Source organism: Indicator indicator, chromosome 1 (assembly GCF_027791375.1).
Source record: "Indicator indicator isolate 239-I01 chromosome 1, UM_Iind_1.1, whole genome shotgun sequence".
Lineage (NCBI taxonomy): Eukaryota > Metazoa > Chordata > Aves > Piciformes > Indicatoridae > Indicator > Indicator indicator.
In genome coordinates, this window is record NC_072010.1 from 2,183,630 (window position 1) to 2,254,924 (window position 71,295).

At 43.7% G+C, this 71,295-nt stretch overlaps 1 protein-coding gene across 1 annotated transcript; it reads left to right on the plus strand.

The window, feature by feature from the left end:
* Positions 1 to 821: 821 nt before the first annotated feature.
* Positions 822 to 52,332, plus strand: EMSY (EMSY transcriptional repressor, BRCA2 interacting). Its single transcript, XM_054381680.1, has 20 exons — positions 822 to 891; positions 4,492 to 4,591; positions 5,988 to 6,062; positions 11,799 to 11,974; positions 13,150 to 13,302; positions 18,349 to 18,608; positions 24,518 to 24,797; positions 28,404 to 28,587; positions 28,645 to 28,715; positions 31,129 to 31,278; positions 34,478 to 34,651; positions 36,992 to 37,128; positions 38,922 to 39,095; positions 40,165 to 40,363; positions 41,755 to 41,919; positions 42,394 to 42,549; positions 46,041 to 46,195; positions 47,832 to 48,395; positions 49,511 to 50,008; positions 52,098 to 52,332. Exons 1-20 carry the CDS (start codon positions 822 to 824, stop codon positions 52,290 to 52,292), a joined length of 3,936 nt encoding a protein of 1,311 aa, XP_054237655.1. The 3' UTR covers positions 52,293 to 52,332.
* Positions 52,333 to 71,295: the final 18,963 nt, after the last annotated feature.

Sequence of the window (71,295 nt, forward strand, 5' to 3'; positions counted from 1 at the left end):
CGGGTGGCCAGTTCGTCCGGGTGCCCTTGTAGGAGATCCTCCCTCCCTCCAGCCCCGCGCTGGAAGGTGCGACGGCGCCGGGGCTTTTGTTCCCGGTGCCCACCCCCACCCCCTCCTCCTCCGCGCTGTGCCGTTCTCTGCCCGGGGAGCGCGGCGCGGCCGCGGGTTGGCCCAAGCTGGCTCGTTCCGCTCATCTCCGTCTCTTCTTTTTTGCTTTATTTTATTCGTTGCACCGTGGAAATGCATCTTTCTTCCCCGCCACCCCCGGAATCTCTCCGAGATGCGATCGGTCGAAGGGTTGTTCCCCTGTTTGGGGATTTTTTTAGGGGGCTTGGTATCGGTTGGAATGCAAAATTTTGACGGTGTTTTTGCTGTTCTGTCGTATTACGGGCTAGTACTAAATACATTTCCCGGGGGGAAGGGAGAGCGTGCGGTTAGCTGGAAGAGTTCTTATAATAGGTGCTCTGTGCATAAAGAGAGGGAGGAGACTTGAACATCAATTCGGAGCGTTTCAGCATGGAAAAAAGGCTGGAGAAAGAGATAGGAAACTCGGTAAAAAGGCTCCGGTGATGGATCTGAGCAAGAGATGATAGGAAATCCGTGCCCTTGTGAAACTGCTGAATTCCTGCATGGCAAAGCATGCCGTTACAAAGGTTGGAGCGGGGATAGGAGCGAATGTGTCTGTGGAGTTGTGAGCAAGCTGAGGAGAGTTTGCATTAATCGGCTTGGGAAATCAATAAGTGATGGACTTGGCACTTACTGTATTTATATTCCTTTTTCAGCGAGGCTGAGCTCTGTGGGAGCACAGACAGGAGGCAGAGATGCCTGTGGTGTGGCCAACTCTTCTGGATCTCAGCAGAGATGAATGCAAGAGGATCCTTCGCAAACTGGGTACAGTAAGATACAATTTGTGGGTCTGTATGTTTGCCCTTTTAAAGATTTGCCTGCCTGCTGCTTCCATGAAATACTTGACTATATCTACAGGCAACTTACAAGTAATTTCCTGCATATTGCATGTGTCATTGGTTTGACAGCCCTGGCTTAAAATGATGTTTGGCAGATGTTCTCTGACTGAGCAAAATGAAATGGTTTGGTTGAATCTCTCAGGGATGTCCTAGTCCATTTCTGCCTCGGTGTTGCAGTGTTGCATTGCTGTTCGTTTTACAACTATTGACATGCAGCAGGAGGGTCTTCATTTGGCTTTTAATTCTGTGTTAGACACCTTTTTGTACCAAAAAAAAAAAAAGAACCCCGATTTAACTGGCACTGTGGGTCTGAGTTGAAGCATACTATCCATAAAGACTTGAAAGAGGAGGAACACAAAATGTGATGGTTTGTGATTTTGCAGTTACACAGATTAGTGGGGAGGTGTTAAAACAATGTTGTCACTTCCCTGTCATAACAGCAAGAGCTTTTGCTTTATTTCAAATGTAGCTCCATATCTGAGACCCCTGCTTGATATATACATACTGGGAGGCTATTTCTGTGCTCTGTCTTAAATGTCTTTGTAGAGGGAGTGGGTGACAAAAATATTTGCTCTTTTCCTTATGCATCCATTTCTGGCTATCACAGGAGGGAGAATCCTTTGTTAGATCATTGGTCTGACCCTGTGCACTCATTACTGAGTTCTTAGAGGTGAATTTCTTTTTATTTAGTTAAGGATTTTGTTTTCAAGTTAAATGATGCATAATACTAGAAGGGAAGAAAAAAAACCCTGAGATTTCTTTTCAGGCTTTCTTCTGAGGAACATAATCTGGGAGATGATGTCAGGGAGAAAGTTGAGACTCCCTCTAACTTCCTGTGACCATTGTCACTGCTTTTTTTTGTTCTCATTGTGCATGAATATTAAAAGATGGTGTGCTGTATTTCTTAGCTGTTCTGAGGTTCTTCTGTGTTATGAAGCCACCCAAGTTTATTTTCTCAGAGTTGAGAATTTTGTTTTCCCTCTCTTTGCTGTTTTTATTTAATTTCCTGGGAATCTGGGATTTGTTTAAACAAACTGACGCAGACATCACACACATCGTTGCAGCTAAGCTGTACATCTGTTAAGGTGACAACCCTAGGTCTTAAGTGAGGCTCAAGAAGTACAAAAACTAGGAGAAAATACAGGATGCCAAAAAATTTGGACCGGATCTGTGCTACAAAATTTTGTTAGTGTAGTTCTGCTGGCTTAGAGCATGGAAAAAAACCCACAACACTTCCACCCCAGCTGACGGCTCTGTGCTGGCAGAAGCTTGCTGGTGCAGCTGAGCCAAACAGAACTGCAGCTACACCTCCTTCAATGACATAACCTAGGCTGACAGGAAGGAAAAAAAAATAATAAAAAAATAATTTTGTTTAATTTTTTTTTTTTTTTTTTGCTGGCATGAGCAGTGTCCCCACAAGGGGGCCCTGCCAACAGAACAGGATCACAGCCTTCAGCAGCCGGGTCTCTTGTAGTTCTCACTTTAAATAGACACATCACAAGCCCTAAGGGTGAAAGGAGCCTGGGCAGCATCTAATGGTCATGTCCAGCAATATTCATCTTCATTACAGAGTCCCACTTTTCCAGCTCTCAGCCCAGTGTCTCCTTTGTTGACTGTTCAGCAACTCCATCATGAGTGAAATGCAGTGGTGTAGGTGAGGCTGAAATGCATTCTGAGGCGTGCAGTAGCCTTGTTCTGCAGTGTTGGTGGTTTATAAGTGCATAAGGGGATGGTGGTAGCACGTTGGCACTTGGAAATAATGATGTTCATTTATGAAACCCCTTTTGGCTATTTGTTTTTTTGTGTTGGAGAGAGGGCACACCAGTTAGTGATTGATACCTCTATGTGTAAGGGTGAGGAAGGTGGTTACAGCTGCTCTGTAATATTTGCTAGCTTCCCAAAGGTCAGAATGTGCCTTTTTAAAGCTGTAGTGTGCAGGATTCCTATTTAAAAAAATGCAGAAAGGAGTTAAAAAAAAGAGAATCTATTCTTGCTAAATAATTACACCGTTGTATCTGAGAATTACTTGGTGTTGTTAACAGGGGAAAATAATTAGTATCTTAAATATTTTAACATGGTTGTCTAAATAAATGTTGATATTAGCAATAACCATTACATTAATGAGCAAATGTTTTCTAACTGAAGCTCTGAATGCTTCTGGAGTCACTCAGCATCCCCAGAGCAGGCTGCATAGTTAACCAAAGCAACTCTGCTTTGTGTTTTGTCTCCTTGATCAAGACAGGAGAGCAGGGCTTCTTTTCAGCACAATTCCTTGATTTGATTTGTAAATTAGCTCTTTGGAATCCTAAACTGAAAGCTTTTCAGAGTAGCATCAGTCTTGTCTTTTGCAGCAAACTTCAGAGGTGTGAGGTTTGGGTTGGTTGCAGGCATGGGAGTGCTGAATAAAAGGCACCAATGAAAGTAGCCAAATAATTGGCTCTTTACCATGAGGGAGGTGAGACACTGGAACAGGTAGCCCAGGGAGGTGGTAGAAGCCTGGAAGTTTTTAAGGCTAATCTGGATGTGGCTCTGAGCAACCTGATGTAGTGTGAGGTGTCCCTGTCCGTGGCAGGGGGGTTGGAACTGGATGATCCTTGAGGTCCCTTCCAACCCTGACAATTCTGTGATTCTGTTTCTAGTTTAAAGCAGGAGCTTCAGTAAGGTTTCCTTAAACTCTGCTAAGCTTGCAATAGCAAGTCATCCTTTGGCAAATTAGCAGACACTGTTATTTGCATTGTGTGGTTTTTTTTCACCCTGCTTAGTAGGACAAAACCCAGCAGTTTTGGTAGCTTTTAACTGTTTCTTAAAATCCTGCTGGCATGATGAATCACCTGGAATTCCAGATTTACATTAAATCAGAGTTGTGTTTTTGTGACTTAATGCTGATTGCACTTAAGAATAGCCTGGTTGTTTCTTTTGTGTTGAGCAGGTTTAATTCAGTCTGTTGCCTTCTTTTCAGCTTCAAGCAGTTGCACATATCCAGTAAATGGGCATAAAAGATTATGGTGGTCGTATTTAACAAACTTGAGCTGATGTTCTCCATGCTAATTAAAGAAAACCATTAAGAAAAAACAAAATCAGGTGCTGTTTTGGTGGTGTATTTCTCTTTCAAGCCAAACTTTTCCAGGGAACTTTGCATAATGATGCATAATGATTTTCTTCTCCTGCTTCTAGAGAGTTCTGAGCTGCTCTCCAAATTCAAGGACTATTTCTTCAAGTTTTGTGGCTGAATTGTCAGCTCAGAGAGAGAGAGCTTGAAATATTTGGTTGGGTTTATAAGCCAGATAATCCTCTGTGATGATACAATTGTTTCACAGAAAAGCTGTGCACTGCAGAGTAATTGACTGAGAGAGTTCTAAATCATCAGTCTCTTTCCAAAAGCACTAAATAATTGAAAGACATGTTCCTCTTAATGATTTTGAAAATTAATAGAATGCTGTCAGTAAGACTGAAAATTACATTTTATTTCTTTGTGCTGCTTTGCTGTGAGCATTAAATGGAAATACTGTTTGCTCTAATTCTTCAGAACTGGAGGCATATGCAGGTGTCATCAGTGCCTTACGTGCACAGGGAGACCTTACGAAAGAGAAGAAGGATCTTCTTGGAGAACTCTCTAAAGTGCTTAGGTAACCTCGACCTTTGTGAAATAAGAACTGATGCCCTGTTTTCTTTCAAGGTATTGTGTGAATCCCACACACAGAATCCCAGCGTGATAGGGACTGGAAGGGACCTCTGGAGGTTGTCTAGTCCAGCCTCCCTGCTAAAGCAGGATCACCCACAGCAAGTTGCACATGACTGCATCCAGGCATGGTTGGAATCTCTTCAGAGAAGGAGACTCCACAGCCTCTCTGGGCAGCCTGCTCCAGTGTTCTGGCACCCTTAAACTAAAGTTTTTCCTCATGTTTAGGTAGAACTTCTGTGTTCCAGTTTGTGTCCATGAGTGGAGCCTCAGCAAGTTTGCTGATGATATGAAACTGGGGGGGGTGGTGGACACCCTGTCAGGCTGTGCTGCCATCCGACGAGATCTGGACAGGCTGGAGACCTGGGTGCAGGCAAACCTCATGAGGTTCAATAAGGACAAGTGCAGAGTCCCTCTGGGGAGGAATAACAGCAGGCACACTCGTGCCTGCACAGGGGTTGTCCTGCTGGAAAGCAGCTCTGTGGAGAAAGACCTTGGAGTTCTAGTGGACAGCAGGTTCTCCTTGGGACAGCAATGTGCCCTTGTGGCCAAGACAGCCAACAACATCCTGGAGTGCATCAAGAAAAGTGTGGCCAGCAGGTTTAGAGAGGTTCTTCTCCTGTTCTCTGCCCTGGTGAGATCACACATGGAATATTGTGTCCAGTTTTGGGCTTCCCAGTTCAGGAAGGACAGGAATCTGCTGGAGAGAGTTCAATAGAGAGTTATGAGAATGAGTGGGGGACCTGAACACCTCTCCTGTGAAGAAAGTCTGAGAGACCTGGGACTGTTTAGTCTGGAGAGGAGAAGGCTGAAAGGAGATCTTACAAATGTCAATAAATACCCAAGGGGTGGATGTCAAGATGAAGGTGCCAGGCTCTTTTGGGTAATGCCTTGTGATAGGACAAGGAACAGTGGGTACAAGCTGGAACACAGCAGGTTCCATCTCAACATGAGCAGACACTTTTTCACTGTGAGGGTGATGGAGCACTGGAACAGGCTGCCCAGAGAGGTTGTGGAGTCTTCTTATCTGGAGACTTTCAAAATCCTTCTGGATGCATTCCTGTGTGACCTTCCCTAGGTGATCCTGCTTTGGCAGGGGGGTTGGACTTGAAGATCTCTGGAGGTCCCTTCCAACCTGTACAATTCTGTGATTCTGTCATTTGGGACCAATAACGCATCTCCTCTTTTTCCTCACTGCAATTGCCAAAGTGGCAACCTTTTCAATGCAAATGCCTCTTTTCTCTCTTTGAGTAGGTTATTCATAAGTTCAGTTTTAGCTAGAAATTTGAGATAAATGTTCCTGTCTCCCTCTGACTAAAATACATGGCTGGTTTTTCTAACAGTATTTCCACGGAGCGACACCGCGCCGAAGTTCGGAGAGCAGTGAATGATGAACGGCTAACGACCATCGCACACAAGTAAGTTAGGGGTCATTTTCTACATGATTTTCACAGGTACCCTTTGGAAAATCCATTATCCCTTCCCTGAAGGATAGAACTTGGAAGATGGATGGTGGTTTGAAAGAACAATAGTTACAGCAATTCCTTCATCCGTACACTGCTTTATCAGATTGACATCAGGAGACTCGAAGCAGATCTTTAGTACTGTTGCAGTTGGGATCTGAAGGCTGCTTCTTCACTGTACAACTGCAATAGAAGATTTTTTTTTTTTTTTTTTCATCTTGGATTGCCCAAAGAAATTGTGGAGGCTCCAACCCTGGAAGTGTTCAAGGTTAGGTTGGACCAGGCCTTAAGCAACATGGTCTAGTCTAGGTGTCCTTGCCCATGGCAGGAGGGCTGAAACTAGGTGATCTTTTAAGGTCCCTTCAACCCAAAGCATTCTATGATTCAATTCAAGAGAGACAGGGATCTGCTGGAGAGAGTCCAGTGGATAGCTACAAGAGTGACTGGGGGACTTGAACATCTCTCCTATGAAGAAAGGCTGGGAGATCTGGGGCTACTTAGTTTTGAAGGGAGAAGGCTGAGAGATCTTATTAGTTCCTATAAATATCTGAGGAGTGGGTGTCAAGATGAAGGTGCCAGGCTCTGTTCAGTGGTGCCCAGTGATAGGACAAGGAACAATGAGTACAAGCTAAAACACCTCAACATAAGAAGAAAATTCTTTGGTGTGAGGGTGCTGGAGCCCTGGGGCAGGCTGCCCAGAGAAGTTGTGGAATCTCCTTCTCTGGACACTTTTAAAACTCACCTTGATGTGTTCCTGTGTGGTCTCCCCTAGGTGATCCTGCTTTGGCAGGGGGATTGGACTTGATCTTTGGATGTCCCTTCCAAACCCTAACATTCTGTGATTTTATGATTCAAGAGCTTTCTGTAAGATAGACCAGAAGAAACAAGGAGCAGAGAAAATGGAGAAATCTGTAAGCAGGGCAAACACATTTCATGGAATCATTAACGTTGGAAAAGACCTTCTGAGATTTAGTCCAACCTTCTACCCAACACGTCCATGATTGCTTGACCATGTCCTGAAGTGCCACATCTATTTGTTTTTTGAACACCTTCACATTTGTTTTACCATTATTTGTTTTGCCTTTAGTTTTATTTAAATCCCCTTGGAAAGGTTATATTAAGAGGGATTTAACTATGTAGGAAGACAAAAGGAGAGAAAGAGGTGGCAGAGATTGGTGGGAAGCAGTGTTATCAGCACAGAGGAGGGAAAAATGGGCAGAGTGAAAAAGCCAGGAACTGATGATATCAGTGTTCACCCTTCTCTGCTGGATGCAGCTGCTCTGCTGGCATCAGCTGGGTTGGTTCCTCCTTGCATTTGCCTTTGCAAGGTCCACAGGATTTGGAGAGGTGGAGAAGAGCAAGAGGGCAGGTGCTCATGTACATTTGGTTGTTGCTCAACAGTGCTGCTATTAAGAACAGTTCTTCAGAGCTGGATTCTAAGTGCCTGTATTTGTTGTTCTGTGTTATAACCATTAATTTTTGACTGTTGTAGTAGGTTAGATCTTGGGGGAGGAAATAAAAGAAGCAAGTCATGCAAATAGCTGACCACTTGGAGTGAGCAATTGTCTGATCCAAGACTTGCCAAAATCAGCATACTGATCTAGTGCTGCAGAAGGGCACCTAATAGTTCAGTGTTGTAATGTTCAAGTTTAAACGGTTAGAAATGTGCTGTTTACCAAACAAAAACTACCATTCCCTACACTCTTTCAAAGACAGGGTGGGGAAAATGTAATAAACAATAAGCATTTCGTTGTCAAATCAGGCCAAAAGCAAGGTCCAGCACCTGTGTCAGGGCAATCCTCAGTATCAGTGCAGGCTGGGGCATGATCTGATTGAGAGCAGCCCTGAGAAGGCAGCCTTGGGGGTACTGGTGGACAGAAAGATGGGCATGAGCCAGCAATGTTCACTCCCAGCACCAAAGTCCTGGGCTGCATCCCCAGCAATGTGGGCAGCAGGTGGAGGAAGGTTTCTGCTTCTCTGCTCCACTCTGCTGAGACCCCAACTACAGTGCTGGGGCCAGCTCTGGAGACAGGAGAGGTATGGACCTGTTGGAGCAAGGCCAGAGGAGGCCACAAAAATGGTCAGAGACCTTGGAACCCCTGTGGTGTGAGGCCAGGCTGAGAGAGTTGGGATGGTTCATCCTGGAGATAAGAAGTCTTCAGGGAGACCTTTTTGTGGCCTTCCAGTGCTTCAAGGGATGTGTCAGAAAGATGAGGAGGGACTTTTTATAAAGAGCCTGTAGTGACAGGACAATGGATGATGGTTTTAAACTAATAGAGGGAAGATTTAGTCTAGATAGAAGGAAGAACATTTTATACTGAGGATGGTGAAACACTGGCCCAGGCTGCCCAGAGAAGTGGTAGATGCCCCATCCCTGGAAACATTCCAGGTTGGGTTGGAGAGAGCTGGTAGCAGCCTAATCGAGTTGCAGATGTCTCTGCTGACTGCAGGGGGGTTGGACTAGAGGACCTTTAAAGATCCTTTCCAATTTAAAGCATTCTCTGATTTTTTTTCTTGAATTGACTTTCCTTTTTAAGTGGTAGTTCTGTATTTAGCATTTTTCAGAGGAAGCATAAAGCTTGTCTTGAAGCATTGAGCTTGAAATGGACGGGATAATATCATCCAGACAAGGTACAATTGGGAAGTGCTGCATCTCTTTATTTTTCTTGTGATAATTCTTCATAAGTGAGGAATGCTAGAATTTGATGTGAATAATTCTCTTATAGAACATTTATAGGCTTATTTTTGATTAAAAAAAGGTAGGTTTTTACCTTGGCTGATGTAGCTCTGCTTATCCAATATGAACAATGTGCTTTTGTGGCCAAGAAGGCCAATGTCATTCTGGGGTATAGTAGAAGGGCTGTGGTTAGTAGCTCGAGAAAGATTCTCCTCCCCCTCTACTCTGCCCTGGTGAGGCAGAGTTCTGGGCCCCTCAGTTCAAGAAGCAACTCAGGGGAACTGCTTAAGAGAGTCCAGCACAGAACCACAAAAATAATGGAGTGGAACATTTTCCTTACGAGGAGAGGCTGAGGGGGCTGGGGCTCTTTAGCTTGGAGAGGAGGAGACTGAGGGGTGACCTCAGTAATGTTTATAAAGATGTGCAAGGTGAGTGCCAAGAGGATGGAGCCAGGCTGAGCTTGGTGATGCCCAGTGCCAGGAAAAGGGGCAATGGGTGGAAGCTGAGGCATAGGAAGTTTCATGGAAACAGGAGGAAAAGTTTTTTTCACAGTCAGGGGGACAGAACACTGGAACAGGCTGCCCAGGGACATTGTGGAGTCTCCATCTCTGGAGATATTCAAAACCTGCCTGGATATTCCTGTGGTCTAGGTGCTCCTGCTCTGGCAGGGGGTTTGGACTGGATAATCTTTCAAGATCCCTTCCAGCCCCTAACGTTCTGTGATTCTGTGAATATGTATGAGGAGTGCTGAAGCGTATCAGGATTTAACAACAGAGCAGGTTTGCATTTTCCCAGCTAATTTGTAGTGGATTTTGCTGCAAGTTGCTTGCAATAATTTACTTGAGGAGTTGTTTTTCAGCATATATTAATACCTAAAATGAGTTGATTTGCTTAAGAACGTAGCAGCATGGAAAAATCATTTGCAGTCTTGGTTTTGCTGATTTGACAAATGGCTCTTGTGAAACAATCAAACACTTTTAGAAAAGACCATCAGTTCTGGGAAACCTTCTATATAAGTACTAGGGGTAGGGGAAAAATTAAAGCAGCAGGCTGGTTTCTGTTGAGGAAGATGCTCAGGGTTTATTTCTTTCATGTTCTGTTACTTCGAGACTAGTAAGTCTGAAAAACTCTTAATAGTCAGGTAAAACAAGATTTGTGTGAGGTGGTGAGGGGTTTTCCTTGTAACATAATCAATTTCAGTAGTCTTTTATGAAATCCATTGGATGAGTAGGTATTTCTGAAATCCAGAAGTCGAGAAGGTCCAACAGAGATCTGCAAAGACGCTGAGGGGCCTGGAGAATCTCTGTGAGGAGGAAAGGCTGAGAGACCTGGGGCTGTTGAGCCTGGAGAAGAGCAGCCTGGGAGGGGATCTTCTCAGTGCTCAGCAAGGTTGGGTGTCAAGAAGATGGGTCCAGTCTCTTTTCAGTGCTGCCCAGTGACAGGATGAGGGGCAATGGGCATAAACTGGAACACAGGAAGTTCTACCTGAACATGAGGAAAAACTTCTCTGAGAGTGATGGAGCCTTGGACCAGGCTGTCCAGAGAGGTTGTGGAGTCTCCTTCTCTGGAGAGATTCCAGACTCACCTGGATGTGATACAGGACAACCTGCTGTGGGTGACCCTGTTTTAGCAGGGAGTTGGACTAGATGATCTCCAGAGATTGCTTCCAACCTTCACCATTCTGTGAGTCTATGATTCTACCTGAACAGTAGCTACTCTAGTACTGGGGGATTTGAGTGTGACAGCCACACACATCTGTCCCTTGAAGGGCTCTGTAAAGCAAAACAGTACAAGAAGCAGGAAGTCTTGAATTTTCTGTAGGAGGATTTCTACATGGGAAAAATACTAAAGGCTTTCATGAACTGAAGACAGTTAGAGGTTACTGCTCTCATAGGTCTTTAGAATCATAGAATGGCTTGAATTTGAAGGAACCAATTGCAACCCCCTGCCATGAGCAGGGACACCTCCCTCTAAACCAGGTTGCTCAAAGCCTCATCCAGCCTAGTCTTAAACACTTCCAGGCACGAGGTGTCCACAACTTCTCTGGGCAACCTGTTCCAGTGTCTCACCACTCTCATAGTAAAGAACTTCCACCTATCATCCAATCTGAATCTACCCTTATGTAGCTTAAAACCATTCTCTCTGCCTTCTAAAGTCTCTCTCTAGCTTTCCTCTAGGCCCCCTACAGGTACTGGAAGGCCACTATAAAAGTGTCCCCAGAACCTTCTCTGGACTGAACAGCTCCAGCTCTCTCAGTCTGTCTTTGTAGGTGAGGTGCTCCAGCCCCCTGATCATACCTGTGGTCCACCTCTGGGTCCATGTCCCTGCATTGGGGGCTGTAGAGCTGGACACAGTACTCATTTGTACCAACTGGGTACCTGCTGTCCTGCCTTTCTGGGGAAGGGAGCAGGAACACCTCTACTACAAGAACAGTCTGGGAGAGCTGAAGTTGTTCAGCCTGGAGAAGAGAAGGCTCTGGAGAGACCTAATAACAACCTTCCAGTACCTGAAGGGGGCTACAAGAAGGCTGCAGAGGGCCTGTGTTTCCAAAGGCCTACAGTGATAGGACCAGGGGCAATGGTTTGAAATTAGAGGAGATTTAGGTTAGATGATAGGAACAAGTTCTTTACCATGAGGGTGATGGAACACTGGAACAGGTTGTCCAGGGAGATGGTGGAGGCCCCATCCTTCGATCTATTCAAGGTCAGGCTCAACAGGGCTCTGGGCAGCCTGATCTAATGGGGGCATCCCTGCTGACTGCAGATGGATTGGACTAGATGACCTGTGGATGTCCCTTCCAAGCCAAACCATTCTATGAAATGCAGGCTGATATTGCATGGTACTAAAATAAATAGTGCTACAGCTCCATCTCAGCAGTGCCTGGAGAGCCTGTGGTTCGGAGCTGCTGAAACTGCCTTTTAGCCTTGAGCTGCTCTAAAAAGGATACTTAAATAAGAACACTGAATATTTTGGAAACTCAGCAGAACACTCACAGAAAGTTCTTTTCTCTTTAGCATGTCTGGACCAAACAGCTCTTCGGAATGGTCTATAGAAGGTCGTCGTCTGGTGCCGCTGATGCCCCGGCTCGTTCCGCAGACGGCTTTTACTGTCACCGCCAACGCTGTTGCCAATGCAGCTGTTCAGCACAATGCCTCTCTTCCAGTTCCTGCAGAAACTGGGAACAAAGAAGGTGAGAGAAAGCTGGGATTCTGCCTGCAGTCTGTGGGAAGCGAAAAATCGTGTCAAGAGCGGAAATTGTTACCTTGGATTCGCTGTGTTAGATATCTAACGGCCCAAATCTTTGTCACTGAACAGTGTTCATAGAAACGCAAACAAAATGCTGGTTTGGGGTTTTTTTTGTTTGTTTTAAAGATGCTTTGGCATCACCTGCCACATAAATCTGACAACTTTTGTGTTCATGAGCACGCAAGCAACTGAAATAAAGACAAATTGCCAGGAGCTGAGGAGATTCACTGATTAACTTCTGAAACTATAAACCCATAAAATCTTGGGCCACTGGCTTAAGATCTTGTAAAGTTCTTTATGCGGTGAAAGATTTTTCAGAGCGTTGAAAGAATTGAGGTAGTTTTTGGTGACAGCCAAGAGGATTTTGGTGGTTGTCTTTCTGTTGTCTATTTTGTTTTATTTTGCTTCAGATTGAACTCGCAGGCTTACGAAGTTCAAAGGTTTCTTCCTGCTTTCCCTATGTCTTTTAAAGGATCCTAGTACATGTTCCACCTAGCTCAGCTGGGTAGACTCAAATTATGCTTCATGCAACTGGAGACTGTATTAACACTTCTTGAAACAGGCTGCTTTATTCTGTTTTTGTGAGAAATACTGCATCATTGTACTGTTACTTGTGAGCAGCAGTTTAAAAAAGCTGAATAGCAAAATCACTTGTTCATTACTGAAGGAACACTTTGGTTTCTTCAACTGATGTACTCTTGAGGAAAGGCAACTAGCTGTTGTCTGTCGGTTACCAGTCTAGATGGATCATTTACAGAAAAACAAAAAAGATCAAAATATTAATGCTGAAATGAAAAATAGGAAATTGTGAAGTACAATTATTTGATACAAATAAATACAAATATTATTCAATACAAATAAAATCTAGAATGAGCAGCACAGATTTCTGGGGATGGGAGGAGGGGAAGTTAGGTATCTGTGTTGTTTTTTGAAGGCCATTAATTCCATGCCATTCCATTAATTCCATGGGGAATATTTGACAGTAACAGGATTGCAGAGGCAAAAGATGTGGATGATGACCCAATAAGCCTTTGGCTTCCATGTCAATTGTTAAAATAGCAATAGAGTAATAGGATTCTGCACTGCGGTTATATGGAAGGTGTCTTTTCTCCTCTTCAGTGGTGGTTTGCTATTCCTACACAAGTACCACTTCAACCCCAACATCTACCCCTGTTCCAAGTGGCAGTGTAGCAACAGTGAAGTCCCCCAGACCTGCCAGTCCAGCCTCCAATGTAGTCGTCTTGCCAAGTGGAAGTACTGTGTACGTCAAAAGTAAGTGATACTAGCGACTGATTAACCAAAGGGAAAGAAAGGGACAGTCCTGTGGCTGAAGCATGGACTGAGTTAAACACTCTGACCCTGGGCAAGCCATTTTACTACCTTTATGCCTTTGTTTAGTCTAAAGAATGAATTTATTGCTTCCCTTTTTTTTTCAGAGAAATTGTGGTCAGGATAAAGCCCTAAACTGCAAAATGCCTGAAGGGAGCAGTAATGGTGAGGTTGCTTCTGCAGAGGACTTCCTTCTTCCTTCTGCTTAAATAATGCATAATAGTCATTTGTTTGAGTTAAAACAGTGTCCCTCCTTTCCATTTTCATATTTGACCTAGATTTTTTTAGAACACAGTAGTTTGACAAGCATTTATATGCCTACTTAACTGTGTCTGGATGTTTTGAGATTTATTTGGAGCCAAGTCTTACTGAGACTTGCATTCCTGTGCAGCTGTGAAAACTCCAGACAAAATCTCACCAGATACCCATCTTCCTATATTTAAATTTGGAAATCCAGGGCGTAACATCTAGAAACAATCTCTTTTTTTATTCTTTTTTAGCCTTCTTTCTTCTTTCTTTGAGTAATAAATCAGCTAATTCCAAAAGGGAGTATGTCCTTATCCATATCCTCAGCTCATCAAAGATGGTTTTATTTAATAATTAAAAATGTTTCCTTCTCTCTTCATTTGCTGTTTATCACCATGTAGGTGACAAATAAAAAGGAATAGTGAAGTTGCTAAGTGCTGGCTTTATGCTTGCTGTGGCTACTTCACATACTTTATAAATTGATTCTTTATTCTCTATGGGCAGTGTTTATATAAACTTTTAACTACTCAGAAATGTCACATTGTGCATTAATATGCACAATGCAGACCTCCAAAGCACCATTTTTAATGGCTGTTACAATCCACAGAGCCTATTACATTTAAGAATTTTCATTCTTCTGATTTAATGCACTAATCACTCAGCTTTAGTTTAAAGGTTCAGGGGAAAATGTTCTTAACCTCTTAAAAATTTAATTTAGACCTCTGTTGAGTGATTACATGGTAATGAGAATAAAACCAGTCTAGACACATGACGGAGGGATGAAAGATTCTCATTTTTATTATGTCCAGCCTTAGATTTTTTTTTTCCTCATTTCACATACTGCTTATTTTTTCCCCTGAGAAATCGTGTGTCTTTCAGAATGTGTTCCATCAGCCACATTAGTTCTAAAAAACCTGCTGAAGAGCAAACTCAGGAGGGGCCAGAGTTAAAGTTGTGACTTAGCCACTGATCTGATGTGTGACCTGATCCAAGTCAGTCTGATTGAGCCATTAACCTCTCCAAGCCTCTGCTTCCTTGCTTGTCAAGTGGAGCTGTATTTCTGTTTAGCTAAATGCTTGTGGAAAACCTTGTGCAAGTGCAGTTTCCAACATGATATCTTAAGGGGTCCTACAAGAAAGCTGGTGAGGGACTTTTTAGGATGTCAGGTAGTGATAGGACTAGGGAGAATGGGGCAAAACTGGAAGTGAGTAGATTCAGATTGGTTGTTAGGAAGAAGTTCTTCACTGTGAGGGTGGTGAGACACTGGCACAGGTTGCCCAGGGAGGTGGTGGAGGCCCCATCCCTGGAAGTTTTTAAGTTCAAGCTGGATGTGGCTCTGAGCAGCCTGATGTAGTGTGAGTTATCCCTGTCTATGGTAGGGGGTTTGAAGTAGGTGACCCTTGACGTCACTTCCAACTGTGATAATTCTATGATTCTATGAATTATGTTTTTACAGAACCCCAGCAGTGAAAGCAGGAGATTCACTGAGCAGTACCTAACATCAATACTGTTCTGCTACCTTAAGATTAATTTCTTATGCCTGTATTGTGATGGTTTGGAGGTTTTTTATGGGTTAAGACCACGCAAATAAATAGTTTTCTCTTATTTCTTGGTAATGCACTAAAAAAAAAAAAAAATCTGTGTCCTAACTTCCTGGATGCATGTGGATTTTTCAGATGGATTCTGAGTTTCTGAAATTCCTGTGCATTTTCAGTGGGACTAGTGACTTCAGAGTTAAAAGTTTGCATAGTGCACTCACAGTAATAGTGTAAAGACCTTTACTCACAGATCCATAGACTGGTTTAGGTTGGAAGGGACCTTAAACATCATCTAGTTCCAACCCCCCCCACCATGAGCAGGGACACCTTCCACTAGACCAGGTTGCTCAAGGCTTTGTCCAGCCTCATCTCAAACACCTCCAGGGAGGAGGCATCCACAGCCTCCCTGGGAAACCTGTTCAGTGTCTCACCAGCCTCACTGTCAAGAATTTCTTCCTAACCTCCAGTCTAAATCTCCCCTCTTCCAGCTTCAATCCATTCCTTCTTGCCCTGTCAACATAAGCTCTTGAAAAAAGTCCCTCCCTGACTTTCTTGTAGGCCCCCTTCAGGTACTGGAACGCTCCTCTAAGGTCTCCTCAGAGCCTTCTTTCCTCCGAGGTGAAGAGCCCTAACTCTCAGAGTCTGTCTCCACAGGATAGGTGTAAACATCAATGCACTTTCCCTAGGTTATTTTCCAAACAAAACCCCAATTCATCAGTGAAAGAGCTTTTATGACTAGAATGTTATTGCCCTACCTTATGCTACTGATGACATAACCATTGAGAGTGTTGATGACACCACAGCAGTCACAGCAATAGTATTGGCAGTACAGGAAGGAGTGGAACAGCTGCTACTGCTGCTGCTGCTGGTAGTGACCAAAGAGGACTGGGAAGCTGTTATAATAACCACTGGCTGCTTTTGGGTAGCTGAGGCAATGACAGATGTTGGGACAAGTTTCGTAACTGCTGCATAGTTGTGGGACTTGGAAAGGATGTTGGGTACAAAAGTTGAGCTTGGAGAGGTGGTTACTATTAGCAACTTCTGTGTTGTCCTCTCATAACCAAATCTCAGTTTCATAGATGGAAATCTCCACTAGGCATGCTCAGGGCCACAAAGCAAGCTGTTGATCAGAGCTTTGAAATCCAGACTCACAGATCCACACTTCATCTGTGCTGCTACAGCCAGCTGCAACTCTTGCTGGGAATTCAAAGCAAACTTAAAATAGAGCCTTTCCCTCTCTTCTCTACTTCAATTTTCAGTCCTTTGTGTAGACACAGCTGTCAGCCTTCTGAAGCCTACCTGCAAATGAGCTGGTACTTGTACTAAGAGAGGAAACATGTCTTTCAGAAATTACTTGCTATGCTACTGGGCACTTTCTTCTCCATGTTAATTCCTGCATCTTCAGTTTCTAAATGCCAGAATTTTGAGTTATTTTAATGAGAGATTGGCTGTAATTAGATCTTGACCTTAATTAGAGATTGAATGCCAACCCAGTTTGCTTGAGTTATCAGTAAGACTTCTTTTTACCATGACAGCATTTTTTGTCTGTAAGCCCCAGGCATACACAACTTCATCTTCAGTCCTGTTTTATATAAGAGGATTGTGTATTTTCTGCTTATCTCTGGTTTTGAACTGTTTAACACTGGCTGCTTTGATCAACAGAGATACTACCCCATAGCAGTAAGAGATTTTCAAAGCAATTTAGCTATCTTTTAATTACATCTTTTATGATAATCTTTTTAGCAAGACCTGTTACAACAGGACAAGGTGTGGTGGTTTTAAAGTAAAAAAGGAGACATTTAGACAAGATATAAGGAAGAAATATTTTACAGTGAGGGTGCTGAGGTTCCCAGAAGTACTACCCAGAAAGGTGGTAGATGGCCCATCCCTGGAAACATTCAAGGCCAGATTAGGGCTTTGAGCAACCTGATCTAGTTGAAGATGTCCCTGCTGGCTGCAGAGTGTTGGGCTAGGTAACTTTGGAAAGTCTCTTTAACCTAAATCATTCAATGATACACTTTATGAATTCTTTGCCTACTTAGGAGAATTTTATATGGATTTAAGGACCATCAATTAAGAACTGATGCCACTGCAGAAGGAGTTATCCATTACTCAGCTGATTATTCAGCAGACTTTTGTTTTTTTCTACACTTGCAGTAGATGATTATGAGGAAAAATGAACTCTTTTGAGGCTGGAATTTGGTTTTCGTGATTGTGTATTAGATGCTGGTTTCTATCTGTTGCACAAAACACACCAAACAAGGCAGAAGATGATAAAGTGAAGTTCATAGTTAATTTGTCATGAATAAGATCTCAAGATGCTGTGTAGAGGTGAAAGGAAGAAGGTTGCTGTGATGATATAAGCATGGCACGAAAGTAGGTACAGAGGTTGAAGTGGGAGAAGGGCTGCAGGAGGATGAACTTCAGTTTATCCTTTGTAAACTTTGTAACTTAAGCTCTGTAAACAAACCCAGGAACAACAGCAAGCACTGTAAAGTTTTCATCTGAAATGCACGTCCCTGGTGTGCAGAGTCTCATGAGCTGAACTTCTGGAGACAGAATGAAATCCCTGTACTGGTTCTTAGGTTATTTTAATCTCTTAAACTGGGTGATGTAAACCAGTAACTGAATAGCTTGTGGGTTTTGGGGTTTCTTTTGTTTTGTGGCACTTGTAAGTGTGGCCTACTTCCAGTATCTTAAGGGGGTCTACTTCCAGTATCTTAAGGGGGACTACTAGAAAGCTGGTGAGGGATGTCAGGTAGTGGTAGGACTAGGGAAAATGGAGCAAGACTAGAAGTGGGGAGATTCAGATTGGATGTTAGGAAGAAATTCTTCCCCATGAGGGTGGTGAGACACTGGAACAGGTTGCCCAGGGAGGTGGTGGAAGCCTCATCCCTGGAAGTTTTTAAGGCCAGGCTGGATGTGGCTCTGAGCAACCTGATGCAGTGTGAGGTGTCCCTGCCCACACAGGGGGTTTGGAACTAGATGATCCTTGAGGTCCCTTCCAACCCTGACAATTCTATGATTCTAAATCAAGGACTGAGACCATCTGTAGCATGATACAGGTTGGTGGTGGCTGTAAGCTGTCGTTTCTCCTCTATTTCTTTTTACTGTGTATGAAAGTGGGTGTAAATCTCAGCAAGTGTGTAGTGTGAGAGCTGCAGATGGGGGAAAATGTGATTTAGAAGGAGTGCTTCTCTTGCAGGTGTCAGCTGCTCAGACGATGACGAAAAGCCGCGCAAAAGACGGCGAACGAATTCTTCCAGTTCTTCTCCTGTTCTCCTGAAAGAAGTCCCGAAGGCAGTGACTCCTGTCACTAAAACTATCACAGTGCCTGTAAGTGGCAGCCCCAAGATGAGTAACATCATGCAGAGCATTGCCAACTCCTTACCACCACACATGTCGCCTGTGAAAATAACCTTCACTAAGCCCTCCACGCAGACAACAAACACCACAACACAGAAGGTATGTGGGGGAAGCTGCCAAATGTTACTTTGGTTCTGGTTTTTTATCAATGAATAAGATGTGATGTGGGCCTCTTCCTTTCTCCTTTCTATGAACTGTCTGCCTGGTTGGTGTTTTTGTTTTGTTTTGTTTTTTTTCTTTGTGAGGATTGCACTTGGGATAAGGTAATCATTCTTAAAAAAAAAAAAAAAAAGAACAAAGACAAAACCAAACTCTTGTATGACTTTAGTTCACCTGTGTGTGAAAGGACCTGGATTGACAGCTGTGGAGACTGAAGCCCTCTTTTTATCCACAGAACAGGTACAGCACAGGCAGCGGGAGTGCAAGCTTCCCCCAGACTGCCCCACCAATGTGCCTCAACCCTGACCTGAAGGGACCACTTCTAGGGATGAGAGGGGATTCAGTCTCCATGCTCATTCAATTCTTGGCCTCTCTGGTGAGACTGCCAACAAGGTTGCCAGTTAGTACCATTTGTGGTGTTGGGTTTTGTGATATGGACACTAGTCCACTGAGAACTGGATCACATAGGCCACTGAACAGCCTTCAGATGGTAACAACTATTGGTCAAAGGTAATCTTTCTTATTTCTATTTTCCTTATTTATAACGATTCTTTGCAGTAGTAGAATGCCAGGAGAGGTGGCTTGGGCTTTCCCTTGCCTTGCCTTTTGTCTGGAGACTGCTTTTTGGGGGTTTACAAAGCTTATTCTTGGAGCTGATCAAAGACTGGTGGGGAGGGGTCTTTATTTTCCTTTCAGTGCTAGTGTGCCATTTCTCATTCCACATGAACAGTGTTTCAGTGGTCAGGATCAGTTATTCCAGCCCAGTGTGCCAGGCTTTCACCAGAATGCAGCACATGGAAAAGGTTTTCCCTCTATTTGACTCAGATTTTTATGTGCCTCATCTATGGCCTGACTATTTTCCCATGCTTTAGGAACCTTTTTATTCTTAAGATTTAAGAAAAAAAAAGATGAATGGCTCAGTCCAAGTTCATTTTTGGTAGGGTTATTAATTAAGGGAGACTTGAGCAGGGGGTGGCCTGTGGAATTAATTTGGCCTTGGTACCAACACACTGATGGTAGGCTGGTCACTAACAAGCATTTCTCCAACTGTGAGAGTCTTGACTGTTGAGCTCAAACCTTCACATGGTATTTGTTCTATTAGTCTTAATTGTTTTATGACTCTGTTTGGATTAGGAGAGTTCCCATGTCCTGATTGTTTGGAAGCTTTGAAAGCAAGGAAGATTAACTGAAGTAATGTTCAATAAAGAACTCACTTTCTGGCCTTTTCCTACTTCAGAGCTCTTTGATGCTTTTATTTGATTCACTCTTCTTTAACAGTGCCCTTGATCAAATTTCATCTTTCAGTACATCTATAGAAATTCATGACTGAGCATAAACCATCAAATGTCCTCCATTCAGTGCAGCAGATCCACATCTAGGATGGGGCTTAATTTACCCATACTGTTGTTCTTGTAGGCTGATACTTTTTTTTTTTTTTGAGCAGGAAGAATTTTTTTTTTCTTTAAAAATCTCTAGTGTTGTATTAAGTGTGAGTGTTGCACCTCAGGGTAGGCAAAGATGGAGTGTGTTAAAGGAAGAGAATAGGCTGTTGAGAGGCTTTTCTGTGGTTCTGACATGGAAATTTTAGGGTTTGGTTTGCACAGCATTCTTTGATTCTGTTGCTAATCTGCAGAGATAGGGAAATCATCACTTGTTTATTCAGGGAGCCAGAGGAGTGTTTGCATTTAAATTTGCCACACTGCTGTCTTCCGTTGGATTTAGAGTCATAGAATCATAGAATTGTCAGGGTTGGAAGGAACCTCAAGGATCATCTAGTTCCAAACCCCCTGTGTGGGCAGACACACCTCACTCTAGATTGAGTTGCTCAGAGCCCCATCCAGCCTGGCCATAAAAGCTTCCAGGGATGAGGCTTCTACCACCTCCCTGGGCAACCTGTTCCAGTGTCTCCCCACCCTCATGGTGAAGAACTTCTTCCTAACATCCAATCTGAACCTGCCCACTTTTAGTCACTACCTGACACCCTCAAAAGTCCCTCCACAGCTTTCTTGTAGGCCCCCTTAAGATACTGGAAAGCCACTCTAAGGTCTCCTCAGAGCCTTCTCTCCAGACTGATCAGCCCCAACTCTCTCAGTCTGCCTCCACAGGAGAGGAGCTCCAGCCCTCTGCTCATCCTCGTAGCCTTTCTCTGGACATACTCTGTCTCAGCACTGGTTAGACCACACTTTGAGTACTGTGTCCAGTTCTGGGCCCCTCAGTTTAAGAAGGATGTTGAGTTGCTTGAATATGTCCAGAGAAGGGCAACAAAGCTGGGGAGGGGTCTGGAGCACAGCCCTGTGAGGAGAGGCTGAGGGAGCTGGGGGTGTTTAGCCTGGAGAAGAGGAGGCTCAGGGGAGACCTCATTGCTGTCTACAACTGCCTGAAGGGTGCTTGTAGCCAGGTGGGGGTTGGTCTCTTCTCCCAGGAAACCAGTGACAGAACAAGAGGACACAGTCTCAAGCTATGCCAGGGGAGGTTTAGGCTGGATGTTAGGAAGAAATTCTTCCCAGCAAGAGAGATTGGCCATTGGAATGTGCTGCCCAGGGAGGTGGTGGAGTCACTGCCCCTGGAAGTGTTTAAAATAAGCTTGGATGAGGCACTTAGTGCCATGGTTGATTTGATTAGATGGTGTTGGGTGATAGGTTGGACTTGATGATTTTGAATGTCTTTTCCAGCCTGGTTAATTCTGTAATTCTGTGATTCTGTGATACTCCAGCACATCCAGATCCCTCTTGCAATAGAGGCTCCCGAACTGGATGCAGTACTCCAGGTGGGGTCTCACCAGAGTGGAGTAGAGGGGGAGAATCACTTCCCTCGACCTGCTGGCCATACATCCCTTGATGCAGCCCAGGATATGATTTGCTTTCTGGGCTGCAAGTGCACACTGGTGCTCACATTGAGCTTCTCATCAGCCAGTTGTGCTTTTTGTCCACCAGATATGCCAGACTACAGAACCTGGATTATTTTGGATTTTGGTGGGAGAAAGCCCTCTTGAGAGTTTAAAATTAAATGTCAGACTTGTTGCAATGAAATTGGAAATGAACTATTTTAAACAAGTGCAGCTGGGTATGAGTGTAGTTGGTGGATGTAAATGAAATTCTTCATTTCTGCACGCCAGCTCTCTGAATTGTTTTGACATTTTAGTAGGTTGGAGGAAGATTTATTATAACTAATAATGTCACAGCTCCAGTTTCTGGATCCTCTCATAATAAAGTCCTCTGTCTGGGACACAGAAGGAATCTTGCCAGTGAAGCTTCTGGCAGTTAATGCCTTTATTTCTTCAGGTACTGAGTTTTGATGACTCTCAAAACAAAGCTGACAGAACTAATTTCAAATGTATGTTAGGAATTAATTTTTATTATGACAAAATCAACAACAAAACCCCAAAATGCTTATAGTTTTACAAAGGCCTGTAGTGACAGGGTGAGGGGCAATGGCTTCAAACTAGAGAAGAGTAGTTTTAGATTGGATGTTATGGTCAAGTTCTTTACTGTGAGAGTGAGGGAACACTGGAGCAGGTTGCCCAGGGAGGTGGTTGAGGTCCCATCCCTGGAGATATTCAAGGTGAGGCTCGACAGGCCTCTGGGCAACCTGATCTAGTTGAGGATGCCCTTGCTGACTGCAGAGGGGGTTGGACTGGATGAGCTTTGGAGGTCCCTTCCCACCCAGACCATTCTATTTTTCTTTGATTCCTTTCTGCTGTAAAAGATGTGATGCAGTTTTGGTGCCCATGATGACTTTGCATGAATCGTTTCAACATACATGAGGAAAAGTATCTCAAAAATCCAATTATTGTAATGTGAGCTTTAATACTTTTGGGGTAAAAATTGAGTATTTCTGTTTCCTGGATATAATTCATACGTGAAGATCACTAAACTTTGTCCTGTTGTGTTCATTCTGAAAGAAGAAAGAGAATTAAGAAGCTCAAACCTGCTTAGTCACAGAACAACAGCCATTTTTGGAGCATAATTCCTTACAAGCTTTTTCTCCTTGCATTATTAAATAGAGTGTTATTAAGTGATAATCTTGGACTGATGTTTCATCCCTCACTTTAAATGAAGGACAAAAGCCTTAAGGAGTTATGATCATGCCCAGATGCATCCTACATATCTGTACTGAAATAGTTGAGATGCTGAACTTCCCTTCTTACACTACAGATTTATGTAGGAAGTTTAGTGGGAATAATCTACCTTTTTTTTTTAACTGAAAGTTGTCATTTAACTACATTCCTAAAATAATTGTCCCAGGTGGAGTGGAACTGGCCACTTGGGAATTATTTCTAGTATTAACTGGCTATGTAAGAAACAGCTTCAGTAGGTTGTAGGATCTTTCCCCTGCAAACCTTGTACTGGAATCAAGCTGCCTTGTGTTCAGCTCATCTGCATGGTCATAGCAGTTTCAGAAGGGTGTTTTGATGAAAACAGGTTTAGGCAGAAGGCAAAAAAGAGTGACACCAGGGAAAACATTCTCCCTGGAGTTACTGAGAAGGTGGTAGAGCAGCAGATGTGGAAACCTAGTCCTTTAGGCAGTGGTCAGTTGTGGTCAAGCTGCTGTAACTAAGGTTTGGGTGTTCCTCAGATCAAGGCTTAGCTAAGCAGCAAGGGCAATAAAACTAAACACTGGTGAAATTTGCTGCTTTTATTCCATCCATGTGGTTATTATTTATTTATTTTCATTTTTTAAAGAACAAATTATAAACTCTCAATCTCTCTCTGCTTGATCTGTCACTTAAGTCTATTTCTGGTGCCATTATCATGTTATTTCTTTCCCTGTCAAGCAAAGATTCAGTAGCCCTTGGGGTAGTAGTCTTAAGTCTTTTGGTTTGAGCTGACACAGGTTTTCTCTGCTTCTTCTCTACCTTTTGTTTCTGCTTTCATTACTTCAAATCATTAATTAATTTTTAAATAAATGATATTTTTTCTTGGGACAATCACATGATTATATCAATTCGTCAATGTTCTTGCATGGTAAACTGAAAATCTGTTGTGTCTCTGTGCTGTGTGTTCATATTTTAACTGTGTGTTTGTAAATGCAAGGAGGTAAAGCAGAGTAAAAGGAATCTCTTTATGTAAACAGTGCCCATATTCAGTGCTCAAGAAACTGTTAGCTTTCTAGGTCACTTACATAAGAAAAGATCTCTTCAGTGTTGTAATGAATTCTATGTTTTTCTGTGTCAGGTCAGATTCATGGTTGTTGTAATTGTCCCTGGGGGTAATGTTTATTCTCTTTGCACAAATGGTTTTCAGGCAGTTAAAGAGTTGAGAGGGCTAATGAAAGCAGAATTTGTTTCAAAGCTAAACCAATTTTTTTTTCACTGATGTAATATTGATTGTTTACAGCTTGTGGATCAAAAAATATTTCCCATTCCTGACTCAGCCACAGCTTGTTAATTGTTAAAGAGGGGGAAAAAAAAAAAAGAAATCTATTCTCTCATTGCTGATTCTCACTGTGTGTGCAAGGTTTGGGAGAATGGTGTTTAAAACTTGCTGGAAATCTCCTCAGTTCCATTTAAAATGGGTTTCAGGCTTCCTGGCCCATTTTACCAAAGCCAATGAGTTAATTTCTGTCTGTGTTCAGACACAAGATAATTCTACTTTGATTAGATAGTGATTGTTTTCCTCAGAAAAATCACCTTTCTGACTTTAAGAAAATGTTTATCACCACTTCTTCAAACTAATTGAATTTTTTCCTGTGGCCAGCAAATGCGACCATGACACTTTCAAATGGTCTCAATAAACAAGTGTCCCTGAAGCTAAACACACACAGACAGATCCTTCAGTGAGATTTTTGTTGTGCTTTTAAATAAATGCAAAGAACAAATGAATTTCTTCTTGTTCTTTCTCTTCTTTCAGGTGATAATAGTAACCACCTCTCCAAGCTCCACTTTTGTACCCAACATCCTTTCCAAGTCCCACAACTATGCAGCAGTTACGAAACTTGTCCCAACATCTGTCATTGCCTCAACTACTCAAAAGCAGCCAGTGGTTATAACAGCTTCCCAGTCCTCTTTGGTCACTACCAGCAGCAGCAGCAGTAGCAGCTGTTCCACTCCTTCCTGTACTGCCAATACTATTGCTGTGACTGCTGTGGTGTCATCAACACCCTCAGTGGTTATGTCAACAGTAGCACAAGGTATGGCAATAGCATTCTATTTGTAAAAGCTCTTTCACTGATGAATTGGGGTTTTGTTTGGAAAATAACCCAGGGGAAGTGCACTTGTACTCCATGCCACACACTTCATGTTTACACTTCCCCTGTGGGGACAGGTTGTGAGAGTTGGGGTCGTTCAGCCTGGGGGAAAAAGGCTCTGAGGAAACCTTACAGCAGCCTTCCAGTACCTGAAGGGGGCCTACAAGAAAGATGAGGAGGGACTTTTTGCAAGGGCTTGTAGTGATAGGAAAAGGGAGAATGGATTGAAGCTGGAAGAAGAAAGATTTAGACTGGAGGTTAGGAAGAAATTCTTGACTGTGAGGGTGGTGAGACACTGGAAGAGGTTTCCCAGGGAGATTGTGGATGCCTCTTCCCTGGAGGTGTTCGAGATGAGGTTGGACAAGGTCTTGAGCAACCTGGTCTAGTAGAAGGTGTCCCTGCTCATGGTAGGGGGGTTGGAACTAGATGATGTTTAAGGTCCCTTCCAATCTAAACCATTCTATGAATCTCTGTGTAAAGCACAGGAGATGTGAACGAAATGTACTGAAAGTAATCCTAGATACTCCACAAATGGTCTGGTGGAACTCTTTCCCTTTTTACTTCAACAGTTAAAGTGCACTCCACTTTTTAAAGAGAACATGCTGAGTCAGGACGGCTTAGCTTTTTATTTTTAATAGATTTTACTTGCAGCCTCCAAGTGATTTGCTTTAAGAACTCTTGATGCATGCAAAATGGATGTTTGCAGTATTTGAAGATAATTGCTTCTCATAAAGTCTGATTTGCAGAAACATGCAAAGTTAACATCAAATAAACACAACTTATGCTTGTTGTGCCTAGCCTGTGGAATATTTCTTGTGGTAACTAGTCTTGATGACAATTCTGAAAGGTACAGAAGCCTTTAAACCTTTTTCTCTATGTATTTTATCAGCATGTCAGTCTTCAAATCCTTAAAGCTTAAGATCTGAGTGAGCCTGGATTAAAATTCCTAGGTTTCCGGAATTTTTAATTCCAATTCTGTGTGCCAGCTCGTTAGCTCCACAGCCAGTAGCTAATACTTGGAATAAATGAAAGGGCCTTCAGTGACCAACACTTGAAAAATACTCTGCCTGACAATTGCAAGCATCCCATGATATTTTTTCCTGATTTTTATTTTCCATTCCACAAGAAGCTGGGCAACCAAATGAAGCCTGAGATATATTTTTGCCTTCCATATCATAGAATCATGGAATGGTCTGGGCTGGAAGGGACCTCCAAAGGTCATCCAGTCCAACCCCCTCTGCAGTCAGCAGGGACATCTTCAAGTAGATCAGGTTGCCAGGAGCCCTGTCAAGCCTCACCTTGAATATCTCCAGTCATGGGGCCTCAACTACCTCCCTAGGCAACCTGTTCCAGTGTTCCAACACCCTCATTGTAAAGAATCTGTTCCTAGCATCCAATCCAAATCTCCTCTTTAGTTTGAAGCCACTGCCCCTCACCCAGTCACTGCAGGCCTTTGCAAACAGTCTCTCTCCATCCTTCTTGTAGGCCGCCTTCTGGTATTGGAAGGCTGCTATTAGTTCTCCCTGGAGCCTCCTCTTCTCCAGACAGAACACCCCCAGCTCCCTCAGCCTGTCCTTGTACCAGAGATGCTCCAACCCCCTGAGCATTTTTGTGGCCCTCCTCTGTACCTGCTCCATCAGGTCCATATCCTTCCTATATTGAGGGCTCCAGAGCTGGATGCAGTACTCCAGGTGAGGTCTCCCCAGAGCAGAGCAAAGTGGCAGAATCACCTCTCTGGATTTGCTGGCAGTGCTGCTTTTGGTGCAGCCCAGGATGTGCTTTGCCTTCTGGGCTGCAAGGGCACACAGTCTGCTCATGTCATGTCCTGAAGTGTCTGCTCACTTCTGTTAATCAGGTTTTGAAGATACTTGAGCACAAGGGCTTACAGCAGAATGTTACAGTGTTTGAATTGTGGATTTTCAGTTGAATGTGATCATGAAAGAGGTTTTAATTCTAAAATACATTAGATAAAATACATCTTTAACAGGTTGGTTTTTTTTTCCCAAGGCTGTTGGTGTCATTGCAAAAGATGCTGGTGAAATGTTTTGTGCCATAAACTTACCAATAGTTCCAAATGTAAAGAAGGTGAAATTCATGATTGAAAGGAGATGACCAAGGAAATGGAGAAATCTTCTTAGATAATGCAGTGAGAAAAGGGTTGCTTGTTTAGATTGCCAGAATTGTGGTTTATTATGATTTCTATCATCACTGCCATCTGTAAATGTAGAGAAATGAGATTGGAGCAACCTGGTATAGTGTAAAGTGTCTTTGCCCATGGCAGGAGGGTTGGAGTTAGATGATCCTTAAGGTCCATTCCAACTCAAACCATTCTATGATTCTATAATTTTCTCCCTGTTTTCCACTACAGCTGGGACTTGGTTAAAAACTCCTTTCTTAAGACATGGCACTTTGTGTTTGTCTTTTGTTTTTGGTTCTTCTGGATGTGCAGTTTAAAATTCTAGGTGAAGGCAAACGTTGTTGGAGATGTTGTGACAACCATGCGAGGGAATGACCGAAATGGAGAAGGCTGTGTTGGGACTTTTAATGCACCCTTTCAAGTACTTAAAGGGGATGTATGAAAAAGCTGAGGATTTATGCAAAAGAGGGGCCACCCTCTTCTCCTTGACAAGCAACAAGGCTAGAGGAAATGGTTGCAAGCTGCACCAGGGGAGGTTCAGGCTGGATGTTAAGAAATACTTCTTCACAGAGAGAATTATCAAACCTTGGAATGGTCTGCCCGTCGCAGTGCTGGTGTCACCATCTGTGGGAGTGTTCAAGTGGCTTGTGGACCTGGAACTTAGGGACATGGAACTTAGAGACATGGTTTAGTGTTGACCTTTCAGTGTTGGGTCAAGGGTTGGACTGGATGATCTCTGAGGTCTCTTCCAACCAGATGTATTCTGTGATCTTTTTAGCAGGGCCTGTTGCGACAGGACAGGGAGTGATGGCTTTAAACTAAAAGAAGGGTCATTTAAACTAAATAGAAGGGAGAATTTTGTTTTACAATGAGATTGGTGAAACACTTGCTCAGGTTGCCCAGAGAGGTGGTAGATGCCCCATCCCTGGAAACAGTCAAGATAAGAATGGTCAAGGCTCTGAGCTACCTGTTGAAGATGTCCTTGCTGACTGCAGGGAGTTTGGAACTAGATGACCTTTAGAGGTCCCTTCCAACCCACACATTCTGTGATTCTAGATAAGTATTGATTTGTGAGCTTTGTCTTTCCATCTAACTGCAAATTTGGTCTAATTACTTTATTACTTATTAGATCACCATCACCTAACCTTCAAATCTGTGTGTTCCATACATGATTTACGTTACCATTGCTTGGTTCAGTCTTTTGCAGTAACATTGTACTCACCAACAATAATTCTTGGCTGATATTGATGAGTTTGATATTTGTTATCCACACAGCCTTGACTTTTTTTACAGTCCTAACTAGAAATACTTCTCTTGTTTGAAGATGAGGCTTGGAAAATATTTGTTGACTATTGTAATATTTTTCTTTCATGTTACACTGTTCCATCCTTAAACCATTTGCTCTTTTCCAGGTGTGTCTACGTCAGCAATTAAAGTTGCTTCTACCAGACTACCTTCCCCAAAAGGTTTGGTTGGGAATCCAACTCAGATCTTAGCACAGTTTCCCAAACAGCATCAGCAGTCCCCCAAACAGCAGCTGCACCAAATACAACAACAGCCGCAGCAGCAGCAGCAGCAACAACAGCAACAACAACAGCAACAACAGCAGCAGCAGCAACAACAGCAGCAGCAGCTGGTGCAGACATCTGTAGCTCAACAGCAGCCACAGCAATCTCAGTTGCCACCTGGCATCAAGCCCACCATTCAGATCAAACAGGAATCAGGTAGTTGGGAGTTAATCTTGGGTCATATTGGTGAAGTCTAAGTACAACTCAAGAAAGTAGGGCAGAATTCTGTCCCAAAATATGCCTGGGGAGCTTGAGTGAAGGATTTGGCATTAAGCCTGGATGTAAGCAAGTAGTGAAGGATCTCTTGATGTGTTTATTTAATGTTGATTGAAGAATTTGCTTCTGACAGTCTTGTTTGGTTCAGGTATTAACAGAGCATGTGTTAGGAGTAAATGTTTTACCTTTAAAGATGGAAAGGTATGTAAGTATCTTCAAAAGTAGTGTGATTGGCAGCCTGGAAGACACCAGTTCTCTGAAGATCCAAGAGCTGTTCAACTGTATCAACTGGAAAAAGAAGTTAATCCATGTTTTAATAATTTTCTTGAGTTCAGATATCAAAACCTATTTTTGAGGTACTTGTCAAAACAAATGCAATTAGGTGTGAGACTTGAATTTGGGCTGAATTCTTTTTGTCACATCGATTCATTCTGTTGACTTTGGGCAAGTTGTGTCAATCTTGGCTTTCCTCTGCTGCAGTTTTTATTTTCGTGAGATGTAGCAAAAAGCAATGCTTGCAGAGTTACCTAATTCTAAAGGAAGAAGTGCTATAAAAGTGCAAAGTATTTTTATGTTGATAATTTATAGTAATCATGCCAGTAGAATTATTTTTATTTAGACCAGAGAATTAAAACAGACCAAAGGATGAAAAAATATAAATAGCCCTACCTTGATAAATTCCCTTTTGGATTATAGGAGCATTGCCTAAGAAAGATGTATCTACTAATGTAGACACATAAGAGGCCTCCATCCTAATGCAGCCTTCCAGTACCTTAAAGGGTCCTACAAGAAGGATGGAGAGAGACTGTTTACAAAGGCCTGCAGTGATAGGATGAGGAGCAATGGCTTTACAGTAGAGAAGAGCAGATTTAGCTTGGATGTTAGTAGCAGGTTCTGCACCATGAGGGTATGGAACACTGGAACAAGTCACCCAGGGAGGTGGTTGAGGCCCCATCTATGGAGATATTCAAGGTGAGGCTCAACAGGGCTCTGGGCAACCTGATCTAGTTGAGGATGCCCCAGCTGACTGCAGAGGGGTTGGACTAGATGAGCTTTGGAGGTCCCTTCCAACCCAGACCATTCTATGATTTTATGATTCTCAGCTACCTCCCCTTTTTCAACCATTCTATGATCCTCCAGGCACTGAACATATCTGATCAATAAGAGCATATCTGCTGCCATAGGGTTTCAGGCTCAGTGTGCTTATCAGTGAAAGATTCTTTGGAGGTACCATCTCATAGCTATTCTTTCTAGATGATATGAATCAATTTTCACTGGTACTTTTTATCCAGTTTTGTGTCTGGATCATGCAAAGGCTTCAATTTTTCTTCCCTAACTTGATTGTATAAGTTTGGAGCTCACTTGCTCCATACTGCTGTTATAGTCAGCATAAAGAAGAAATATCTCTGGAGGATGTTTCATGTCATGAATGGACAAATTTGCTCACCTCGAAATATTTGTGTATTAATGGAGGTGCCTCCATTTAGATTCATTCAATCTGCTTGTTTCATGGCTTTGTCCAACATCATGCAATATGTTTCCCTCATCATGGAACAGAACATAAGATGAAGTGTCCAGGATGCACTCTGAACAGATGACATGAATCTCCTGCTTTGCAGCTAAGAAGTGAATCTGAGTTCCCATTCTGCTGCACAAGGGAGAGGGAGCAGAACCCTTGCTGTACTAAGGTGTCCTCATCCTTTGTTCTTACTGATTCTACCCAGAGTTGTTTCAGCCCAGTCCTTTTGGGGCTTTGATAACCAAAAAATGAAGAGAAGGGAGAGAGTAGTTTACTTAAAGCAACTTTCTCTAGCCAGTGTCCCAGTTCTTCCTCACCCCCACCAATACTCAGTGCAGAAAGCTTGGTAAAATTTATTCAGAGGGGTGAAATTCAACTAGGTTAATTAAGACACCTTAGAATTTACAGATTAAATTGATAATGAACTATCAAATTTTAGGTGGTTCATTCTGTCTGAACAAATTCAGTACTGGTTGTAACCTACTGGTTCCTTGAAAACATTTTATTTTTTGAATCAGGGACCAGAGAAGGTTAAAAATTGCTACAACAAAGCAGTGCTGGAATGGAAGCCCATGCCTCAGTGGGAGTAGCTAGGAACTGAAACAGGCACGTGAAAAGCAAAGATAATGACTTGTCTTGTTATTTGCAAACCAAAAATGAAACAAACAAGCCCTACCCACTCAAATAAAAAAATTCTTTTCAGGATCAAGAATACATGGACTCAGAATAAAAGCCTCGTGAGGCTACTTGCCCACTTGGGCTTGGTCTGAGAAAGCATTTCAGAAAGTAACTGTTCGTGCCTGTCTTTTAACAGTGACCTTTCTCCTTTCCTAGGTGTTAAAATAATCACTCAACAGGTGCAGCCCAGTAAAATCCTTCCCAAACCAGTTACAGCGACCTTGCCCAGCAGTAGCAATTCACCTATTATGGTGGTTAGCAGTAATGGGACTATCATGACAACTAAACTGGTCACTACTCCCACTGGTAAGTTTTGATTCTGAGAAGGGAAGGGAGGGTAAACCCAGACATACAGGTGATCCAACACGGTTTTCTTAGGGTGAAAAGAAAGGCTTTACTCTCTTTTGAGAACAGTCAGCACAACAGCAGGTTCACAAGCCTGGTGGTGTTTATGCTAGATGAGGAGTTTTACACTGAATGCATTTATTCCTGTTAGGATCTTTTGGAATTGACAGACAACAATAATGATCTTTCCTTCCCCACTGGGTTTATTTTAAAGGATGTTTTCTTGCACCTTAGGCTGATACTTTGCACTTTTGTAGCACCTTTATATTAGACAATTTACCTTAATTTAACTTCTTTAGGTACCTCAAGCAGATCATTCCTGTTTCACTAAAGTGTCTTGACTTTAAACAACAGATGACTTGCTCATAGTCAATATAAGCCTTACAATAAGGCCAGTAAATGAAATTTTAAACTCCCAAGTTTTTTCTTTCTGGGGATCTGATTGTATTTGTTTCCTTACTTGAGATAATGCAGATTGTTCAGAGTGCAAACTTTTATGAGGGGAACTTGAAAGGCAGCTTCAGAAAACTCTTCACTGAGTGTTTAGCTTGGGTTGGGAATTTTAGCATCAACTAAAGAAGGGCCATGAGGATGATAGAGGGCTGGAGCATTCCTCCTATGGAAACAGACTGAGAGAGTTGGGGCTGTTCCATCTGGAGAAGAGAAGGCTCTGAGGAGACCTTATTGTGGCTTTCCACTATCTGAAGGGGGCTCCAAGAAAGCTGGGGAGGGACTTTTTGGGATGTCAGGTCGTGACAGGACTAGGGGGAACGGAACAAAATTAGAAGTGCGTAGATTCAGGTTGGATGTTAGGAAGAAGTTCTTCACCATGAGAGTGGTGAGACACTGGAACAGGTTGTCCAGGAAGGTGGTGGAAGCCTCATCCCTGGAAGTTTTTATGGCCAGGCTGGATGTGGCTGTGAGCAACCTGATGCAGTGTGAGGCGTCCCTGCCCATGGCAGGGGGGTTGGAACTGAATGATCCTTGAGGTCCCTTTCAACCCTGACAATTCTATGATTCTAATGGTTCATATTATTTTCTTAACTTTTGAAGTACTTCACAAAAACAGTCTTAAGTGTATATATATATATATTTAAAAAAAGAGACAATTTTGCAGTTCATTTGAGTGGTTAAGCCATTATGGCACTGTCTTGGATTTGAAAATGTGGCTTTCTTGTTGCAACAAACTGGTTTGCTTTGTGAGCCTTAGCAGTCAAGTGTAGTGCACTATCTGCAGCAGTGCAAGCAGAATGGAATTGCAGTGTTTGTGTAGCTGTTGACTGATATTATTATTTTAAACAGGGTTTCTGCTTCCATACTGAGAAGCAGGTCTGAAACCCCCAACTTTTAGACCGTGTCAAGAGGTTTCTTTTGTGCTGCCAAATGCTAAATCCATAAAGCAGCATTTTCATTGTTAATCGGATTTTTCTTTATAGTGGTGTTTTGACCAGTCGTTGGTGATGTTCATAGATTTGTAGAATGGGTTGTGTTCCATGGGATCTTGAAGATCATTTAGTTCCAATCCCCCTGGCATTGGCACAGACACATTCCACTAAACCAGGTTGCTCATGGCCTCATCCAGCCTGGCCTTGAAAACCTCCAGGGAGGGCATCCCTGGGCAACCTGTTGCAGTGTCTCACCACCCTTACTGTAAAGAATTTCTTCCTAATATCTAGACTAAAGAAATTCTTTACAATAAGAATGGTGAGACACTGGAATAGGTGTCTTTATAACATGTTCTTTATAAACAGGTTGTCATACAGAGAAACTGGGAGTGTAGGTCTGCACCTCATCTTGTTCTTTCATCAGTGTCAGCCTGTCTTCCCTTGTTCCTTGTGTTCTAACTTAAGTTTAAACTCCCAGCCTCATCCAGACCCTGCTGCTCATCTTTAAGTCCTCTTCTAAGAGAGGAAGGGATCAGTTTTGGTAGTGTCATCATATGTCCAACTTTTGGTCATCTAGGGGAGGAAGTGGCAAAATACAGGCAGATTCTAAATAGCAATTGACAATTAAAATCTTAGAGCAGGAGAGTGTGAAGTAAAATATTGTAGTCATGGAACATTTGGTAAAAGACTTCAGAAGATTCTTAATTTGAAGTTAATTTTACCAAGTTAAATTAACCTTGAGGGTGATGAGGCACTGGAACAGATTGCTTAGAGAAGTTGTGGAGTGCTCAAAGCCAGGCTGGATGGAGATGTGAGCAACCTGGTCTGGTGGAACTTGTCTCTTTCCTATGGCAAGTGGATTAAAATTAGATGATCTCTAAGGCCCCTTGCAACTCAAAACTATTTGACGATATACTTCAATATTAGAATCATAGAATTGTTAGGGTTGGAAGGAACCTCAAGGATCATCTAGTTCCAAATTCCCTGCCATGGGCAGGGATACCTCACACTATATAGGTTGCTCAGAGCCACATCCAGCCTGGCTGCAAAAACCTCCAGGGATGAGGCTTCCACCACCTCCCTGAGCAAGCTGTTCCAGAGTCTCACCACCCTCATGGGGAAGAACTTCTTCCTAACATCCAATCTGAATCTACCCACTTCTAGTTTTGTTCCATTCCCCCTAGTCCTGTCATAACCTGACAGCCTAAAACGTCCCTCTCCAGCTTAAGATCTTGTAGGCCCCCTTGAGATAGTGGAAGGCAACAATAAGGTCTCCTTAGAGCCTTCTCTCCAGACTGAACAACCCCAACTCTCTCAGTCTGTCCTCATAGGAGAGGTGCTCCAGCCCTCTGCTCATCCTGGTGGCCCTTCTCTGGACACCTTCCAGCACGTCTAGATCCTTCTTGTACTAGGGGCTCCAGAACTGGATGCAGTACTCCAGGTGGGGTCTCACCAGCATGGAGTAAAAGGGTAGAATCACCTGCCTTGACCTGCTGGCTATGCTTGTCTTCATGCAGCCCAGGATGTGGTTGGCTTTCTGGGCTGCAAGTGCACGCTGGTGGCTCATATTGGGCCTCTCATCCCCCAGCACCCCCAAGTCCTTTTCTTCAGGGCTGATCTCAAATACTGCTCTTTGGGTTTAAAAAGCACTAGGAGAATTGTAAAGAATGTGATAAATTGCAGTGAATCAAATGGCTAACTCCTTTTTGTTTTTCCACAAATACTAGTTGGGGATGATGTTCTAACAGTGAACTTTCTTCTTCTTTTTAAAACAGGAACTCAAGCAACCTACACAAGGCCAACAGTTAGCCCCTCCATAGGGGCTCGGATGGCTGGAACTCCAGGGGCTGCTACTTACGTGAAAACTACAAGTGGTAGCATCATCACCGTAGTACCAAAATCACTGGCAACACTAGGAGGGAAGATTATCAGCAGTAATATTGTTTCTGGTAGGCACATGAGTACTTTGATTAATAAGGCTTGTTTCGAAAGTATCTTGAACGGGGTTTTTCTGTGGGTTAGATGCTCAAGTAATTATTAGGAATTTTATTGGAGAGAGGTTAATTCAGAGGGAAGGTAGGTGAGGAGGAAGAAAACAGGAATGAGAAGACATTGTGGAAGTAAAGAGCTTTTAAGGATTGTAGGAGTTCTTGTGTTTAATAAGAAAGCATCTAATAGGAGGGAAGACTGGGACAAAAACAGCAGTGTGAGGAGAGGAGATCTACTATGTTGTCCTCTGTTAGAGGGAAGAAAGATCAGCAAAGTGAAGTAGCCCAAAGTCTCAAGCATTTTATAAACTAGATGCTGCCCTTTGCTATTCCACTGCAGTCCAAAAAAAAAAACAGAATAAAAATGAACTGTGCATTCTAGGGTCAGCTGTGCAGTCTCCACCTCATCTTGTTATTCAATTAGTGTCAGCATGTCTTCCCCTTACCCCATGTTCTAACTTCAATTTTATCTCCCAGCCTCGTGCAGACCCTGCTGTGCTTCTCTTTAGTCTGGTGACCAGCCTTGATGCTCTCTTCCAGTACAGCCTCTAAACATAGGGTCTCCTTAGGACCAGGCCCAAGCACACTCACACCACTCACAATTTCTTTGTATCTGTTTTGAACTTTCACAGAGCTGGAGCAGAGATTTGCTGCATTTGCTAGCTAGGTGAAACATTTAGGTCTCTTCATCCTAATAATATCTTTAAGTTACTCAGAGGTCCTGTTGGTGCTTAACAAGGAGCTGGCATGGCATCTACATCTCCTGTCACTGGAATGTGCTGCACTGGCTATCTAGTAAACCCACCTCTGGTAAAGATGCCTCAGTTTTTCAGATCCTGGTTTCTACTCCATCCCTGGAGGTGTTTAAGGCCAGGCTGGATGAGGCTCTGGCCAGCCTGATGTAGTGTGAGGTGTCCCTGCCCACGGCAGGGGGGTTGGAACTAGATGAGCCTTGTGGTCCCTTCCAACCCTGACTGATTCTATGATTCTATGATTTAGGGCTGATAAAGGAGTTTCTTTGTGAGCAAGTAACTTTTTGGGGTATAATGAGTTGTTAAGATTTCTAGATCTTTTAGTGAGTTTACACAGAAATTCAAAGATTATTCCCCTGAGCACCAGCTTGTGCAGGGAAACCCTTGGCAGATACTGATAAGCATAATAATGATTGTCCTGAAACAACATAAATTTGGAATGGGTGCCTGTTGTTTTTTTTTTTTTTCTTGCTGTTTCATGGGGAGATTTTGGGGGTTGGTTTGTTTAGGAGGTTGCTTTTGAGAATTTCTTGCTGAGGGAGCAGTCTTTAGATGCCTCTGAAGTCACTAGAATTAAGCAAATCCTGATCTTTTCTCAGCATGTCTTCCCTTTCTCAGAAGAGTAGAACTATGAATCTGAAAGATGTAGTGAAGTATCTACAGGCTGTGATTAATGAGTGGAAGGTAGTGAGGGGAATCCTTGGGTTTGCAGCTCTTCAGTGATTGAGTGGTGCTTTCTTGAAGGAGATAGTGGAAGGTGTTAATAAAAAGCTGTCTGAGTAGATATTGGAGTGGCATTCTGATGACATGTATCAGTGCAGGTAGGCTGTGGAGGGCTCAGCAGAATTACCTGTCACTGCAGGTAAATAAAAACCTAATTCAGGGAGTGGAGCTCATTAAATACTGGGAGAGGAACAGAAATAGCCAACACAGCACTTCAGATATAGAAAACAAACAAAACAAAACACCCCCACACTTAAAAACTCAGCTTTTAAGAACTGATGGTAAAACAATAGCATCTTTTTCTTTTTTCCTTCTTTCAATCCACTACTCATCACTTGTATTACACCAGTTCAGTGCCAGAAAGAGCTGGTGTGTTTCTCTTGACTGGAGACCCATTCTTGGTATGTAAATTCTTCTACAGAGGCTATCTGTAGCAGAGTGTTTGTCTGTGGAAATAGGACCTCGAGTTGAGTATGAGTGGTGTCTTTATCTCCCCCTAATTATAGCCTTTGGAAAGTTAGATGTGTTAGCCTGAGTAATTTGTGAGGAGGGGCTGGCTGTCCTAATAGAGAATAAATTACTTTGTCCTGGGCATTCCTCTTTTAACTGTAGGATTGGGCATCTAAATCTTTCTGTGTTGAGTGGGGTAAAATAAATTCCCATTCCATATGCTACCCTTCTGTTTTTCTGTTGTGCTGTCACATTTAAATATGATGAGACCTGTATAGCTCACCAACTCCTACAGCAGTAAGAAATGTGTGTGTGATAAACTGCACATTGTTTCTTTTCCCCACCAAAAAAAAAAAAAACAAAAAAAAAAAAACAGGAACTACAACCAAAATCACTACAATTCCAATGACATCCAAACCCAACGTGATTGTTGTGCAAAAGACTACTGGAAAAGGAACCACAATTCAAGGGCTTCCAGGCAAAAATGTTGTCACAACACTGCTGAATGCTGGGGTAAGTAAGAGTTTGAAATCTCAACTCAGTAGCTGAGTGACAAGGCTGTGTTGGTGGCTGCTGCATTCATTCTGCTAAAGGCTCTCTTCAAGCAAACTGTGCATGAGCTCCTTAACAGATACAGCATGCCTGAATGTCAGGGGTGTTTGAAAAGCAAGTATGTTTTGCAAGATATAAAAGATGCTTCAAACAAGTTGGGAATGTTCTCAAGGGAAAAGAAAAACTTACAAGCTTGCCTTTTTTTTGTTTTTTTTTTTTTTTTCTCTCATGGATAATAATTTAATAATCCTGAAGGGATTAAGTAGAAGAAAATTACTAGAATCTTAGCCTGTTTGTGCTCTAGCGAGAGCCATGGTCCTGTATTAACTTACACCTCCAAGCATTTATCTTTGGGGTGTAAAGGGCAGAAATAAACTGGCCCTTCACAGGGGTCCTATGTTTCAACTGATGTGGTGTGTAACACTGCAACATCCTGTACCTAAGCGTTGTGCAGTGTTAAATTCTGTTTTGGATAACCTGAGGAACAAATTCAAGTTTCCAGCTTCAACTGGGTTTTGTCTCTTGAGTACTAGTGAACAAAAATGATGAATGTGCTCTGTGTTGTTAGGTAGAAGTGGGAGATTCATTCATCAGATAATTTTGCAAGTCTACTCAAGTAGCAGAGCTGAGCTTTGAACTTTTCTTAGTTTACACAATTTAAATCTCTATTTTCACATGGAAATCTCATGATGTTACAGAGCAGGAACCACCAGAACATGATGATGATATTTCTCAAACAAAGATGGCTCTTGGGATTTCCAGCTACTTGATGGGAATTGGTAGGAATACTGAGAGAACAGGCAACTGATCTTGTTCCTCACCTGGTTTGTTACTGTGCAGAGCTAAAAAACCAAACATGTTCAATGTCTTTGCTGCTCTTAAGCTTTCAGGTGTCTACTCATATGTCAGCACTGTTCCCAAGTCAAATGTTTACTGTGAAACAGCAGAGGATTGGCTTTTTTTTAACTAAGTAAACTTTCATTAGTTTAAAAAAAAAAAGGGAAAAAAATCCATACATAATTCATGTCTTGGTCATGAGCATAATACAAAGATCTATATTTAGATAATTTCTTTTTAGAATCTCAATTCCTATGCTTAGATAATAAATTCCTTTTTTGGAATCTCAATTCCTATGCTTAGATAATTAATTCCTTTTTTGGAATCTCAATTCCTATGCTTAGATAATTAATTCCTTTTTTGGAATCTCAATTCCTATGCTTAGATAATTAATTCCTTTTTTGGAATCTCAATTCCTATGCTTAGATAATTAATTCCTTTTTTGGAATCTCAATTCCTATGCTTAGATAATTAATTCCTTTTTTGGAATCTTAATTCAAGTTTTGTAGCTGCCTTGCCAAACTTCAATGTTAAGAGAACTAAGAGGTTTGGGGGGAAAAAAAAACCACCTTTGCAAAGGATTTGAGGAAAGTTCCCATTTAATGGGAATTCTTTGAAGCAGCTTCAAAAGAAACTTGTCAGTGTCTTTTAGTTGCTCCTTTCTGTTTTGTTCATCCTTTCAGAGTTGCTCAAAAGGTAAAGTAATGGAAAGGGGGATTTTGGTAACTTTGCCATTTAAAGCCATAGGGGCTTTTTGTTCTTGGTCTCTGAATACTTTTTGTTATCAAATAAGTCTAGTTGCAGCAGCAGGAGGATTTCCTGGTGCACACTCACCTCTAACTGTGTATTTTTTTAGAGAAGTGGGTCTCTCTGAAGAATTTCACTAAGTTAACCTGTAAATTTTGACTTCTCTACAGGGGGAGAAAACTATTCAGGCAGTGCCAGCAGGAGCAAAACCTGCTATCATCACTGCCACAAGACCCATCACAAAAATGATTGTTACACAGCCAAAAGGAATAGGGTCCACGGTCCAGCCAGCCACCAAAATCATCCCAACTAAAATTGTTTATGGTCAGCAAGGGAAAACGCAGGTACAGTGAGGACCCATTTCTGTCTTGAAATATACCCCTAAGTTTTAATGGGAAGTAAATATTTTTTTTTTCACTATGTTGCCACGTTTGTTGCAGGTTTGATATATGTGGGGAATGAGACTCAGGGGGGCAATGAGGTGGCCTTGAATCTAACTTCGTGAGCACAGCGTTTGCATTTGTTAGCTGTTTCTGGAGGCCTAGACCAAGCCAAAAGGATTTACTGAGCCTTTTGCATAACTGAACAGGCTGCCCAGGGAGGTGGTGGAGTCACCATCCTTGGAGGTGTTCAAGAAATGTATGGGCATAGCACTTTGGGACATGGTTTAATGGCCATGGTGGCCTTAGGTCGACGGTTGGGCTCAGTGATCTTAGAGATCTTTTCCAACTGAAACAATTCTGTGTCCCTGATTCTGAAACTGTCTGATCATGGCTCTAGATGCCTAAGTCCTGCAGCTAATAGCTAGATCATAAGAAATAAAGACACAGAGTCCAGACATAAGTCATCCATCAGATCTCAGCTTTATTGAAGTTATTTCCTGGCTAACCTATGCTCAGGTTGTCCCTGCAACTTTGTGTAGTTGGTGGGGCTGTATCCAGAGGATCTGGATTATTTCTGGATGCTTTCAGCTTCTTCTCTGGTTGCACTTAAAGATCTAAACTTCTATTCAGATGTAATATTTTGCATGTCTTGATTGTTCAAGACTGTATTACTATGGGTAGCAGGAGAGAGGTGCTTGTCCTTACTAGTGCAGTGCATGTTCCAACTCACTTGCATAGCTTTCTCTTGTCACACCAGCCCTGAAAAATGACTCTCTAGTGATTTTTTTTTTCCATTTTTTTTTCCAAATTACTACGTGAGAGGCACATTCTTGTGCATTGCCATTTACTTGAGCTTTGTGGTTTAATAATCAGAGCTGCTGAATTTACGGGTAGACTGTTGCAGTAAATTATTAATATGAAAGTAGGCTTTGTACATTGATCTCTTTGAGTGGCACCCCATACTCTTGATTGCTCAGGTCTGTTTTCTTGAGTGCTCTTCACCATACACAAAATTTCTCTTTCTGATTAGGTTCTCATAAAACCAAAGCCAGTGACATTTCAAGCAACAGTTGTGAGTGAACAAACCAGGCAGTTGGTGACAGAAACCTTACAGCAAGCATCAAGGGTAACAGAGACAGGAAACTCCTCTCTCCCAGAAGTGAAAGAAGAACCACAAACCTACACTGATAGTAGCTCTTCTTCTACAGAGTCCTCCCAGAGCTCCCAAGGTGTGTATAAGTGTCATATAAAGTATTTGGCAGCTGTCTCCCAATCATGCTGGCTGGTTTCATATAATCACTGTCTCCCTTTAGCACAGGTTTTCAGCCAATCTGTTAGCAGTAAGTGTCATTATTCACTCTTCCACTTCCCTTATAGCTTTATTTATCTTTTATGAGCTATTTAATATATACCTCCATTTCCTATGTGAAAGATAATGGTTTCTTGCTGGGCTCTGACTTGCTGTTACAGTGCCTGTAGCCTGCAGTCTGTTCCTTCCTTTTGGTGAGTCTCAGAGGTGGGTTGTGTAGCAGGTTTGGCAGTAAAACATGTACTTACATGCCTCTCTGTCCCCTTTTCTATATAATTTTGTTAATTATTGCTCTATGCTGCCATTTGGAGTAAATTTTAGATAGTTCTGAAGATTCAATAAGGTTAAGAAAATTTAAGAGCAGTTAATTCAGAGTGATGAATATAGATTGATCAGCTGAACTACTAAAACCTTCTGAAAGAGAGTTCAGTCCAAGGCAAACTTATCAATGCTGATCAGTATTTAAAGGGCAGGGGACAAGGGGGTGTGGCCAGGCTCTTCTCAGTGGTGCCCAGCAACAAGGAGCAACAGGCACAAACCAGAGGACAGGAGGTTCCATCTTGAAGGTGAGGGAAAACTTCTTTCCTGTGAGGGTGTCAGAGCATTGGAACAGGCTGCCCAGAGAGGTTGTGGAGTCTCCTTCTCTGGAGACTTTCAAAGCCTGCCTGGATGTGATCCTGGATGTGTGACCCTGCTTTATCAGGGAAGTTGGACTTAGTGATGTCCAGAGGTTCCTTCCAACCCCCACCATTCTGTAATTCTGTGTAAACTGCCCATGCAAAGAAACCTGCTGAATTTTGATCATTCAAACCAAAGCAGCTACAAACAGCTAAGATTTAGGATTTTATTTATTTCCCCCCCCCCTGGAAAATGTTCATAACATCAGCAGTGTTTTACTTCAAGAGTCAATTGTAGTAAACTCTGAAGCATTCCAGAAGGACAGTATGGATCTGTGGCAGTGTTCAAAATGCAAATAGATGGGGAATAACCTCATGGTCTGATTTTGAATTACAGCCCTCTAAGCAAGAAATTCTTCACTGAGGAACTTCTTCACTGTGAGGGTCACAGAGCACTGGAACAGGCTCCCCAGAGAAGTTGTGGAGTCTCCTTCTCTGGAGACTTTCAAGACCCATCTGGATGCATTCTTGTGTGACCTGCAATAGATTCTATGGTCCTGATCTGGCAGAGGGCTTGGACTCAGTGATCTCCAGGAGTCCCTTCCAACCCCTAACATCCTGTGATCCTGTGAAATTGAAGACACCTCCAACCCAAAACGTTTCTGTGATGACTTAAATGTTTATTATTTTGCAGATTCTCAGCCTGTAGTCCATGTGATTGCTTCAAGAAGTCAAGATTGGTCAGAACACGAAATTGCTGTGGACACAAGCCCTACCATTATTTACCAGGATGTATCCAGTGAATCTCAGTCAGCTACTTCCACCATAAAAGCTTTGCTGGAGCTTCAGCAGACAACAGGTGTGAAAACAGATGCACATTGTTTAGGATGACTTCAAAGCTTAGTACCTGCTTAAGCAGCAGCTTGCAATGTTTTGTAACTGCAAAGCACCTCTCTTGCACCAGCTTGATTCCTTTCTTCTTAACCTGTAGGAGTTAATTTGTATCTGCTGTAATATTTAATTAAGCTTTTGCATTTATATTGGAGGTTTATTGTGGAGGTTTATTAAGGAAGTATTTTATATTGGAGGCTTGTTCTGGAGGGGTTTATATTGGAGGCTTGTTCTGGAGGGGTTTATATTGGAGGCTTGTTCTGGAGGGGTTTATATTGGAGGCTTGTTCTGGAGGGGTTTATATTGGAGGCTTGTTCTGGAGGGGTTTATATTGGAGGCTTGTTCTGGAGGGGTTTATATTGGAGGCTTGTTCTGGAGGGGTTTATATTGGAGGCTAATATATAGGAGTTTTATTTTATGTTTTTCTTTCCTCCTAAAACAGTGAAGGAAAAGTTAGAATCAAAGCCAAGACAGCCTACAATTGACCTGAGCCAAATGGCTGTCCCAATCCAGATGACCCAGGAAAAGAGACATTCTCCAGAAAGTCCTTCAATTGCTGTAGTAGAGTCAGAATTAGTTGCTGAATATATCACAACTGGTAAGTGACTAAAATACTGCAATGGTGGGTTTGCTTTTGCAGTCTGGGGACATAATTTTGGAGTTTCCTTACAATGGGTTTCAGTTTGGTGTTTTCACTGTAATTTACTGTAGAGGAAATGAGTCTTTTCTTCCACTCCTGAGACCCTGTGCAGAGGACAGAGATTACATCTGCTTTTCTGGGGCCTAGTGGAGGCTGTTTCTATCTGAAACAAAGGGTTGTTGCTTCAAGGCATCCTAGCTGAGCAGATTTTTCTATTCCCTGATCTTGATGGAGAGGACAGGCTGTCCCATTTGTCTTGAAAAGAAAATGTTTAGTGAGGAAAAAGTGGAAAATTACAGGAAGTGAGTACTTTGTACACACTGAGAGGAGTCAGACTTTGAATTAGTTTAACCCATATCTACAAAATTCAGTTTGCTTCCCAGGGCTAAGTGGGTTTGTTAAGCCAGGTGTGCGTTTAGCATGCATTTAATTAGTCCCCTGTTTCTTCATTTTCTGGAAGGCTTTGAGCTGATAAATTTGCACTTTTGCAACAAATAAATTATTCAAATTGAAGCCAGGTTTGGGATTCAGCTCTTAAAACTCCTGACATCTCCTACCTGGTTGTCCATTTTGTCCAAATCCATGACTCTACTGTCTCTTGGATGCTCCCTGCTACTCCAGAACGCTGGATGTGAGCCACTTCCTATAGATTCTTGAGAGGATCAAATTGCCTGACTTCAATTTTAATTTCTTAATTCCACTTTGTTGATCTCCCCACTTTATTTGGAGAATAAACCAAAAGTGTGTTGAAAGTCCACACTGGTAAAGAGGAGTAAAACTTGATGATGTTAAATTGTGTAAGTACATATCTACAACTCCCATGCTTTTAGTCTAATCTGATACTTTCATTTTTAATTTTGCCTGCTCTGTACCTCCTCACCTTGCTTCCATCACTTGTAGGGTCTAAGTTTAAATTGGGTGAAATTGGGGCAGGGAGGGAGGGTGTTACTGTTACTCTTTTAAATCACCTTTACTGTGTCTGGTTTGAGTTTTGAATGTTTGAGTTGTGCTCCCTTGGATCTGCTTGAAAACAGACTCAAAAGTACAATAAGAAGTGTTCAAGTGATCTCCAGTTTACAACCAGGTCTCTTCACTGACACAGATGCTGTGCATTAAACTTCTTTCTGTTTGTGGTTCTACTTTTTGCTGGGCCTTGATGGAAAGTAGGGCCCTTTGCAGGGTGGATGAGTGTGGTGGGTTGAAATTACCCCCAGCATAAAATTGCCAGACTAGCTCAGATGAAAGCAAATGAAATTGCTTCTAGGCACAGCCTGAAATTACCACAATGGGACAGTACAGTCAGTAGTTCACTTAAGTCCTTTTTTGCAGCTTAGAAGCCATACAAAGTACAAAGGTCAAACATCTCTGGAGCTATGAATTAATTTTTGAAAGCCTGGGATTGTTACAAACCTTTGAGTTGGTAAACAGGAGTCTTACCAGGGAAGTGCAGACTGGTTTGGGTTGACAAAGCAACAGTTTAAGCTACAGCACAGAAATGGTTAATTTGCTGTTAGTTTTTTGTCCTTTCCCCTGGTTTCTATGAACACTGCTAGTTAATGGTTTAATTTTAATCTGTACTCTGAGAATTCAGCAGTAATCCATGTAGCTTTATTTTCTGCTAAAAATCCAGTAGTAAGATAGCAACCAGTCTAGAAGCTTGCTGTGAGATCTCCTGTATGGACCTAAACCAAAGCATTAGGCACACTTGAACCTGTGTGGGAGCTGGGATTCATGATGTGCTTCCTGGTGAGATGAAGGGAGCTGTTCACACATCTTAGTGTCACCATTTTTTGTCTGTCTGCAGACTCAGGAAGACAACACTGTATTGGTTCACATTCGGAAGAGTATCTGCACAACCACATAGGTTAGAAACTTTATTTTTCAATGAAGTTTTGAATTGTGCAGGAGCTGTTGGGGGATGTCCATGATGGATCTGGCACAGCCTGCAGGCTGGGGTTGATAATATCCAGCTCCTTCCTTGGAGTGGGAGAGTGAAGTTGTTCTTTTAACTTCCAGAAAGGTCACTAGAAACTTAAGTTCTGTTCCAACTGAATTTAAACAATGTTTGTTTTCCTGAAGTTATTTATCATTTTGTAACTACAAAGTTAATTAAAGGAAATATTTGTTTATTAATATGGACAGGCACAAAAGAAATGAGATTCCTATTTTACCAATATAAAGTTGTTTGTGGGTTATTATTTTTTTTTTTCTCAGCAGCAGATCATTTCTCTGTCAATCCCCTATTTAACTACAGAGCCATCACCATAGCTCCATAACTCACACTGGATCTGGTCTAAAAAGTGACACAGACCTATGACAAGGTCTTCATTTTTTGGGGCCTGTGATTTCTGATCAACTCCACTTGCTTGCATAATACCCAACCATTTCCTGATGGCTGCTCTTTCCAATTTAGCCAATGCTCTGGAGAGTATTTCCTGTAGAAATTCCATGAGCAGGGCTTGTTGTTATTCTTGATTACAGTCAGTTGGGCAGCTGCTTTTAACAGGGGAACAACCACTGAATAATTTGTGCCCTCCAGCTGGTGCTGTATAAAGAACCCAGTTAAGAATTGAGTCTGAATTCTGCTTGCCATGTTGGTGTGCTGGGAGAGAGAATCCAGAGGAGATTTGGACCAAGCATGATTATAGAATCACAGAATTGTTTTGGTTGGAAAATACCTCTAAGACCATCAAGTCCAACCATTGACCTAACACCACCATGGCCATTAAACCATGTCCTGAAGTGCCATGTCTACACATTTCTTGAACACCTCCTGGGATGGTGACTCTACCACCTTCCTGGGCAGCCTGTTCTAATGCCTGACCTTTCTTTCTGTAAAAAAAAAAAATTTCTCCTAATACCCAGCCTCCCCTGGCACAATTTTAAGGCCATTTTCTCTTGTCCTATTGCTTGTTACTTGAGAGAAGAGACCAACCTCCACCTCACTCCAGCCTCCTTTGAGGGAGTTGTAGAGAGCAATGAGGTCTCCCCTCAGCCTCCTCTTCTCCAGACTAAACACTCCCAGTTCCTTCAATCACTCCTCACCAGCCCTGTTCTCAGGATCCTTCACCAGCTTTGTTGTCCTTCTCTGGACACACTCCAGCCCCTCAATGTCCTTTTTGTAGTGAGGGGTCCAAAACTGACCCAGTATTTGAGGTGTGGCCTCAGCAGCGCCAGCTGCAGGGGCAGGTTCCTTACTTAGGACATGGAGACAAAAGCCAACCCCCTGAGTTGCCACTTTAAGAAGGCTTCTCAGAATAGACCTGCACTGTAAGGTTGAAGGTAACATGCAGTAAAATGGATTTTTTTTTTTCCCCCCCCCCCACACACACCCAGATCTTTATTTCACTCATAGATAACGCTTTCAGTCGAAGCTTAAAAGCAAAGCAGATAGTTCAAAGTTACTGCAGTCAGTTCTGGAGAAGTGCCACTGACCTCTTTACTTTCAGTCAGCCATCGGTCCCAGCCCCACCAGCAATCATCTCAGCCCCAGAGGACTCTGCTGCAGCATGTGGCTCAGTCGCAGACAGCAACGCAGACTTCTGTTGTGGTGAAATCTATCCCCGCATCCTCCACAGGCGCAATTACCCATATCATGCAGCAGGTTGTACCCTTTCTTTTCCCAACAAGTCTATCACACAGCAGTTAGATGATGTGGATTATGTAGGAGCAGGGCTCGTTCTGCACGACTGTGTCACGTTGCTGCCACTGAAAACACTGAAAGTGAGGGCAAGTTAATGTTTCAGTGCTGCCTGTTTGGTGGTGAGGGTGGTTTGATAAAAGGGAAGCACTTAATGAGATTACCTGAGGCTATTAAGTAAGAAGTATTAACAGCCACTGTGGAAAACATGATGCTTCCTAGATGAGTTCTTGCTGTCTGTGTGTCATCTCCTCAACAGCAACAAGCTGCTTGTTTTCAATATCATAGCTTCGTCTTGGTTGGAAAAGAACTTTAATATCATCCAGTCCAACCATTCTCTAACTCTACCAAGTCTGGTGCTATAACCATGTCCCTCAGCACCACATCTCTGTGTCCAGGGATGGGGAGGTTCAACCACCTGCCTAGGGAGTCTATTCTAGTGTTGGACAACCCTTTCAGTGAAGAAGTTTCTTCTAATATCCAACCTAAACCTCTCCTGGTGTACCTTGAGGCCATTTCCTCTTGTACTATATTATATTGCAAGGGCATAGCCTCTTTAGATTAACTGTTTCAGTTGGTAAAGATCATCAAGTCCAACCTTCAGCCAAAGTACAGCTGTGGTATAAGCACAGAGGAAAAGGAGTAAAGCAGAATCTGGTCAGTCCACACTGCACAGTGTTTTGTTCACTTGAGGGCTTTAGTTTATGAATAGGCAAATGTTTCTGAATCTAAAAGTCAGATCATATTTAGATCAGTCCCATGGGGATCCCAAACGCTTCAGATAAACAGTGTAGCTTGTGGTGAAATCTTACTGAAGCTACTCGAGTTCAAGAACTTGTATTCAAGAGCTGCTTAACTCTGCAGTGATGAAAGTTCTAGGAGCTTCAGCTGTACTCCAGGACAGTTCTCTGTTAAGGTTATAAACCCACTTCAGAGAGTGTGTTTTCACAGGTGTTTGAGTAGGCTGCTTCATCTTGCTAAGGGCATTTATTTTACTACATTTATATACCATGGTACATAAAGCATAGTAACTTAGATCTCTTGCTCCCTCAGATCCCTCAAAACATGAAACAGTATTTGTGCAGTGCCCAAGAAAAAATGCAGTGAGCTTTTGAGGAAGGAAGGAGAAGAGAGGATCTCTGCTCAAATAGGGTAATCTGTAGGCATATGGGGAGCTGCAGAAGACATTGTGGTGAAGATGACTACATTCTCAAGAGGCAGAATAAGAATTTATTGCACAGAGAGGCTAACTTTAATGAGGAGCTATTGGTTTAACACCAGGGTAGTGCCTCCTGCTTTATAGCCAACTGCCGTGCAACCTCAGGGGCTTTGGACCTTAGTCTGACATGAGGGCTACGTAATCTGCCCTGAGGATTAGTTGCACACAGTTTGTTGTCACACAGAGGTGTACCACACTCTAACATGATGAGAATAGGTGTTGACTGCTTACATGTTCTGGAATCTCCACCTTCTACATGATTTAGGAGCCTGTAATGGTAAAATAAGTTGGTCCAGGTGGAACATTACAAATAATTGTGTGATTGTGTATTCTTATAGTTTCTGTTTCTCTACTAACTTGTTTTAACTTCTTCTTGTTAAGGCCTTAAGCAGTCACACCGCATTTACCAAACACAGTGAACAACTCGGAACTGAGGAAGGAGAAGTGGAAGAGATGGACACCTTAGATCCTCAGACTGGCCTCTTTTACAGATCTGCCCTGACACAATCCCAGGCACAGAAACAGCAAAAACTGAGTCAGCCACAGCTGGAACAGACTCAACTGCAAGTGAAAACTCTGCAGTGTTTCCAGACTAAGCAGAAGCAGACAATCCACCTGCAGGCCGATCAAATCCAGCACAAACTCCCACAAATGCCCCAGCTTTCTATAAGGCATCAAAAGCTAACCCCCCTGCAGCAAGAGCAAGCACAGACCAAACCAGATGCACAGCACCCCCCCCACCACATGATGGCCAAAGAAAGGCAACTCCCTACCTTAGTGGCACAGCCACAGCAAACTGTAGTACAGGTGCTGGCAGTAAAAACCACGCAGCAGCTGCCCAAACTGCAACAGGCACCAACGGCACAAAAAATCTACGTGCAACCCCAACCCCCCCAGAGTCAAATGCAGCTACCTGCCTCTTCAGAGAAACAGCCAGCAAGCCAGGTAACGGAATATTGATAGCATGCAAAAAAAAAAAAAAAAAGAATAAAAAAAATAACACTTCGCTGTTCAAGGAAAAAAAAACCCAAACAAACAAAAAAACCCAAACCCACAAACGTATTAATTCCAAACACCAACCCTGTTGCTGTAGCAGTGTGGTTTTGGGTTTTGGTGGTTTTTTTTTTTTTTTTTTTTGGTTTTTTTTTTTTGTGTGTGTGTGTCCTGGCAAGAGAAAAAAACTCTTCATCCTGCTGGGATTAAATTACCCCATCAGAAGGTTGCCACTAGGAAAGAGAAGCACATGTTTTAGGGGGGGAAAAAAAAACCCCAAACAACAACAACAACAAAAATCCATAAAGCTCACCAATGTGTTTTGTTGGACAGCTTGGATGAATTTCTGCCACCCCTGTCCCCTGATTATTTAATTTTTTTTTATTTTATTTTTGGCTAGCTCTGACATGTTATTAATGTCCATTCCCGTAGCACTTTTTTTTTCTTTCTGTGGAAATAAAGGTGAATACACTTTCAGCCTCTCCATTGTACATCTTTCCTTTGTAGTTTACATCTTCCTGAAGTTTTTTCTGGACAGGAATAATTTGATTTTTTAATTTTTTTTTTTTTTTAATCTTGGGTGGGAAAAATGTGAAGACCAAGAAAGATGGGGGAAAAAAAATAACTAATATTTTAATTCCAGCAAGGTACAATTTCATTTTATTTTTATTTTGTATTTTTTTTTTGACCCTTTCAGGAACACATCTGATAACAAAAGGGTTAACAAATCTGGGGATGTAAATCCCAAAGGAAAAGGAGGCTGCTGTGGTATTATACTGCTACAACTCTTATCTAGCAGCCCAAAAATACCCCCAAAACAACAAAGCTGCTTTTTCCCCAGGCTTCAATTAACTGTTCCCATCTCAGTGTTAATTCCTTTGTTAAAACACTTTGAGTTTCAACTGTCTTCCTAATAGCAAGTCTGTTGTTTGTGCCATACTGTCCTTGGAAATAATTGATTAGATTTTTTTTTTTTTTTAATTATTTTATATATATATATATATTTTTCTCTCTCAATAAAATCCAAAATCTAGCTGTAACATGCACAACAAAAATTTGATTTTCAGGTGCAGCATCCAATTGTAACGCAAGGATCCACTGTTACAAAGATAACTTTTGAGGGGCGTCAGCCTCCTTCTGTTTCAAAGGTAGCAGGTGGCAGTTCTGTGCCCAAACTGGCGTTGCCGGTTACCAGCCTATTTCCCACGCAGGCACCCGTGAAGACAGCAGTAGCAGATGTTTTGAGGGTGTCTGTGGTGGAAGCTCAGATTGATACAAACCTAGAACAGACCCTAGTGGATCCCCCAAACAAGGCCTTGGCCACTAGTAACCTGGCTAGCGAAGCAGAGTCGTCACCTTGTAGCCAGGTGCCGAGGGTGACTGCAACTTCCATCCCCCAGCAACAGACGCGTACAGAATCCGGGTCAAGCCCTCCTGCTGTTGGTCCTGCTTTAACAGAGAGGAAACTCGATGCACAAGGAATGCCTCCAACAAACCAGTTTATACACATTCAGAACCTATCGCAAAAGAAAGCTGAAGAGAGTTCATCAGAAATTGTTATCCAGGTAAGAGGAGACCAGAGTAAGTAAGGCAAAGGTTGAGCAGAGCAAACTCGTGTCTAGTGCGGTTGATAAGTAATTGAACAGTGTTCAAGTGTTTTTGTTTCCCATCTCCAGTTTTTGGTTCTTTTTCTGCTCTTGTAATGGATCTTGGGCTGCATCAAGAGAAGTGTGGCCAGCAGGTCAAGAAAGGTGATTCTTCCCCTCTTCACTGCTCTCATGAGACCCCACCTGGAGTACTGTGTCCAGTTCTGGAGCCCCTATTACACGAAAGATCTGGAGGTGCAGGAATGTGTCCAGAGAAAGGGCCACAAGGATGAGCAGAGGGCTGGAGCTCCTCTCCTATGGAGACAAGAGAGAGTTGGGGCTGTTCAGTTTGGAGAAGAGAAGGCTCTGAGGTGACCTTCTTGTGGCCTTCCAGTATCTGAAGGAGGCCTACAAGAAAGCTGGGGAGGGACTTTTTAGGATGTCAGGTAGTGATAGGACTGGGGGGAATGGAACAAAACTAGAAGTGGGCAGATTCAGATCAGATGTTAGGAAGAAATTCTTCCCCATGAGGATGGTGAGACACTGGAACAGGTTGCCCAGGGAGGTGGTAGAAGCTCCATCCCTGGAAGGCCAGGCTGAATGTGGGTCTGGGCAACCTGATCTAGTGTGAGGTGTCCCTACTCATGGCAGGGGGGTTGGAACTAGATGATTCTTGAGGTCCCTTCCAGCCGTGACAGCTCTGATCACTGCAAAGTCTGTGATTGTGAAATTGAGCTCCAGTTTTTCTAGTGCTGCATCACTCACTGTGTCCTCATCACCTTCCTTTTTCTGTTAAGGAAACAAACCAGGCTCATCTGATTTTACTTGAAATGCTTCCAAATGTGACCTTCAACGTTTACTGTGCAACTATGGCCTGGATCTGGGTTTTTTTTTCTTGTATCTATTAATGTGATCTCTGAGTATGAAATAAGAACAAAAAATATGAAGTAATTGAGTTCTGTTTTCTGAGAAAGCTTAGCAGATAAGGTATAGATTGAGAAGAAATCTTCACTTAGAACCACTCATGGTTTTTTTTTAACCTAAATGCCTTGAGTCATTACCTGATGATTGATATTTTCACTGATTCTCCTCTCTTAAATATGTTTTATAATGTAATAATTCATGGGCAGAATGTCAGCTGAGGAAATACTGAAGTCATCCAACAGTGGTTTCACCTGAATCTTTGTAGACAAGCTGGCAAGGTTTGGTGTTCACCACACAAATGCTGGAGTGGATTGAAATGGTTTTATTTTGTGTCATATTTGTGTTAACAGTGAAAAATCCTTCCACTGTGGGAAATCACTTTGTGTTCAGAGCTTTCCAATTTTTCATCCTACTTTGTAAATTCTTCATTGCAGCCAACTTGGCTTTTACAGAAACTGTCATTTTTGTGCTCATTTTTAGTCCTCATTTCCCTGACTGACAAAGGTAGATGTGAGTTTTACTTGAAATGTGTATCTTTGGAGAATCCCTGGTGTGTTCAGCATTATGGCATGATGCAAACTATTCCAGAAATCAAATACTGCCCAGAAGTGCAGTCTATAAAGTTGTAGATTTAGTTTCCAGAACCTATGAAAGTATAACCAGAAATAAATAGCTTAGGTTCATTGCATTTCCTCTACCTCTGTGCTGCTCTAAGCAGCTCTGGACCTTCTGGAGCAGCTCTGAGTACAGCTGGAACTTGTATACAAAAATAGAACTAGTCCTTAGATCTGAATGTCATCAGCAAAAGATAAGTGAAAGATAAGGCTGTTAGATCTCCCTGCCTTTGAGCAATGATGGGTGGTGGGCAGTGGTGGTTTATCTGTTGGTTATACTATCATAGACCTTTAGTGAAGAGCCAAGGCTCAAGATCAGTGCAAGATAGTTCAAATTTTAACTTTCACAACCTAACCTGGTTCAAAGGTGCTGTGAAGCTTTGGCTGATGTAACATCCAGTGGGCCTTAGCTAGGGCAAACTGCTCTTGGAAACCAAGTCTCCCTTTTCTACGAGAACCTGCGCTCGTGCAGACACATTGACCTGGGAAAGCTGTCAGTGTTAAAACACCAATCTTTTCTTTTCTTACAGGCTATCCCTCACTACTCCATCCCTTGTCACTCCAGCTCCAATGTGGTAGTGGAACCCAGCGGGCTCCTGGAGCTCAACAACTTCACCAGTCAGCGCCTCGACGACGAGGAGACAGCAATGGAGCAAGACGTGGACAGTAGCACAGAGGACGGCACTGAGCCCAGCCCCTCTCGAAGTTCTGCTGAGCAATCCTAAGGGAATTGGGACACTTGGAGTGCACTTTAAAAAAAAAATTATCTTGGGATTCTTTTCTTTTTTTTATTATTTTTTTTTTTAAGTATCCAAGATGCCCTTTGTATTGTGATGTCTTAGAGCACTTTGCCTATTAGAGTTGTTCATTGGACCCTGGAAGCGTCAGCGTGTTTTAACGAGATGGGATTGCAAAAGCTGCATCTTCAAAATGGTTTCCAAAAAGAGAAAAAAAATAAGAAGAGTGATAAGATGTAGTCACTGAGATTTAGTTAAACCTGTGACAGTGGAATGTACTCCTGTTAAAAAGAAAAAAAGAAAATGACAGCAAATTCTCCAGCTCCTGCTATTGAGAAGCCCTTGCCCAGATACTGAAACAGCTTTCAGTGCAAAAGGGGAGTGGTATTTTGCTGTGTCTTTTTGTTAGCTATCGAGCAAAACACCATCAAAAAAGGGAAAAAAAAAGAAAAAAAAAAAAAGAAGAAGAATGTTTAATAAATATTTGTATTTTTAAATAGCATGTGAGAGAAAAAGTGTCTCTGACAGTGCTGGAAAAGCCCCAGGAATTTTGGAGATCGCTTGGTTAGGTGCAAGCTTTCTTGCACTTGTGTTCAGTTAAAAGAGTTAAGATTATATTTTTTTTTCCCATAAGCCAAAAAAGGTAGTTTGGGCTTTGTTTTTTTTTTTGGGGGGTGGGTTTTGGTTTTGTGTTTTTTTTTTTTTTTTTTTTTTTTTGCATTCTTGTTGATGGATGTTTGGAAATGAGCAAAATCACTAACTGGTAGCAAAATGGGTTTGCTAGTGGATGTGGTTTTTTGTTGTTGTTTTCATGCTTTACAAGAAGTAGAATAAGGGTTGGATGAAGCATTCCTTTGTGCCCTAAGCACGTGAAACACTCATCTGCCCTACTTAATCTTTGATTATTTATTGAAATAGAAGAGTTGAAAAGAGAGGCCAAGTTGTTTGAAACGTTCCTGTGAAACAGGCAGGTGTGTGTGAGTTCTAACACAACCAGGGGGGTGGTGGTGGAGTTGGGGCTGGGGGAGGTGGAGGGGGGGGATGTATTTTGTTACAAATCTCTTTTTCAAGTTGGGGATATAATGTGGTTCAGTGTCTTTCAAAACTGAACCTCTTGAGTTTAGAAGTTTAAAAAAACCCTGTATTTTACATGCTGGTTTTAAAGTGATCCAGTTTGGGAGTTTCAAAGCTGTCCACAGTGGTAGGTTTCAGAAGTCAGCCTTATGTCTTGGCTTGTTGAAGCAATACACTCTGGTAGTTAACAAGCCACCAAGAGAGGTTGGGGTTCAGGTAGAGGAAGAACCAGTTTAATGCATTCTGATAATGAAGACAATACATTTCTTTTTTTCCCTTTCTTTTTTTTTTTCCAAATGTATATAAAACCCAACGTTTTTAACTGTTTTGTATAGATTTCATTATAAATAACTAAGCAATTTCAGCCTATGACACATCATTTAATGATACATATACATCTCTCAAGCCTTACTGCCCACTTTTTCGTGCTGAAGTCCTGCTGTAAGTAGATTCCATCCAAAGTCTAGTAACAGCTATTTGCACCAGTCTTTTAATTTTTATTCTTTTAAGCTGTGATTTTCACTCTTGATGCTGTAGCTAAGGTGAAATACCAATTAGGGTAACCCATTGTGAAAATCCAAGGACCTAAAACCCCATTTTTATCTTAACTTGTCCAGAGCATCCACCTATGTAAGACCATGCAGTAACCCCTAGATGGTGCTGCTGGATTTTTATCTAACATCCAGTTTATAAATCAAGTCCTTATGACTCCCATACACTTTTTCCACCCCCCCACTCCCTTCTCTTTACCATCAACATTAGTTCCAAAATCAAGTTGTCCATGATGATAAAGTGTTCTGAGAAATTCAACCTGCAAATGCCACAATAGTTGGTTAGGAAACTTAATTATTTTTGTGTTATGTCTATATTGGAATAGGTTTGTGTTCTGCTGTCTTCAGTGCTCAGGATGGAAGAGAATAATCTAGATGAAAAGAAACATAACCCTCCCAGGATGCCATTCTAGATGGTTCAAATGTTGATAGCTGCTTGGGAGTTTTTACTCTTGTTCTAGTGAAATAACAATGGCCAACAAGAGTGATCAAGTTGTAGAATCATAGTTCTACATAGTTCTACCATAGTTCATGGTTTGGGTTGGAAGGGACCTCCAGTGGTCATCTAGTCCAACCCCCTGCAGTCAGCAGGGACATCTTCCACTAGATCAGGTTGCTTGCAGCATTGTGAGCCTGACCTTGAGTATCTCCAGGGATGGGACCTCACCTGCTTCCCTGGGCAACCTGCTCCAGTTTTCTACCACCCTCCTGGTTGGGAACTTGTTCCTAACATCCAATCTAAATCTAATCTCTCATTTCAAACCATTGCTCCTAATCCTATTGCTTCAGGCCTTTGGAAACTGTCCTTCTGCAGCTGCGTTGCAGCCCCCTTCAGATACTGGAAGGTGCTGGAGAAAGTCTCCCTGGAGCCTTCTCTTTTCCAGGCTGAACAACCCCAGCTCCCTCAGCCTGTCACAGTCTCATAGTGTATCAGAGGTTGGAAGGGACCTCAAGTGATCATCAGGTCCAACCCCCCTGCCAGAGCAGGATCACTTAGGATAGTCCTCACAGGAATGCATCCAGGTGGGTTTGGAAAGTCTCCAGAGAAGGAGACTCCACAACCCCCCTGGGCAGCCTGTCCCAGTGCTCTGTCACCCTCACTGGAAAGAAGTTTCTCCTCATGTTGGGCTGAAATCTTCTCTGTTCAAGTTTGAACCCATTGTTCCTTGTCCTATTACTGTGCACCACCCAAAAGAGCCTGGCCCCCTCCCCTTGACACCCACCCCTCAGCTATTGATAGACATTGATCAGATCCCCTCTCAGTCTTCTCTTCTCCAGACTAAACAGCCCCAGGGCTCTCAGTCTCTCTTCATAGGGGAGATGCTCAAATCCCCTAAGCATCCTCGTGGCTGTCCTCGTAGCAGAGGTGCTCCAGCCCTCTGATCATCTTTGTGGCCCTTCTCTGAAACCCACTCTTGTCAGGTCTGTGTCCATCCTATATTGAGATCTCCAAGTCCTTGAAGTTTCACATTGTTACAGAATGGAAAAAAAAATGTTTAATATGCTGTTGAATTGCTGCTGGTGGGTTTGGGCAGTCTTGTGCTTTGCAGGTGCCAACACAAGGCATTGTCTGTGGTTTTCCACACACAGCTCTGAAAAACCCAGAGCAAATGACACATGGTTCTTCTGCCTTACATCAAATGTTCATTGTCACCCAAGGTCTTGCTGTTTTGAGTGTCCCTTGCATATTTAGGACTGAAAGACCACAAGAACATAAGGCAGAGGAGGATTTTTCTTAAGTGCTTTTGCCCAAGAACTTTTAAGTTATGTTTTCAGGTTTGGGTGGGGGGAAAAAAAAAGATATGAAGGGTACTAAGATATGGCATTAAGTGAATTCAGCTCTCCTGAAGTATTGAGTATGTTGTTGAGTTCTGGTCCTGATTCTTATGTTTTATCTAAGGCTTTTGTTTGCTTCTTTCATAGCAATGGTATGAACAACGACGGAGATCTATCCAGGGGTACATTAAGGAGAGTGTGGCCACCAGGTTGAAGGAGGTTCTCTTCTCATTCTGCTGTGCCTTAAGGAGGCCACCTTGGGAGTATTGTATCCAGTTCTGGACTTCCCAGTTTAAGAGAGGCAAGGAACTACTGGAGAGAGTCCAGTGGGGGCTACAAAGATGCTGAGGGGACTGGAGCATCTCTGTGAGGGGGAAAGGCTGAGAGACCTGGGGCTGTTGAGCCTGAAGAACAGAAAACAAAGGGGATCCTCTCAGTGCTCAGCAAGAACTAAAGGGGCAAGAGGATGGGACCAGACTCTGTCAGTGGTGCCCAGTGACAGGGCAAAGGGCAATAAGGACTAACTGAAACATGGGAGATTCCATTTAAACATCATGGAGCGGGCCACAAAAATGCTCAGGCGGTTGGAACACTTCTGTTATGAGGACAGGCTGAGGGAGCTGGGGGTGTTCAGCATGGAGGAGAGGCTCTGGGGATACCTAATAGCAGCCTTCCAGTACCTGCAGGGGGCCTACAAGAAGGATGGAGGGAGACTGTTTACAAAATAACTTCAAACTAGGGAAGAGCAGATTTAGATTGGATGTTAGGAAGAGGTTCTTTACTATGAGGGTGGTAGAACTCTGGAACAGGTTGCCCAGGGAGGTGTTTGAGGCCCCATGCCTGGAGATATTCAAGGTGAGGCTCGAGAGGGCTCTGGTCAACCTGATCTAGCTGAGGATGTCCCTGCTGATTGCAGGGGGGTTGGACTGGATGGCCTTTGGAGATCCCTTCCAACCCAAACCATTCTATGATTCTATGAAGAAAAACTTTGCTGTGAGGGTGCTGCAGCACTGGGCCAGCCTGCCCAGAGATGTTGTGGAGTCTCCTGTGTAAAATGTCAAAACCCTCCTGGGCATGATCCTGTGCAGCCTGCTCTGGGTGATCCTGCTTCAGCAGAAGGGTTGGACTTGATGATTCCCCAGAGGTTCCTTCCAGCCTCCACTGTTCTGTGATTCTGTGACACGGTGATAGGACATGGGGGAACGGCTTTAAAGTGAAAGAAGTCAGGTTTAGATTGGGCATAAGGAGGGAATTCTTCACTGTGAGGGTAGTGAGACAGTGGAGCAGGTTGCCCAGAGAAGTTACAGATGCCCTGTTGGTAGAATTGTTGAAGGCCAGGTTGCATGGGGCTTAGAGCAACCTGGTCTGCTGGAAGGTGTCCCTACCCATGACAGGAGCAGCTAGGTGATCTTTAGGGTACCTTCCAACCCAAACCATTCTGTGATTTGACAGTTCCTTGAAGACAGCAAATCTCTTTTAAACACACAAAAGCTTGTAGTGTTTCTAGCAGGAGGAACTTGTTCTCAGCCTGCCAAATTAAAGCACATTGGTGGGAGTACTGAAGGGTCGTGTAAAAAAATGTAGGGAAAAGACTTTGGCAGTCAATGCTTGCATTTGTGAAACTCCTTCAACAAACTGAGCTGATTTTTTTTTTCAGATGCTCTCTATAATTACTCTGTTCCAGCTCTTCACCATATAAATATCTTTCATGATAAGGAACATACAAGATGAGCTAAAATGTAAGGTCAAGCTTTGACCTTTTTTTTTTTTTTCCCCCTGCTTACTTGATTTTTTGATAACAGCTCCAAGAGGACATGCTCAGAGCATTTGCCCTTCTGCCCTTGTTCATGAACTCCAGGCAGTGCTGCCTGTTCCTTCTCCTGCCCTGCAGCTGGACTTGATCTTAAAGATCTCTTCCAACCAAAATGAGTTTATGTGCAAATCTTTCATACCTGCACCTGGGATACTTAATTTCATCCTACTGCAGCCATGTATCCACTCCTCAGGGCCTTAGAACCATCACTGAGCTGCTATAAATAAAACATCAGTTTTATTATATATATTATAAATAAAACATTTGCATATCCCTTCTCCCTAATAAGCTGCATCCTCCTTCCTGATTGGAATTTGATGTCCCTCCTTGGAACAGCAGAAGGGTGAGCTGTGGTGGTGATGATGATGGTCTTTGGTGGTAGGAATTAGCAGTTAAGAGGCTTGTAACTTGGGAGGGAGCTGTGGATCAGTTGGGTGGTGAGGGAAACAGCATCAAAAGGATGCTTTGAATTCAGCATTGTAGCAAATGAGCTCTGGCACTGCAGGAGAACCTAGATGAGTTTTTACAAAGGGATACTAAAGAAGTTGAAATGAATCATAGAAAGGTTTGGGCTGGAAGGGACCTTAAAGATCAGTTAGTTCCAACCCCCCTGCCATGGGCAGGGACACCTTCCACTAGAACAGGTTGCTCAGGGCTCTGGCACAACTGTCTACAGGGAGGGGCAGGCAACCTGTTCCAGTGTCTCACCACCCTCACTGTAAAGAATTTCTTCCTAATCTCCAGACTAAATCTCCCCTCTTCCAGCATCAATCCATTCCCCCTTGTCCTATCACTGCAAGCCCTTGTCAAAAGTCCCTGCCCAGCTTTCTTGTAGGCCCCCTTCAGGTACTAAAAGGCAGCTCTGAGGTCTCCCTGGAGCATTCTTCTGGCTGAACACTACCAACTCTCCCAGCCTGTCCCCACAGGGGGAGGTTCTTCAGCCCTCTGGTTGTCTTCATGACCCTCCTCAATGAAGTGAGAAGCATTGAAACGAGGGAGAAATTCCATGCCATTCAAAACTCTGTGGAACCCCAGGGGAATGCACATCTTCTGGGATGATTTAACCATCAGGGTAAAAGTATTTTCAGCCTCAGTCTTTCTCCCACTGGCAAAATGAGCTTTTTGAGAAAGAAAAACAGAAGCTACTTGGAGTTGTGTCATCTTCCATGTGGAGGCCAATGGTATCCTGGGGTGCATCAAGAGAGGTGTGTCCAGCAGGGCTAGGGAAGTTCTTCTACCTCTCTTCTCTGTCCTGGTGGGACCACACCTGGAATCCTGAGTCCAGTTTGGGGCTCCCCAGTTCAAGAGAGACAGAGACCTGCTGGAGAGAATCCAAGGGAGAGCCAGGAGGATGCTTAGGGGACTTGAGCATCTCCCCTATGAAGAGAGACTGAGAGCCCTGGGGCTGTTTAGTCTGGAGAAGAGAAGACTGAGAGAGGATCTGATCAAAGTCTATCAATATATGAGGGGTGGGTGTCAAGGGGAGGGGGCCAGGCTCTTTTGGGTGCCTCACAGTGATAAGGAACAATGGGTTCAAACTTGAACATAGAATATTTCAGGTCAACATGAGGAGAAACTTCTTTGGTGTGAGGGTGACAGAGCCCTGGAACAGGCTGCCCAGGGGGGTTGTGGAGTCTCCTTCTCTGGAGACTTTCCAAACCCAGCTGGATGCATTCCTGTGCAGACTACCCTAAGTGATGCTGCTCTGGCAGGGGGGTTGGACCTGATGATCTCTTGAGGTCTCTTTGAACCTCTGATACACTGTGAGACTGTGAGGGCCCTTTGAACAGAATGTGTGACTAAATAGATGGGATTTTAAACACCCATGCTCTAAGAAACTTAATCAGAAGCCAGGAACCTTGAAGACTCTTTGCTTTTGTCTGGAGAGTATAAATAGTTCTTGAAGTTGAAGGGTTTCACAGGTGGAGGTGGTTATGTATCAAGGAGCACATTGAGATCATGAATATTAGGGGTTGGAAGGGACCACCAGAGATCATTGAGTCCAACCCCTCTGCCAAAGCAGGATCCCCTAGGGCAGGCTGCTGGGGCAAGTCCAGAGAAGGGCAACAAAGCTGGTGGAGGGTCTGGAGAAAAGGGCTGGTAAGGAGCAGCTGAGGGACCTCTGGTTCTTTAGCTTGGAGAAAAGGAGGTTCAGAGGAGACCACCTTGGTCTCTACAGCTCCCTGAAAGGAGGTTGGGCTGAGGTAGCAGTCAGTCTCTTCTCCCTGGTAACAACTGATAGGACAAGAGGAAATGGCCTCATGTTGCACCAGGGGAGGTTTAGGTTGGATATTGGAAGAAACTCCTTCACTGAAAGGAAGGAGTTGGAACAGGCTGTCCAAGGAGGTGGTTGAATCCCCATCCCTGGAGGTATTTAAAAGACAGAGATGTGCTGAGGGACATGGCTGAGCACCAGACTTGGTAGAGGTAGAGAATGGTTGGACTCAATGACCTTAAAGGTCTTTTCCAACCAAAATGATTTGAGTCTTCTCAAGCTGAGTCTTCTCAACAAGCACAGAGGATGCAGGTTGAAATCCAATGGCCTCGTGTAGTGGCCATGAAGCTAGACAGTTGCATTGGTATATTAGGGCTTTAAATGATGGAAAAAATTGTACTTGGTGGTACCTAGAGGTAACTGACAAGTGGAAGTGACTGCTGATCTTGGATGGGTTTCAGTGATGGTGGTTTATTTTTTTCTCTGCTTGAGTGGAAAGTTGCTGAACTGTATGAATGGGGTAAGTACCTGGGAGCTTAATCATCATGTTTAGAGAAAAGACTGTGAATTATTTGGGGGAGGAAAAATATCAAGTGGTTTTTAAGCAGGACTGGAGAGGAATGGCATGACCTTGAATCTGGGTTTTGGTTTGTTTTGGTTTTGTTTTTTGGTTTTTTTTTTTTTAATTCCAGGGCTGTTAAAACTGCCCAATAAATCCTAGTCCAGAACAGGTCCTACTCAAAACACCCCTAACATCCTGTGATCTTGTGAATCTCAGCTCTCTCAGCCTGGCCTCACAGCAGAGGGCTTCCAGCCTTCCCATCACTGCTGTGGCCTCCTCTGGCCTTGCTCCAACAGGTCCATGTCTGGAGTCTGGGGACTCCAGAGCTGGCCCCCAGCACTGCAGGTAGGGTACTGTGTTACAGACTCCAGAGATGACACTGAGCCTGTCAGGGCTGCCCTGTAGCCATCACCATGACCACTGACTTGTTTCCATAAGCATAAGCCTTCTGAGCTGGGTGTTTGGTCAGGACAAACTTTTCCTGTAGTCTAGTTTATCCTGAACTGCCAAGTTCCTCTTTGATATTTCAGCTTTTTTTTTATTCACAGCAAGCCCATGTGCAGGGTCTCTTTGGCTTGGTGTCTATTTCAGGTTTCTCTTTTCCTCATTCTCCTTGTTCTTAGGAAGCTGCTTTCCCCCTAAGGTTAGCTCAGTCCTGTAATCTGCTCTGCTATCTCCTGTTCTTGCAAGAAGTGGACAAAGAACAATTTGTGGATGTGATCTATCTGGACTGCTGCAAGGCCTTTGACACCATCTCCCACAGCATCCTACCTGGCAAGCTGGAGAGATGTGGGTTGGATGGGTGGACTGTTCAATGCAGAAGGAATTGGCTGGATGGTCACATCCAGAGGGTGATGCTCAATGGCTTGAAGTGCAGATGGAGAGCAGTGCCAAGTGGTGTCCCTCAGGGGTCTGTCCTGGGACCTGTGCTCTTTACTATTTGTATCAATGCTACAGCCAGTGGGATTGAGGCACCATCAGCCTCCAGTGTGCAGATGCCACCAAGCTGAGTGGTGCTGTCAATATGCCAGAGGGACAGGATGGCATCCAGAGGGACCTGGACAAGTTGGAGAGGTGGTGCCCAGGTGAACCTCATGAGGTTCAACAAGAGCAAGTGCAGGGATCTGCCCCTGGGCTGGAACAATCCTCACTCTCAATACAGTCTGGGGGAGGAGGGGATAGAAAGCAGCCCTGAGGAAAAGGACTTGGGGGTGCTGAAGGATGAGAAGCTGGCCAGGAGCAGGCAGTGTGAGCTTGCAGCCCAGAAGGCCAATGGCAGCCTGGGCTGCATCAACAGCAGCATGGCCAGCAGATGGAGAGAGGAGATTTTGCCACTGTGGTCTGGGGAGACCTCACCTGGAGTACTGCATCCAGGTCTGGAGCCCTCAGTACAGGAAGGACATGGAGCTGATGGAGCAGGTCCAGAGGATGGCCACAAAAATGCTCAGAGGGTTGGAGCAGCTCTGCTGTGAGGACAGGCTGAGGGAGCTGGGGGTGTTCAGCCTGGAGAAGAGAAGGCTCCAGGGAGACCTAATAGCAGCCTGCCAGAACCTGAAGGGGGCCTGCAAGAGGGCTGCAGAAGGTCTGTTTGCAAAGACCTGCAGTGATAGGACAAGGGACAATGGTTTGAAACTAGAGAAAAGAAGATTTAGATTGGATGTTAGGAAGAAGTTCTTTACCATGAGGGTGGCTGAGGACTAAAACAAGTTTCCCAGGGAGGTGGTTGGGGCCCCATCCCTGGAGATATTCAAGGTGAGGCTGGACAGGGCTCTGGAGAACCTGATCTAATTGAGGATTCCCCTGCTGACTGCAGAGGGGGTTACCTTTGGAGGTCCCTTCCAACCCAGGTGATTCTATGTTTCTAAGACAAAGCTGTATATAACCTCCATAATTTCCATGGAGAAAATGTGAATGTTTGCATCCCTGCAAGAGGCATGGAATACAGCAAAGGGCTGGGAACAGTTCCTCATGCACTCATGTGGTCAGTGAGGTTGGCAGGAACCTCTGGAGATTGTCCCCTTGCTCACAGCAGGGTCAGCTGGGGCAGGTTGCTCAGGTCCAGCTGGGTTTTTGGAAACCTCCCATGATGGAAACTCAATAACTTAATCCAGTGTTTGACCACCAGCACATTCTTTTTTTAAATTATTATTTAATTTTTTTTTTAAATTCTACTATTTAAGTGGAATTTCCTGTTTTTGAGTTTGTGCCTGTCGTGTCTCATGTCCTCTTTTTGGTTACCACTGAGAGAAGTCTGGCTCCATCTTCTTTACACCCCCACTGGGTATTTATAGACATGATGGAGATCCCAGTTCCCCCTTAAACCCTCAATCCTAAATGGCTGCAAACCCAGGGGTATAAAATACTTGGGAGAAATCACTCCTGGTTTCAGTTTTCAATAGCCTGGCCCAAGGCATGATGCTTCTCTTGGGATGCTCAGCTTCTGACTTGACCTTGGCACAGGGATCGACTCGAGAGAGTCCAACGGAGGGCTCCAAGGATGCTGAAGGGACTGCAGCACTGTGAGGAGAGGCTGAGAGCCATGGGGCTGGTTAGTCTGGAGAAGACTGAGAGGGGATTTAAGAAATATTGATAAATATCTGAGGGCTGGGGGTCAAGAGGGAGGGGACAGGCTCTGCTCACTTGTGCCCTGGGATAGGGCAAGGGGCAATGGATATAAACTCCAGCACAGGAGGTTCCACCTCAACATGAGGAGGAAATTCTTTGCTGTGAGGGTCACAGAGCACTGGAACAGGCTGCCCAGAGAGGTTGTGGAGTCTCCTTCTCTGGAGACCATCAAGACCCTTCTGGATGCATTTCTGTGTGACCTGCACTAGATTCTATGGTGCTGCTCTGACAGGGGGGTTGGACTCAATGATCTCCTGAGCTCCCTTCCAACCCCTGACATCCTGTGATCCTCACTGGCAGGAGGATTTCAGCTGCAAGCAGAGCAAAAATCTGCTGTTTTCAGGGCTCTGGGAAATAAATGCAGCTCTAACCATTGTGAAGGCAGCTTGGAGGGATGATAGCCATGGGGCTTTGGGGAGTGTGAAAAGAATACCAGGAAATAGCTTGAAATTAGAGAAGCTGGAAGAAGATTTTCCTGTTGTGTACCACATGGAGATCATCTGCCTCCTCCAGAGTCAGGATCAGGCACTTTCTATGGGGTGTCTACATGTCCCAAAGAATGGAAAACATGGGTTTGTTCAAGCTGCTGAATTTACCCAGAAATTAATTTCCCCCAGAGATGCAAGAACTCATCATCTTGTGGCTGGTTGTTTTGTTTTCCTATTTTATTTTATTCTTTGTATTCTTGGTGTTTGTTTGTTTCCAGTCAAGATGTACTTCTATTTTTTTCCTTCTTCTTCTTTGTTTGAACTAAATGTCACAGTGAGATGTCATGGCAAGCTCGGGCTATTTATAGTGGAAAGCAGCACAGAGCCTTTCAAAGTCTCTAGCACAGAATTAAAAGAGCAACTTTTCTGGTCAGGAAATGGGAAAGGTTTGTTTTGCAAGAAGCAGTAAAAGCAGAGCCTGTAGGATAAACAGCTACTTTGGGCCTTTATGGACACAGGGAGTTACTGACCCTGAGCCAAAAGGGAGATTATTTTTCTTCTGTGATTGCCTTTCTCCTTGTCCTGACAGGTGGTTGCAGAAGAAGCTTTTCCCTCTGTCGTTACACCTTTGGGACCTTCTCTCCTTTCATCAATTTTCAGCCCTTCTGGTAGCATCTGCTAGGAAGGGTGGTCAGAGGAAGGAACAAATAGAAGTTGTTTCCCTCTCTCATCACAGAGAAGACTGGATGTGTCTTACTGCTGCAGATGGGAATGTGGCTGCTTCATAGACTCATAGGATCACAGGATGTTAGGGGTTGGGAGGGACCTCCAAAGATCTTTGAGTCCAACCCCCCTGCCAGAGCAGGACCATAGAATCTAGCACAGGTCCCACAGGAATACATCCAGATGGGTCTGGAAAGTCTTCAGAGAAGGAGTCTCCACAACCCTTCTGGGGAGCCTGTTCCAGTGCTCTGTGACCCTCACAATGGCTTGGATTGGAAGGGATCCTCTCATCCAATCCCTGTTCCCACTCACAGCTTTATACAGAGTCACTACAAAACAGAAAGCTTCCCCGAAAACTAAAGTTATGTGATGGAATCCCACCAGAAGGATCAGAGCACCACAGAATCATTCAGGCTGGAAAAGATCTTGATGATGATGGAGTTCAGTCATTAACACTGCCAAGTGTAGCCCAGGATCACTCACTAGCAACCAAACCAAAGATCTCATCCCCTTCAACTCTAGCAACAAAGGACAGTGCTGAAAGAGATCAAAAGCTCTTCACTTGCTGCAAATCATGCAGGCAAAGAATGGTTTGAGTTGGAAGGGACCTTAAAGATCATCTAGTTCCAACCCCTCTGCTGTGGACAAGGACACTCAGGTTGCTCAAAGCCTCATCCAGCCTGGTCTTAAACACTTGCAGGGGTGAGGCACCCACAGCTTCTCTGGGCAACACATTCCATTTAGGATATCAGGTAGTGACAGGACTAGGGGGAATGGAATGAGTCTGGAAGTGGGGAGATTCAGACTGGATGTGAGGAAGAAGTTCTTCCCCATGAGAGTGGTGAGAGCCTGGAATGGGTTGTCCAGGGAGGTAGTTGAGGCTCCATCCCTGGAGGCCAGGCTGGATGAGGCTCTGGCCAGCCTGATCCAGGTTGAGGTGTCCCTGGCCATGGCAGGGGGGGTTGAAACTAGATGATCCTTGTGGTCCCTTCCAACCCTGACTGATTCTATTATTCTATGATATCCTAAAAAGTCCCTCCCCAGCTTTTTTGTAGCCCCCTTCAGATACAGGAAGGCCACAAGAAGGTCACCTTGGAGCCTTCTCTTCTCCAGACTGAACAGCCCCAACTCTTTCAGTCTCTCCTCATAGGAGAGGTGCTCCAGCCCTCTGCTCATCCTGGTGGCCCTTCTCTGGACACCTTCCAGCATCTCCATATCCCTCTTGGAATAGAGGCTCCAGAACTGGATGCAGTACTCCAGGTGGGGTCTCAGCAGAGCTGAGCAGAGGGGGAGAATCACCTCCCTTGCCCTGCTGGCCACACTTCTCTTGCTGCAGCCCAGGCTCTGGTTGGCTTTCTGGGCTGCAAGTGCACATTGACAGCTCCTGCTGAGCTTCTCATCCCCCAGCACCCCCAAGTCCCTCTCCTCAGGGCTGCTCTCCATTAATTAAGATTGGGAAAGACCTCTAAGATCTGCTCTGACCTCTGCTATGAGGACAGGCCAAGGGAGCTGGGGTTGTTCAGCCTGGAGAAGAGGAGGCTGTGGGGAGGCCTTCTAGTACCTGAAGGGTGCCTACAGGAAGGATGGGGAGAGACTGTTTGGATCCTAGATCAGGTTGCTCAAAGCCTCATCCAATCTTGCCTTGAATGCTTCTGGGGATGGAGCATTCACATCTTCTCTGCTCAACCTGTCCCAGTGTTTCACCACCCTCACAGTGAAGAATTTCTTCCCTCTGCCCAACTTAACCTACCCTCTTCCAGTTTGTAACCATTGCTCCTTGTCCTATCAAAAGGAATAGTAGGAACTTACCTCAGTACTCCTTGATGGTTGGAAGTCCTGTCCTCCATTACCATCTCTCTTCTGATCCTTACTTAGCAAATTCTACAGTCTCCTGCAAGCAGTCTGCACTCAGAAATTAAAAGGCATCCTTAAGGGACTCTCCAGCCTAGAAAGAGCTGAGTATGAAAGGTGTGGAGGATCTCACTGTGGTTGAAGTGAAAACCCCTGTAAAGGGTCAAGGAAAAGCAATTCTACTTCAGTAGCTCTTAAAAAATACTCTTTTACACCTAGGGTTTGTATGTTCCCAAAACACATGGGGCACATCCCCTTCTCAACCCATCTGACCATTTTTCTTGATATGAGGATGCAGTAATCACAGAATGGTAAGGGCTGGAAGGGACCTGTGGAGATCATTTAGTCCAACCCCCCCTGCTAAAGCACAGTCACCAAGAGCAAGTTGCCCAGGATTGCATTCATAGAATCATAGAATGGTCTGGGATGGAAGGCACCTCCAAAGGTCATCCTGTCCAAACCCTCTCTGCAGTCAGCAGGGACATCCTCAACTAGATCAGGTTGCCCAGAGCCCTGTGGAGCCTCACTTTGAATATCTCCAGGGATGGGGCCCCAGTCACCTCCCTGGGCAACCTGTTTCAGTGTTCCACCACCCTCATGGTGCAGAACTTCTTCCTAACCTTCAATCTAAAGCTAATCTCTCGTTTCAAAGCATCATCCCTCATCCTGTCACTGCAGGCTTTTGCAAACAGTCTCTCTGCATCCTTCTTGTAGCCCCCTTCAGGTACTGGAAGGTTGCTATTATGTCTCCCTGGAGCCTCCTCTTCTCCAAGCTGAACACCCCCAGCTCCCTCAGCCTGTCCTTGTAGCAGAGCTGCTCCAACCCCCTGAGCATTTTCGTGGCCCTCCTCTGGACCTGCTCCATCAGCTCCATGTCCCTCCTGTACTGAGGGCTCCAGAGCTGGACTCAGTACTCCAGGTGAGTTTTGAATCTCTCCAGAGAAGGCAACTCCACAACCTCTCTAAGCAGTCTGAGATAAGAAAAATCACCTGGAAAGCAGACTGTTTACCCAGAACTTTATCTGATTATTATGATTAGCTATTCCCCCAAACCCAAGCATTTTGTTATCTAACTGGAAAATGAAGCCTAATCTTTATTTAGAGCCACAATGGTGCTGTGTTGGGTAACAAGTTAAAATAAGAACATGTGAACTCCTTAGGAATAGCAAATAACAAAAGGAATTGACCTAAATTGTGGTTAAAATCCTTGTGGGAATGAAAAGGTTTCTGTGCAATTGTTTTCCACTATGTGCTGTGTTTTCTGTTGTGGGTAATATTTCTTTTCCTCCCCTTGGTTTGTTTTGGACATGGAATAGAAATCCTATATTGGTTTGAGAAGAGGTTAAAAACAGCATGAGAACAAACCACAAGAAGTAGGAAGTAGCACAAGTTTAGTGAGAACAAAGTTCTGTGGCTGCAGTGTTCCCAGAAATAGGAATATTTGTTTTCCTCTCCAGCCTTTTCCTCATCCATTCTCCCTGTAGCCACATTTAGAGTGTGGTGACACAAGGCACTAACAAAGCACTGCCCTGGGCTCCCACTTTCTGGTAGTTCTTAACACTGAAAAAGTCTCCAGAGAAGGATTTGGGTGCTCAGAAATGGTTTTACAACTGCAGTTGGGTGCAGAAGTAAGGCAGTTTGGTGAGGCTGCATTTGGAATCTTGTGTCCAGTTCTGGGCCCCTCAGTTCAAGAAGGACTTCAGGGAACTGCTTGAAAGAGTCCGGGAGAGAGCCACAAAGCTGCTGAAGGCAGTGGAACATCTCCCTGCTGAGAAAAGGCTGAGGGAGCTGAGGGCTCTTTAGCTTGGAGCAGAGGAGCCTGAGGGGTGACCTCATTCACCTTTATAAATACATGAAGGGTAGAGGGGGGAGGATGGAGTCAGGCTCTAAGTGATGCCCAGTGATAGGACAAGGGGCAATGGGTGCAAGCTGGAGCAGAGGAGGTTCCACATGAACACAAGGGAAAACTTTTTCACTGTGAGAGTGACAGAGCACTGGAGCAGGCTGCTCAGAGAAGTTGTGGAGTCTCCTTCTCTGGAGACATTCAAAACCTGCCTGGATGTGTTCCTGTGTGACCTGCCCCAGGTGATCCTGCTCTGGCAAGGGGGTTGGACTCAACAATCTCCAGAGGTCCCTTCCAACCCCTAACACTGTGATTTTGTGGAGCCTTCTCTGAGGAACCTAACATGCCTTCATCCTTCACTTCATTTTTTGTCTGTCTCTTTGATCCACCCTTCTGCACACCTCATTTGTGACACTGTCCAATGGAAATGTGCCTCAAAGCTCCTTCATGGATTTTTGGGATCACTCATGAGCCCTGTAAGATCTCAGGCAGTGGGAACACCAGGATGCACCTGGATAGCCTGGATTTTGTTTCTGTGGAAACTGGTGATTGTTTCTCCTACAGACTTAAGAATCCTTTGTTCTGTTTCTCTTTGCTTTGTTGATTCATCAAAATCCAAATGCTTCTGACTTGAGCTCTCCACTTATTACAGTCCACCCATCCTGTTCATCATCCTCTTCATAGAATCATAGAATTCTTTCCACTGGAAGAGACCCTGGCTGAGAGACCTGGGAATACTTAGTCTGGAGAAGAGAAGATTGAGAGGGGATTTAAGAAATGTTTATAAATATCTGAGGGGTGGGGGTCAAGAGGGAGGGGACAGGCTCTGCTCACTTGCACCCTGGGATAGGACAAAGGGCAATAGATAGAAACTGCAGCACAGGAGGTTCCACCTCAACATGAGGAGGAACTTCTTCACTGGGAGGATCACAGAGCACTGGAGAAGGCTGCCCAGAGAGGTTGTGGAGTCTCTGGAGACTGTAGACCTTCTGGACCCATCTGGATGTGTTCCTGTGTGACCTGTGCCACATTCTATGGTCCTGCTCTGGCAGGGGGGTTAGATTTGATGACCTCCTGAGGTCCCTTCCAACCCCTGTGATCCTGTGATCATTGAGTCCAACCACCAACCTAAGACCACCATGGCCTGAAGTGCCATGGCCACACATTTCCTGAACACCTCCAGGGATGGTGACTCCACCACCTCCCTGGGCAGCCTGTTCCAATGTTCTTCATTGCAAAGCATGCATCCCTCCTTGCCACCCACCCACTGTGAGAAGCTCAATGAATCAGAGCAGTGTCCCTCCTGCAAGTCACACAGTCTGGTGTGACCTGTACAGCAGATGTGTCTTCTCCTTCCCTTGGCCACAGGTGTTGTGTATGGCAGTGTAGTAAACAGCAACTTAGGTTAACATAACACTCACTGCTGTTGCTGTTGAAGTCTGGCCAAGAACATTGTTAGGTTTATTTGTCACATTTTATTAATACCAAAGCATAAATAATCCAACCCAAGAGAGCTCAGGGTAGCTACCTGCTGGCTGGCTTGGCAGGGACCCAGCCTAGCTGTGTGTTGACACAACACACTCCATGCTGAGCACAGTGGCCCTGAGCTTGTGCCCCTGAGGTTCTCACTTTGCTTTCTGTCCACTTTGGGGTTCCTCAGTTCAAGAGAGACAGGGATCTGCTGGAGAGAGTCCAATGGAGAGTCCACCTGTGAGGATGATTGAGGGACTTGAACATCTCTCCTGTGAAGAAAGGCTGAGAGCCCTGGCGCTGTTTAGTCTGGAGAGGAGAAGGATAAGAGGGGATCTTATTACTGTCTATAAATATCTGAGGGGTGGGGGTCCAGATGAAGGTGCCAGGCTCTGTTCAGTGGTGCCCAGTGATAGGACAAGGAACAATGAGTACAATCTAGAACAAAGGAGGTTCTACCTCAACATGTGGAGAAACTTCTTAACAGTGAGGGTAACAGAGCCCTGGAACAGGCTGCCCAGAGAGGTTGTGGAGTCTCCTTCTCTGGAGACTTTCAAAACCCACCTGGATGCATTTCTGTGTGACCTGCCCGAGGTGATCCTACTTTGGAAGGGAGTTGGACTCACTGATGTCTGGAGGTCCCTTCCAACACCTGACATTCTATGATTCTGTTCTAGTCTGATGTGCTGCCATGGTGTGATCAAATTCATCCTGTTCTTCCACAAACCACCCATTTTTTAAAAGTTTCTTCGTAATGGTAGTGCCTTAGAATCATAGAATCAACCAGGTTGGAAGAGACCTCCAAGCTCATCCAGTCCAACCTATCACCCAGTCCTATCCAATCAACCAGACCATGGCACTAAGTGCCTCATCCAGGCTTCTCTTGAATGTCTCCAGTGATGGTGATTCCATCACCTCCCTGGGCAGCCCATTCCAATGGGTAATCACCCTCTCTGTGAAGAATTTCCTCCTAATATCCAGCCTATACCTCCCCTGGCACAACTTGAGACTGCCTTGTGCTGATCCATCTTCTTCTGACCAGAGAGGAGTCACCACAGAGGCTTTGTGATAGAAGGGACTCAGGGACTTGCTCCTGCTTCCTCTCTTTTAGTCTTGTATTAACACACAGGTACACAGGTTTAGTTTTCCATTATTGTTTAGGTGGCACCAGAATAACAGAACTTGATGATGGTGATGGAAAGGGAGGAAGAAAGAAAATTGGTTTGTAAAATAAACAGAACTTGATGATGATGATGGAAAGAGAGGAAGAAAGAAAATTGTTTTGTGAAAATAACAGAACTTGATGATGGTGATGGAAAGGGAGGAAGAAAGAAAATTGTGAAAATAACAGAACTCAATGATGATGATGGAAAGGAAGGAAGAACGAAAATTCGTTTCTGAAAATAAAAGAACTCGATGATGGTGATGGAAAGGGAGGAAGAAAGAAAATTGTTTTGTGCAAATAACAGAACTCAATGATGATGATGGAAAGGGAGGAAGAAAGAAAATTGTTTTGTGAAAATAGCAGAACTTGATGATGGTGATGGAAAGAGAGGAAGAAAGAAAATAGTTTTGCCAAAATAACAGAACTTGATGATGATGATGGAAAGGGAGGAAGGCTGCTGTTTGGGAAGGCCTGACTGGTTCAGTTGGATGGTTTCTTCCTGAAACACGAGCCCACCATGTTGTAGCTTTGTGTTTTTCCTTCTGTGGATGCTGAAGGGCAGAGCTGGCAGACACTGGATGTGAGCTGCTGAGGCAAACACATTCCCCCGCCCTGGAACGCATCAACCTCTTGACGTAAAAGCCAAACCAAAGGCTCAGGTGTCTTTATGGGATGCCACCTGTGTGAAGCTCTCTAGGAATGAAGCCAGGCTCCTGCAGCCACCCTCCAAGCTCTTGTTTGGCAAGGAGCATAAACAACCCTACACAGATGTTTCACAGCAGTCCCAAGCTGCAATAGCACAAAGAGCATCCCGCTGGGGACGCAGTTTCCTCTGAAGAACAATAATACTTAATCACTTCTTGATGTTGCAGTTTGAGCTTGGTGGCAGGCTGGC

Coding starts and splice junctions, on each gene's coding strand:
- EMSY (XM_054381680.1), top strand. CDS start 822: ATGCCTGTGGTGTGGCCAACTCTTCTGGATCTCAGCAGAGATGAATGC. Junction 18,609..24,517: donor CAAACACCACAACACAGAAG/GTATGTGGGGGA, acceptor CTCTTCTTTCAG/GTGATAATAGTAACCACCTC. Junction 31,279..34,477: donor ACTGGTCACTACTCCCACTG/GTAAGTTTTGAT, acceptor TTTTTAAAACAG/GAACTCAAGCAACCTACACA.